The sequence below is a fragment of the Pleurodeles waltl genome, chromosome 1_2 (assembly GCF_031143425.1).
Source record: "Pleurodeles waltl isolate 20211129_DDA chromosome 1_2, aPleWal1.hap1.20221129, whole genome shotgun sequence".
Classification (NCBI taxonomy): domain Eukaryota; kingdom Metazoa; phylum Chordata; class Amphibia; order Caudata; family Salamandridae; genus Pleurodeles; species Pleurodeles waltl.
In genome coordinates, this window is record NC_090437.1 from 871790196 (window position 1) to 871862284 (window position 72089).

Below are 72089 nucleotides of genomic sequence, written 5' to 3' on the forward strand. Positions count from 1 at the left end.
TGCTTTGGTCTGTCTGTTCTCATAATATTGCTGTGGACTCCCTGTAAAAGAAGAAAAACAAAGATAAGTACAGAACTCTACTGAAGATTGGTAAGGCAGATTACCACTGTTTGAACAAAGTTATTCATAAATGATATCTGGGGTTAGTACACTAATCAGTAAAGCTTGAAAAACATTTCACTAAAGTATAAAGGCTTGAAGTTGGAAGTAAATGCATCCATAATGAACAATGGACGATATATACAAAGTGACATGAAAAGCTTTGTTGTTTTGTGAACTGTGCGATTGTAATTGGTTGTGATATGAACGGTGTCACAAAGTGTAAATGGCTTTCTCATTAAACATTGTAATATTATCCTATGCTCGAACATGAGTTTTAAGAGGTATGAATAACGGGAAATAATGTGTACAATAATATCCAAGTAACAATAAGTATGTTTCTTATAATATCCTGATAAGAACGCCTCTCATATGTATTTGTTTATTTTTAGTCAAAATCTCATAGAGACACATTGTGAGCAAAGAGTGCCCATAAATAGCTACTGAGGACATAGGAAAGCAGAAAGGTAAATCAACCACACAAGGTCAAAGTAAGGGATGACACAAAATTGTGCATTGTACAGTGTGTTCATGTTCTTCCACCTTCACTTTTCACTGTGCACATTTGGCTGGCAGCCTTCAATATCCCCTTCAGAACCATATAAAAAGAAGTCCTACGCAGAAAAGGCTCTGTTCCCTAAAGTTGGAGAAATTGTCTGTTTGTTCTCTCTTTCTCATCAGAATCCCCCTGCCATAGAGGCCTGTTGCCATCACACAGTGACAACACTCTGTGTGTAGATATCCAGGAAATGAGGGAATTGGTGTCTCACACTTAGTTTCTATAGACTACGGCCATTGGTCAGGTGAGTGGAGCCTAGCCTCCTGACAGCTCCTCACAGTAGTATTAGGTGAAAAAACAAAAGAGAGGTCTGAATGCCCTGGGTGGGACTCGGGGAGCCCAGAATAGAAAAAAATAATAAGAAACTAAGTCACAGATGCGCTGTTTCAGTACTGAAGTGGCTAGGCCATTTATTAAATAATCATTGCTCCCTGAGGGAATGCCCTGTGATGCCCTGCGTGAGCTATTTTAGGAATATTGTAGTTGTTGGTGTTGCCTCAATTAGGGACACCACCAATGAATTAAATAAGTGTTATTGGGGGCTACAAGGAATACCGCAGACTCCTATGAATGCTTTAAAAAAGTGTAAATCTCCTTGACATAGAATACATGACCCCAGGAGAGCTTACCATCTTTTTTCATGTCCTCCAAGCTAGATGTTTATGCTCTTTAAATAGAGTACAGGGATCCAATTGTTCTCTAGTTGCATTTTATGGCCTAAATAATGTTAAAGAAAGACTCAAACATGTGTTTCTAGTTATCTTAACCCTTTCGCTACAAGGCATTTTCCCACAGTGCTAAGCCGTTTTTTGCTATATGGGGAGGTTCACGCTTAAGCCTCCATAACCTTTTGCCCACATAAGCTATCCATGTCAAATTTGCATCCTTTTTTTTCAGAATCCTGTGGATTCTAAAGGTCCCCAAAGTTTGTGGGTTCTCCTGGAGGGGACCAAGAAAATAGCTAAAATATAGCTAAACTTTGAGGTTTTTGGGAAAAATAAAGGAAACAAAGGGGCATACTTCAGAAAAGTGGTGCTGAACCTAGTGAAACACCACTTTTCTGGTGCCCTTTACCACCCCCTTACTGCCACCATGTGTGCGTCATATTTAAAATACGGTGCACTATGGCACAGGGTAGGGGGCAATACCATAATTTTTTAACACACTATTGATGTACTCTACAGGAGTAGCGCCATCATTTTGGCACTACTCCTGCAGAGCACATAGGGGCCCATTGTTAACAACTGTGTGCCCCCTTTCAATGCTTGCTTTTTCAGCGTTAAAAAGTGCTGAATAAAAATGACGCAAGGAAATGTGTTCGATTTCCTTGCACCATGTTTTCAGCCCCCCCCCTATCAGGGGAACGCCCCCTTTGCATACATTATGCCTGGCACAGGCATAATGTAGTGCAAAGGGTTTCAAAGTGGTGCAATGCAAGCATTGCAGCACTTAGTAAATATGGCAGGGGATTTTGGCCTCTTTGGGCCACATTAGCACCAGACAAATGACGTTAATGTGGCACAAGGATGCACTGGGGGCTCTTAAATATGCTCCAAGTTTTCCTGATTAACAGTATCTGTTCTTTTAAATAGAAATGGCATAATTGAACAATTTGATGTGCTAAAGTCACCATCTTCCCAGCTTTCAGGAAGATGAAGATCTGAATCCAAAAAATTAATGTTTTGTCACAGTTTTGTCATTTTTCAAAGAGGAAATCAATTTTTCCTATTTGGTGTGCTTCCAACCTACTTTCAGTTTGTGGTGCAAACCAGTGTGAAACTCAAGGGTCATCCAGGAAAGCTATATATTTGCAAAGCTCTGAATTCAGCAAGAGGTCATATGTGTACATTCCTCAAAGTTTCCCTAAAGAAACTAAGGCCCATATTTATACTTTTTTAGCGCCGCATTTGCGGCGTTTTTTGACGCAAAATCGGCGCAAACTTACAAAATACAGTTGTATTTTGTAAGTTTGCGCCGATTTTGCGTCAAAAAATGGCGCAAATGCGACGCTAAAAAAGTATAAATATGGGCCTAACTGTTGAAATTAAGAAATATTGAAAACGAGTAGGAAAAAACTGTCATTTCTGACAATATTTTCATCTGTACCTTTTTGTCACAGTGGCCAATTTATAAAAACAAAATGCCATTATGTTCGTTAGATACTTTTGGCTATGGGTATGTATAGGGTTTGTAGGTTCAGCAAGAGACTGAGGTTCCCAGAGCCAACAACTGAGCTGCACCGTACAATGGTTTTTCATTCTGTCCTGAGTATTCCTATTAATATGGTGAAATATGTGAGTGAAAAATAGGTATCAAAGTACCCTATCTATTGCTGAAATGAGCAAAAGATATGGAGTTTAGGGGCAGTGGTTATTTGTACATTTCTGTTTTTGTGGGTACCCACACGAGCATATGATTCAGAGGGTATTTTCTAAAATACCTTATTTCTTACACACTGGCTTACGTTTAGAAGGCACAAATGCAGCAAAATCCAATGGGTAATAATACATATCCTACTATTCTACGCACCTGCATGTCTTCTGATAAACATGGTACCTCACTTGTGCGGGTAGGCCGAGTGTCTGCGACAGGAAATAGCCCAAAAATGCAACATTGATACATCACATTTTTCTGCTCAAAATTGACCTGTTTTTTTCAAAGTAGATAGCTATGGATTTTGGGCCCTACCTCACCAAGCACCTAGGCAAATATACCAAACCCATATATTTTTGAAAACTAAACACCTAGGGAAATTCAGGATGGGGTAACTTGCATGGCTCTCACCAGGTTGTTTTACCCAGAATCCTTTGCAAACCTGAACTGTGACAAAAAAACACATTTTCCTCATATTTCTGTGATGGAAATTTCCGGAATTTGTGGCCTGTCACAAAAATTCTTCCATGCAGCATTCCCCTGAGTCTTCTAATATAAATGATACCTCACTTGTGTGAGTATGTCTAGTGCCCACAACAGGAAAGGCCCCAAAATACAATGTTGAAATATCAACATTTCCTGTTCCAAAATTATATGATTTGACAATAGGGGTAGCCTCATTTTTATTCGCCGCAGATTGTTGGCCACCCAGGGAAGCCTACCAAACCCAGACATATCTGAAAACTAGACACCCAGGGGATACTAGGGTGGTATGCCTTGCATGGATCCCACAAAGGTTTCTTACCCACAACACTCTGCAAACTTCAAACTTTGCCTAAGATTGCATATTTTTGTTGCATTTTTGTAACGTAAACTTCGAGAAACTGCAGAAATCCACACAATTCCTTCCATCCAGCATTCTCTCTTGTCCCAATAAATATGCTACCTCAATTGTGAGGCTGGGCCTAGCGCATGCGACAGGTAAGCATCAAACCAAAGTCAATGGAAGTCTTGTGGAACGACTCTCAATGAACCTGGGTTGATTTGTAGCCCTGACGGGGGCAGAAAGACTGCTGTGGGTTATTTGGGTGGGTGGGGGCTAGGCCCAATTCCTGCATGGGCGGCCCCCACCCATTTCTCAATAAATAAAACACACTCTGATGCCTAGTGGTCTTTCTGCTACCCGGGGGCAGATTGGAGGTAATTGCCTCTAATGTACCCCTGGGGGAGCAGAAAGACATCTGGGGCTAGAGGAGGGGGTAGCATTAGCTTATTACCAGGGTTGCCCCTTTCCTCCTCCAAATGCATTCTCTGGGGGTCTAGTCGGCTTTCTGCCCCTCCAGTGAGGGCAGATTGGAGGAAAACACATCTTTTCTGCCTCTGATGGGAGGCAGAAAGACTTCTGCAGGTTATTTGGGTAGATGGGAGCTAACCCCAATGCCTGGGTGGGCCACCCCCACCCATTTTCCAATAATAAATCAAATGATACTCATGGGTCTAGTGGGCTTTCTGCCACCCTTTGGCAGGTTAGATGTAATTACCTCCAATCTGCCCATGAGGAGGCAGAAAGACTTTGGCGCTAGCAGAGGGGGGCATTAGCCAATCACCAGGGCAATCTGCTCCCCCCCCAAATATATTCCCTGTGGGGTCTAGTGGGTTTTTAGACTCCCACGAGGGGCAGATTGGAGGAAAACAACTCCTATCTGTCGCATGGCAGGGGCAGAAAGATTGCTGAGACTGATCTAGGGTGTTGCCCTATGTCTGGGTGGGCCACCTTCACCCATTGTTGCCTAAAATGAACAAACTCTCGTGTCTAGAAAACGTTCTGCTCCCCTGGGGCACATTCGAGGAAATTGCATCCAATCTGTTGCCAGGAGGGGCAGTAAGACTTTTGGGGCTGGGTGGAGGGGGAATCATTTACCCATTGCCAGGGAGGCAGCTCCTTCCCTTAAATATAGCCTGTTAGGAGAGATGACTATAAGGTGCGCCACTACCGTGTACTGCTTGTGACCTCATATGCTACATCAGTCATGACATGTTCTATGAGATTATTTATGACATCACTGATGACATCTCAAATTACATCATTGATGACATCAATGTAAGGCGCATGTTGGTTTGGTCTTTCTAAGATGTCCGGCAAATCGACATGTGCGCTTACATTGTTCATCACTTCACCTCCCTGCCATTGCCCGGCCCGCCCTAGATTGCATGGCTCAGTCAGTCAGTGGAAAATAAAATTATAATAACATTGTTTTATTATCATTTGATTTTTCACTGACTGACTGAGAAGGGGGACGATGCTTCTTCACTATTACGAAGGAGCCACCCCTACACTTCATGGGTAGCACATTTACATTAACAATCAACCACAGATATATGAGAAACCTTCATTGCATACAACATTTAATCTGTATACAGATGTTCAGACAAAGACAAGTTAGATAGATAGATAGATAGATAGATAGATAGATAGATAGATAGATAGATAGATAGATAGATAGATAGATAGAAAGTAAGGCAATAACCAAAGAACAAAAGAAAGATAAGTTGATTTTTCCAAGAAATGTTCCTGTACAGAAAAAACACAATACCGGTTTCTACTTTTTAATACTTTATACAATAAGGGGAATTTTTCCTCTCCCCTATTGAGAAGCTATTTATATAGTAGCATCTCAATCCTGCATGTGGTTTTGAAGGGAACTGATGCTGGAAGGTCTGTCAGACTCTTGGAAAATTGAAACAAATTATTTTAGAGGACTGTTTTGTTGCAGAGGCATAACGATCCAAGCTGTTTTCTGTAGCAAAAGGGGATATAATTAAATGTTCCAATCGGAAGCAAAACCGTGTCTTCTGATATTTTTCTGTCATTCCTTAGTACAAAACCAGGATGTTTGACGGTTCATTTTAGCTACAAATGTTTTCAGATATTTTTAACATGGAATATGGATAGCATTAAAAATTGAACAATCAACAATGTATTGTGTCTGAGAACAATAGTAAAAGAGATATTATAGTGTCAGAGTAATGAAAATAATGTGCCAATATGTATAAAGATGAAAACACCTCATTCCAAAGGAAATACCACCACTGCTCAATTTCCACTCTTTTAAGATAACCATTTTATTTTGGTGGTGTGCCTCCTTAATATAGAATTAACAATATTGATTAGACAGAACATTAAGGACAGAATATCGAAAATAAAGTATTGACAAGTAAGTAGATCTAGATTTTCTATACCTAACTCCCCACATTTGTACCTTTGCAATTCATATATTTACAATGTACGTAGATGTAGAGTTAGGAATAGTTAATCTATACTTCCCTATGCAAACTTACCCTACGATATTTTACCACTTGATATTCTCTCCCCGATATTAGTATGCCATGATATGGTTGGTGTCTACAGTCAGTGGTACAATCTTATTGGGTGGTCATTCTGTCAGTGATTTTATACCTGTTATAGCTTGTAATATGGCTTTTGCACCGATGGTAAATGCTGCTGGTGGTAATGTCAGCTACTGCATAAAACACCACAAGTGGAAGAAATACGTTTCTGTCTTTCAGTAGGTAATATAGTAAAATGTTTTATCAATGGTTACAAAAAAATTCTTCAATAACACAAATGTAATTGCCCAGAAATTAAGCTGGTCAAAGAACTTCAATTCTTGATAACATACAGTCCTGGGAGATTGCTCATCACTCTGAATTCAGTCACAACAAAACTGAATTCCTACTTATTTCATCCCAGTTTTCCTCAACCCATTTTTTAAATTGTCTGCTCCAAAATCTAAGAACCTGCTTTCAAGTTTGGTGAATGGTGTACTACATCACAAACATAACAGATATCTCATCCACTGCATTACAAGTGCATTATTGTTCATGACAATTGTAATAAGTTGGACGGGGTATATGTCACATTGTGACAGAGTAACCTGTCTGCCAAATTTTAAATCAGGCCTTTAGCCTCCTCTCATACTGTTACTCAGCGCCTTACAAAGCCACATTCTTGACAACTGACTCCCAGACTGGTGTCACAAACGGGACGGATATCCAGTCAGCCGTATTATGATCTCCATAGGCTATTATGGGATTGGTATATCCGTCATATTTGTGACAGAGTAACCCATTCCGCCAAAGTCTAAACCAGGCCCTCAATCTTCATAAGCACAAAAACAGCATGGTCATAAATTCTGTTCACCATCCCAGATTAATTCAGGGGCCCAACATGTATGTACTGGAACAGACTCTCAGGGGGGATGCCTAAACTTCTGTATGTCCCAGACTAGATAATGGTAAAGATCTAGAAGGTTTCCAATATCTTCGCAATGGATAAGCTGTGACTTAAAAAGCCAGTCTTCAACAAACATTACACCTTAAGCAAGTTGATTACTGCTATGATGGTAAAGTCTGGAATTCTGTTCCAACTGTTATCAGCACTATCACCTATACATCTGCATACCAGAGAGGACTAAGCCATTTTCTACCTGATTACCACCTCCATCCTTGCTTCGTTCTTGATATTTTGCCTCGTTGAAGCTTCAACGCTTTTTTCCTTCGAGCCCTGATGTAGTTTCACCTGTCTCTTTTGTGCACTGCATTATACAATACAGCATTTGCCAGTTGCTCTCTATTCTTGATGGATCCTACATATTTTTGCACTTAGGCCCTGGTTCATGCTTTTTTTGCGCTTCATTACCTTCATTTTTTTAAGCCAAAGCGGCGCAAAATTACAAAATTAAATTTTATTTTGTACGTTTGCGCCGCTTTTGCATCAATAAATGACGGTAATGCGGTACAAAAAAAGTATAAATCAGGCCCTTAGTTTTCTAACTGATACTGTTGAAATTAATTTGGGTATTTTCTAAATAATATCACTCATATTTATTTTTGAGTGTGCACCTTGGAATTATGTGTAGTTCACGTTGTTGTCTTGCCAATTACATTGTAAAACATGGATGCTCGTGTGCCTTATACGTGATATAAAAAAACAATAAAATAATTAAAGTGCAAAAGTAAGGGTCTGTGAGTGGAACGTTGAGCAAAAAATACACTCTACTTACCTAAGGATGAAGTGATCGTGTCTGTCATACACGTCAGTTAGCTATCTGAAATTTTACCAAAACAATTTATATGATTGCCTTCTAGCATTAATATTTTAATGATGGAAATTATTTTACTATTGGTGAAACTTTGCTTTTGCCAGTGGTAAGATTTGCACCCTTTTTTAAAAACTAAACGACATTGGATTGTCTGTGAACTTCATCTTCGATATTGAAAATTTAGCTAAAAAGTGTGTTGATCAAATCAGTTGCAAATTATTTTGCTTTACAAATGTATCATTCAAGAATGAATTGCAATGCATTTTGTCCTCCTCTTGGTATCTCTTAATATATCCTGGTCTGTTTTTGCACACTATTTAGAGTTTCCAAACACCTAAGTAGTGCTGGAAATAGGGGCATATTCTGATATATGAACTATGTATAGGGCCTGATTCGGAGTCTCCACACTGCTGCCGGAATCTCCACATTCTGGGTGGATTTTCTGCATGGTGCACTCTCAGTAGTGCACTGTGTGGATATCCCACCTCGAGTAAGTATATTCTTCCACAAGTGCGGTGACTCCGCACATGTAACTTTAGTACACGTAAGTCTCTTTCTGAATCAGGCCCTTAGTGCTTTGAACATATCGAGAAGGAGGGCTGAATCTGATTGCAAATTGGGTGGTTGCTGTCCTAACACCAGCTATACTTGTGCTAAATCAACAATGCCTGACTTAACAACTAGTTGCCTGACTGTAGTGAGATTTAAAGGCCAGTGATTGAAAAGAGGGGGAAGCAATAATGTAGCTAATTTCCCCTAACATAAGAGTCCTTTCTGGAGAGAACTGCATCCAAAAGCAATGAAAGAAGATCTAAATGAGAACACCATCCTGCAATAGGGCAAAACAGTAGAAAAATGTCAGTTGCCAGTCAGAAATCTATAGGCCTCCTTCAATTCCATGAGCATCCCTCCAGGAACATGAGGGGCAGCATTTTCAAACAGTGCCACAGGGGTGCAACAACCATGTGAACCTGGTTTCTGTGCCTGGCGGGCACTGTAGTTTTTCAGATGGGGCTGCAGGTGCAAGCGCAGTCACTCACCCAACTGCAGGGGAATCTCTATCCCTCCATTGAAGTGCCAGTAGGTGGTGCCTGCACAGAGAAAGTGGAACGGGGGCTTCAAACAGCCAGTCCACCTTTCAGTAGTGCACTGCTCTCAATACAGCATATTAATTGGAATAGGGAAGATACACCATCCCTGTTTGCACACAACACACCTGTTTAATGAGGTGCTGTGGTGAAAACAGGGACAATTAACGTGTTCCATTATACAGGCCCTGGTGGTGCTGGGTAGGTGCCTGACAGCTTTTCTACCTCTAACTGGAATGTTCTCCTAAGTAAGCAAGCAGGCAAAACTTGGAGGAAGTACATCCAACTGCTTCCTGAGTTTAAATCGAGCCTCATGTGTGGAGGTAGGTAGATGTGATAGGTCCTGTAGAATTGTGGGGCAAGCATATATGTGTATATTGTAATTTTAGCTTAGTAGTTTGAATATAGTTTATGGCTAGAATGGTATGATGGAATGGTTTTGTGGTGTTAACGCAAATGTATTAATTAGAAATTATTAATGAGTGCTTATGTAATGAGATGAGTAGAAAAATGAATAATGTAGAAAGTAATGTGCACGTTTGAAATTGTGACCACGGGGTGTGGCCGCCAATGTTAACAAAATATTAGAAAGAAGACTAATGTATACGTAAAAGATGAAAATGTAATAAAAATAATGTAGTAATGTGACATATTGAAGGATATAACATATGTTTTATAATTTATGTGCCTTAACTTAGCAATTGTCTGGGCCTAGTCTTACCAGGCCTCGTCGCAGACACTGTGTTTCTAATGGTAAAATGTAAAATGTTTGTGAAAGCTGAACTAACCATGAACTGCCCATTGTTTAATAAAATCTGCTTAGCAAGGAGCCTTCTTGTGAACCGTCGGACAGGAGATGGTAGAGTTAAAAATGTAGCAACTATCGTGTAAGACGAACGAGGTGTACTTTCCCAGGACTTGAACAATGGAGACACTGACTGGAGAAGAAGATGCAACATTTTCGATACCTGATGAGCCAGATGATGAGGCCATCACTAGACGAACCAATCAACAGTCTGAGAACCATGAAATACTAGAATCTATAGATTTGGTGTGTTTTATCCATTGGCTATGTAAATAACACATGTCTAATTGACCAATTAGGAATTCGGGGACAGTCAGGGTGACTTTGATATAACACCATGACAGAGGGAAAAGACTTCAGATGGATAGGGAGAGGGGAGCAGATTTTATCGACTTTGCAACAGTGACTCGAGATTCTGTCATTGGGCTCGACTCTCTGACTGAGAGCCTGATGTGATGCTGATCGACTGATGACTTGAGAATGAAGGCTGACTCTGTTGCTGATCCATACCGAGGATAGGTAGATATGTCAATGTGACTTCATTGCATTGCTTTCCTTTTCTAGGTACCAACTGTGCTGTCTATATAGCATTCCTTAGATGTTTTCTTCAAATTTGTGTTCTAAATTGTTTTTGCATAACGCCTCACATGCTAATGCTGATCTGGTTTAGTTAAGGTTACGCCACATGACGGTACTTGATGTGACTATTGACTATTGATTGACAGACAAATTCTGCTGAACACATGCTACTAACTGGTTTATGGGGATGGGTCTTCTTGTTGATTTGTGCTAATGCTCTAGAATGTACCTTGACGCAAGCTTTGATTAGATTATGTTCATGGCATCTTATGATTAACTAATCATGGTTTATTGAGTTGAATAAAGTTTGAATTAATCTCATGACTTTGTATTGTAACTAAAGGGCAATAAAACTACTAAACATATATTTTGAGGTGTGGTTATTCATGGCTGAAGGGTCATGGTGTGTCTATCATTTGGTATTCTTGATTCATTTGTAAATGCTTTGACTATTGTTATTGCACTGCGCATTGATTATTGTGTACACTTGTCACAGTGTGGCTAGGATACTCCATGCGAATCAAAAGGTTCATCGACCTATACGCGTCACCTTGTAAGTTTACTTATTAAGGACCGACTGTCATGTCAGTGTAGGAATCGGTTGATGTAGGAGGCTGGGCTGGCTTGTAGTGAGTACCAAGGGGTACTTGCACCCTGCACCAGGCCCAGTTATCCCTTATTAGTGTATAGGGTGTCTAGCAGCTTAGGCTGATAGATAATGGTAGCTTAGCAGAGCAGCTTAGGCTGAACTAGGAGACGTGTGAAGCTACTACAGTACCACTTAGTGTCATATGCACAATATCATAAGAAAACACAATACACAGTTATACTAAAAATAAAGGTACTTTATTTTTATGACAATATGCCAAAGTATCTTAGAGTGTACCCTCAGTGAGAGGATAGGAAATATACACAAGATATATATATACACAATAGCAAAAATATGCAGTATAGTCTTAGAAAACAGTGCAAACAATGTATAGTTACAATAGGGTTCAATGGGGACACATAGGGATAGGGGCAACACAAACCATATACTCCAAAAGTGGAATGCGAACCACGAATGGACCCCAAACCTATGTGACCTTGTAGAGGGTCGCTGGGACTATTAGAAAATAGTGAGAGTTAGAAAAATAACCCTCCCCAAGACCCTGAAAAGTGAGTGCAAAGTGCACTAAAGTTCCCCTAAGGATAAAGAAGTCGTGTTAGAGGAATAATGCAGGAAAGACACAAACCAACAATGCAACAACGATGGATTTCCAATCTAGGGTACCTGTGGAACAAGGGGACCAAGTCCAAAAGTCACAAGCAAGTCGGAGATGGGCATATGCCCAGGAAATGCCAGCTGTGGGTGCAAAGAAGCTTCTACTGGACAGAAGAAGCTGAGGTTTCTGCAGGAACGAAAAGGGCTAGAGACTTCCCCTTTGGTGGACGGATTCCTCTTGCCGTGGAAAGTTGTGCAGAAGTGTTTTCCCGCCAAAAGAACGCCAACAAGCCTTGCTAGCTGCAAATTATGCGGTTAACATTTTTGGAAGCTGCTGTAGCCCAGGAGGGACCAGGAGGTCGCAAATTGGACCAGGAGGTAGAGGGGACGTCGAGCAAGACAAGGAGCCCTCTTAGCAGCAGCTAGCATCCGGAGAAATGCCAGAAACAGGCACTACGAGGATGGGTGAAATGGTGCTCACCCGAAGTCGCACAAAGAAGTCCCACGTCGCCGGAGAACAACTTAGGAGGTTGTGCAATGCAGGTTAGAGTGCCGTGGACCCAGGCTGGACTGTGCACAAAGGATTTCCGCCGGAAGTGCACGGAGGCCGGAGTAGCTGCAAAAGTCACGGTTCCCAGCAATGCAGTCTAGCGAGGTGAGGCAAGGACTTACCTCCACCAAACTTGGACTGAAGAGTCACTGGACTGTGGGGGCCACTTGGACAGAGTTGCTGGATTTGAGGGACCGCGCTCGTTGTGCTGAGAGGAGACCCAAGGGACCGGTAATGCAGCTTTTTGGTGCCTGCGGTTGCAGGGGGAAGATTCCGTCGACCCACGGGAGATTTCTTCGGAGCTTCTAGTGCAGAGAGGAGGCAGACTACCCCCACAGCATGCACCACCAGGAAAACAGTAGAGAAGGCGGCAGGATCAGCGTTACAGAGTTGCAGTAGTCGTCTTTGCTACTATGTTGCAGTTTTGCGGGCTTCCAGCGCGGTCAGCAGTCGATTCCTTGGCAGAAGGTGAAGAGAGAGATGCAGAGGAACTCGGATGAGCTCTTGCATTCGTTATCTAAAGTTTCCCCAGAGACCCTAAATAGCCAGAAAAGAGGGTTTGGCTACCTAGGAGAGAGGATAGGCTAGCAACACCTGAAGGAGCCTATCAGAAGGAGTCTCTGACGTCACCTGGTGGCACTGGCCCCTCAGAGCAGTCCAGTGTGCCAGCAGCACCTCTGTTTCCAAGATGGCAGAGGTCTGGAGCACACTGGAGGAGCTCTGGACACCTCCCAGGGGAGGTGCAGGTCAGGGGAGTGGTCACTCCCCTTTCCTTTGTCCAGTTTCGCGCCAGAGCAGGGCTAAGGGGTCCCCTGAACCGGTGTAGACTGGCTTATGCAGAATTGGGCACATCTGTGCCCAAGAAAGCATTTCCAGAGGCTGGGGGAGGCTACTCCTCCCCTGCCTTCACACCATTTTCCAAAGGGAGAGGGTGTAACACCCTCTCTCAGAGGAAGTCCTTTGTTCTGCCATCCTGGGCCAGGCCTGGCTGGACCCCAGGAGGGCAGCTGCCTGTCTGAGGGGTTGGCAGCAGCAGCAGCTGCAGTGAAACCCCAGGAAGGGCAGTTTGGCAGTACCAGGGTCTGTGCTACAGACCAATGGGATCATGGGATTGTGCCAACTATGCCAGGATGGTATAGAGGGGGCAATTCCATGATCATAGACATGTTACATGGCCATATTCGGAGTTACCATTGTGAAGCTACATATAGGTAGTGACCTATATGTAGTGCACGCGTGTAATGGTGTCCCCGCACTCACAAAGTCCGGGGAATTGGCCCTGAACAATGTGGGGGCACCTTGGCTAGTGCCAGGGTGCCCTCACCCTAAGTAACTTTGCACCTAACCTTTACCAGGTAAAGGTTAGACATATAGGTGACTTATAAGTTACTTAAGTGCAGTGAAAAATGGCTGTGAAATAACGTGGACGTTATTTCACTCAGGCTGCAGTGGCAGGCCTGTGTAAGAATTGTCAGAGCTCCCTATGGGTGGCAAAAGAAATGCTGCAGCCCATAGGGATCTCCTGGAACCCCAATACCCTGGGTACCTCAGTACCATATACTAGGGAATTATAAGGGTGTTCCAGTAAGCCAATGTAAATTGGTAAAATTGGTCACCAGCCTGTTAGTGACAATTTGGAAAGAAATGAGAGAGCATAACCACTGAGGTTCTGATTAGCAGAGCCTCAGTGAGACAGTTAGTCACTACACAGGTAACACATTCAGGCACACTTATGAGCACTGGGGCCCTGGGTTACCAGGGTCCCAGTGACACATACAACTTAAACAACATATATACAGTGAAAAATGGGGGTAACATGCCAGGCAAGATGGTACTTTCCTACACAACCCCCCCCAAACGAAGGACAATAAGACTAGCCATGACCTGATGAGTCTTCATTGTCTAAGTGGAAATATCTGGAGAGTCCATCTGCATTGGAGTGGCTACTCCCAGGTCTATGTTCCACTGTATAGTCCCTTCCCTGTAGGGATATGGACCACCTCAACAATTTAGGATTTTCACCTTTCATTTGTTTTAGCCAAAGTAGAGGTTTGTGGTCTGTCTGAACAGTGAAGTGAGTGCCAAACAGGTATGGCTTCAACTTCTACAGAGCCCAGACCACAGCAAAGGCCTCCCTCTCTATGGCAGACCAACGCTTTTCTCTAGGGGTCAACCTCCTACTAATAAAAGCAACAGGTTGATCCTGGCCCTCAGAATTAAGTTGTGATAGGACTGCCCCTACTCCTAATTCAGATGCATCAGTTTGGACATAGAATTTTTTAGAGTAACAAGGGCTTTTCAGGACAGGTGCAGAGCACATGGCCTGCTTCAGCTCCTCAAAAGCTTTCTGACAGTTTGCTGTCCATAATACCTTTTTAGGCATTTTCTTGGATGTGAGATCATTAAGAGGGGCTGCAATGGAGCCATAGTTCTTAATGAACCTCCTGTAATACCCAGTGAGGCCTAGGAAGGCTCTCACCTGAGTCTGAGTGGTAGGGGGAATCCAATCAATAATTGTTTGGATTTTCCCCTGAAGTGGTGCAATCTGTTCCCCACCAACAAGGTGTCCCAGATAAACCACCTTACCTTGCCCTATCTGGCACTTTGAAGCCTTGATAGTGAGGCCTGCCTTTTGCAGGGCCTCCAAAACTTTCCATAGGTGGACCAGGTGATCATCCCAGCTGGAGCTAAAGACAGCTATATCGTCCAAATATGCTGCACTGAAAGCCTCCAGCCCTTGCAGGACTGTGTTCACCAACCTTTGAAAAGTGGCAGGTGCATTTTTCAAACCAAAAGGCATTACAGTAAACTGGTAATGACCTCCAATGGTTGAAAATGCAGTTTTAGGTTTAGCATCTTCTGACAATTTGATCTGCCAATACCCTGCAGTCAAATCAAAAGTGCTTAGATACTTGGCAGATGCCAGTGTATCTATGAGCTCATCTGCCCTGGGTATAGGGTGAGCATCAGTTTTGGTTACCAGGTTGAGACCTCTATAGTCTACACAAAACCGCATTTCCTTCTTTCCATCTTTGGAATGGGGTTTTGGTACAAGTACCACAGGAGAAGCCCATGGACTTTCAGAGTGCTCAACCACTCCTAGTTCTAACATTTTCTGCACCTCTTGCTTTATGCAATCCCTGACATGGTCAGGCTGCCTATAGATCTTACTTTTGACAGGTAAACTGTCTCCAGTATCTATAGTGTGCTCACACCAAGAAGTGGTACCTGGCACAGTAGAGAAGAGTTCAGAGAATTGATCTAGGAGATTTATGCAATGGTCTTTCTGCTCAGCAGTAAGACAATCAGCCAAAACTACACCTTCCACAAGAGCATCTTGTTCTGTGGAAGAGAAGAGATCAGGTAGAGGATCACTGTCTTCTTCCTGTCCCTCATCAGTTGCCATGAGCAGGGTGAGATCAGCCCTGTCATAGTAGGGTTTCAGGCGGTTTACATTGAGTACCCTAAGGGGACTCCTTGCAGTGCCTAAGTCAACTAAATAGGTGACTTCACCCTTTTTCTCAACAATTGTGTGGGGACCACTCCATTTATCTTGGAGTGCTCTTGGGGCCACAGGCTCCAAGACCCACACTTTCTGCCCTGGTTGGTACTGAACCAAAACAGCCTTCTGATCATGCCATTGCTTCTGGAGCTCTTGGCTGACCTGAAGGTTTTTGCTGGCCTTTTTCATGTACTCAGCCATCCTTGATCTGAGGCCAAGTACATAATCCACAATATCCTGCTTAGGAGCTTTTAAAGGTTGTTCCCAACCCTCCTTTACAAGTGTTAGTGGACCCCTAACAGGGTGACCAAAGAGGAGTTCAAAGGGGCTGAAGCCCACTCCTTTCTGGGGTACCTCCCTGTAGGCAAAAAGGAGGCATGGTAACAGGATATCCCATCTCCTGCGGAGTTTTTCAGGGAGACCCATAATCATGCCTTTGAGAGTTTTATTAAATCTCTCCACCAGTCCATTTGTTTGTGGATGATAGGGTGTAGTGAACTTGTAAGTTACACCACACTCCTTCCACATGGCCTTTAAGTATGCAGACATGAAATTGCTTCCCCTGTCTGATACTACTTCCTTTGGGAAGCCCACCCTAGAAAATATTCCTAGGAGGGCCTTTGCCACTGCAGGTGCTGTAGTGGTCCTTAAAGGAATTGCTTCAGGATATCTTGTGGTATGGTCCACTACCACCAAGATAAACCTATTGCCTGAAGCAGTAGGAGGATCAAGGGGGCCAACTATGTCAACCCCTACCCTCTCAAAGGGAACCGCAACCACAGGCAGTGGAATAAGGGGTGCCTTTGGGGTGCCACCTGTCTTGCCAGTGGTTTGACAGGTTTCACAGGACTTACAAAACTCTTTTGTGTCCTCAGACATCCTAGGCCAATGAAACAAGGGAACAAGCCTGTCCCAAGTTTTCATTTGACCCAGATGCCCAGCTAGGGGAATGTCGTGGGCAAGAGTTAGGAGGAACTTTCTGTACTCCTGAGGAATCACTAATCTCCTGGCAGCTCCAGGTTTAGGATCCCTATGCTCAGTGTACAAGAGGTTGTCCTCCCAGTAAACTCTGTGAGAGTCACTGACATCCCCATTAGCCTGTTTGACAGATTGCTGTCTTAGACACTCTAATGTGGGACAGGTTTGCTGTGCCACACTCAGCTCCTCCCTGGCAGGCCCCCCTTCACCCAAAAGCTCAGCAGTGTCTGCTTCAAGCTCCTCTGGTGTAGGTTCTGCACAGGGAGGGAATTCTTCTTCCTCAGAAGTTGAATCCACTGTAGAGGGAGGGATAGTAGGAAGTGGTTTGCTTCTACTAGCCCTAGCTTTAGGGAGCACTTGGTCCATTGTTCCAGGATCCAAGCTTCCCTGTCCTTTTTGCTTTTTGGCCTGAGCTCTAGTCAAAGCAAAAATATGCCCTAGGATGCCCAGCATTGCTGCATGGGCCTCCAACTCCACATCTGCCCAAGCTGATGTCTCCAAATCATTTCCTAGTAGACAGTCTACAGGTAAATCTGTGGCTACCACAACTTTCTTTGGACCAGTAACCCCCCCCCAGTTGAGATTAACAACAGCCATGGGGTGGCTAAGTGTGTTGTTGTGAGCATCGGTTACTTGGTACTGGTGACCAAGTAGGTGTTGTTCAGGGTGGACCAGTTTCTCTATGACCATAGTCACACTGGCTACAGTGTCCCTGTAGGCCTGAACCTCAACACCATTTATTAGGGGTAGCTGCTTGTACTTATCCATATTAAGGGGACAAGCAACTAAGGTGGCTAAATCAATAGCCCCCTCAGAGACTAACACAGCCTCTGTGGCCTCCCTAACAAGGCCAACCCCAACTAAGTTACCAATAGTGAGCCCAGCTACTCCCTTGGATTGGCTATTAGTAGGTTTGCTCCCACCACCACTGCTATTAGTAGGGACACTAGGTGTAGCAGTAGGGGTTGTAGTGGTAGGAGGCTTGGTGCTTTTCTTTGGACAACTGGGATCTGTTGTCCAATGGCCTTTTACTTTACATAAATAGCACCATGGTTTCTTTTCTTTGTTTTGATTAAAGGAGGATTTGGACCCACCACCCCCACCAGAGTGTTTTTGTGGGCCTGATGAAGACTCATTTTTAGATTTGTCCCCACCCTTGTCAGAAGACTTACCATCCTTCTTTTTGTTGCCATCTTTGTCACCCCCTGTATGAACTTTTCTGTTCACCCTTGTTCTGACCCATTTGTCTGCCTTCTTTCCCAATTCTTAGGGAGAGGTCAGATCAGAGTCCACCAAGTACTGGTGCAACAAATCAGACACACAATTATTAAGAATATGCTCTCTCAGGATCAAGTTATACAGGCTGTCATAATCAGTAACTTTACTGCCATGTAACCACCCCTCCAAGGCCTTCACTGAATGGTCAATGAAATCAACCCAGTCTTGTGAAGACTCCTTTTTGGTCTCTCTGAACTTTATCCTGTACTGTTCAGTGGTTTAAGCCATAACCATCCAGGAGTGCATTCTTAAGAACTGTAAAATTATTGGCATCACTTTCTTTCACAGTAAGGAGCCTATCCCTACCTTTTCCACTAAATGATAGCCATAGGATAGCAGCCCACTGCCTTTGAGGGACATCCTGTACAACACAGGCCCTCTCAAGTGCAGCAAACCACTTGTTAATGTCATCCCCCTCCTTATAAGGGGGAACTATCTTATGCAGATTCCTGGAATCATGCTCTTTTGCAGGATGACTATGGGGAATACTGCTGCTGCCACCATGGGTTTCTAAACCCAGTTTCTGTCTCTCCTTCTCTACTTCTAAAGTCTGTCTCTCCAAATCCAGCTGTTGCTTCTTGAGCTTCAGTCTGGTTTGTTCCACTCTCAATCTATTGAGCTCCCTTTCTAACAATCTGTCATCAGGGTGGGTGGGAGGGACATGCCTTGAAACAAAAGTATGGTGAGAATGGACAGAAGGAGACCTGTCCCTTACAGAGGGCACCCTAACAGCTTGGCTAACAGAAACATCAGTACCACTGTGGTGAGAATAAATGCTTTTGTTATGATGTGAGACAACACTATTTGTATGGTGTGGTTCTACATCATTACCAACTATGCTAGACTGTCTAGTAATGGGCAGGCTGGGAAGTTTCTTTCCTGAATCTTTTCCTGGGGGAGTCCCTGGATCAGATTGGGAACCATTAGCTACTTTTTCAACAGATGGGGCACTTCTTGCCTTATCTTGTTCTCTAAGCATGTCAAGTAACAATTCCAAGGAAGGATTCTTCCCTACACTCAAACCTCTCTCTATGCAGAGACTCCTTGCTCCTTTCCAGCTAAGGTGATCATATGCAAGTTTGGACAGATCAACATTTTGGCCTGTGCCAGACATTTTTAGAGAGAGTTAAAGTGATAGAAAAAGAGAAAAAAGTTTGTCAGAGCTTTTAGAAAGACAGAGAAAAAAAACTTTTAAAACTTTTTAGAACTTTTTTGAAAGTTAGAAGTACTTTTCAGCACTTAGAAAAGAGTGAAAAGAGGAAATGCAAAACTTTTTGGCTATGTGTATATACACTGAACTTGTTTTGTATATTTTTCTCTTATGAAAAGTACAATGACAAGAGTGGTAAGTAGTCTCAAGCACTTATCCCACCGCTGCACAACCAATGTAGGAGGCTGGGCTGGCTTGTAGTGAGTACCAAGGGGTACTTGCACCTTGCACCAGGCCCAGTTATCCCTTATTAGTGTATAGGGTGTCTAGCAGCTTAGGCTGATAGATAATGGTAGCTTAGCAGAGCAGCTTAGGCTGAACTAGGAGACGTGTGAAGCTACTACAGTACCACTTAGTGTCATATGCACAATATCATAAGAAAACACAATACACAGTTATACTAAAAATAAAGGTACTTTATTTTTATGACAATATGCCAAAGTATCTTAGAGTGTACCCTCAGTGAGAGGATAGGAAATATACACAAGATGTATATACACAATAGCAAAAATATGCAGTATAGTGTTAGAAAACAGTGCAATGTATAGTTACAATAGGATGCAATGGGGACACATAGGGATAGGGGCAACACAAACCATATACTCCAAAAGTGGAATGCGAACCACGAATGGACCCCAAACCTATGTGACCTTGTAGAGGGTCGCTGGGACTATTAGAAAATAGTGAGAGTTAGAAAAATAACCCTCCCCAAGACCCTGAAAAGTGAGTGCAAAGTGCACTAAAGTTCCCCTAAGGATAAAGAAGTCGTGTTAGAGGAATAATGCAGGAAAGACACAAACCAACAATGCAACAACGATGGATTTCCAATCTAGGGTACCTGTGGAACAAGGGGACCAAGTCCAAAAGTCACAAGCAAGTCGGAGATGGGCATATGCCCAGGAAATGCCAGCTGTGGGTGCAAAGAAGCTTCTACTGGACAGAAGAAGCTGAGGTTTCTGCAGTAACGAAAAGGGCTAGAGACTTCCCCTTTAGTGGACGGATCCCGCTTGCCGTGGAGAGTCGTGCAGAAGTGTTTTCCCGCTGAAAGAACGCCAACAAGCCTTGCTAGCTGCAAATCGTGCAGTTAGCATTTTTGGATGCTGCTGTGGCCCAGGAGGGACCAGGAGGTCGCAAATTGGACCAGGAGGTAGAGGTGACGTCGAGCAAGACAAGGACCCCTCTTAGCAGCAGGTAGCTCCCAGAGAAGTGCCAGAAACAGGCACTACGAGGATGTGTGAAACGGTGCTCACCCGAAGTCGCACAAAGAAGTCCCACGTCACCGGAGAACAACTTAGGAGGTCGTGCAATGCAGGTTAGAGTGCCGTGGACCCAGGCTGGAATGTGCACAAAGGATTTCCGCCGGAAGTGCACGGAGGCCGGAGTATCTGCAAAAGTCGCGGTTCCCAGCAATGCAGTCTAGCGAGGTGAGGCAAGGACTTACCTCCACCAAACTTGGACTGAAGAGTCACTGGACTGTGGGGGCCACTTGGACAGAGTTGCTGGATTCGAGGGACCTCACTCGTCATGCTGAGAGGAGACCCAAGGGACCGGTAATGCAGCTTTTTGGTGCCTGCGGTTGCAGGGGGAAGATTCCGTCGACCCACGGGAGATTTCTTCGGAGCTTTTAGTGCAGAGAGGAGGCAGACTACCCCCACAGCATGCACCACCAGGAAAACAGTCGAGAAGGCGGCAGGATCAGCGTTACAGAGTTGCAGTAGTCGTCTTTGCTACTATGTTGCAGTTTTGCAGACTTCCAGCGCGGTCAGCAGTCGATTCCTTGGCAGAAGGTGAAGAGAGAGATGCAGTGGAACTCGGATGAGCTCTTGCATTCGTTATCTAAAGTTTCCCCAGAGACAGAGACCCTAAATAGCCAGAAAAGAGGGTTTGGCTACCTAGGAGAGAGGATAGGCTAGCAACACCTGAAGGAGCCTATCAGAAGGAGTCTCTGACGTCACCTGGTGGCACTGGCCACTCAGAGCAGTCCAGTGTGCCAGCAGCACCTCTGTTTCCAAGATGGCAGAGGTCTGGAGCACACTGGAGGAGCTCTGGACACCTCCCAGGGGAGGTGCAGGTCAGGGGAGTGGTCACTCCCCTTTCCTTTGTCCAGTTTCGCGCCAGAGCAGGGCTAAGGGGTCCCCTGAACCGGTGTAGACTGGCTTTTGCAGAATTGGGCACATCTGTGCCCAAGAAAGCATTTCCAGAGGCTGGGGGAGGCTACTCCTCCCCTGCCTTCACACCATTTTCCAAAGGGAGAGGGTGTAACACCCTCTCTCAGAGGAAGTCCTTTGTTCTGCCATCCTGGGCCAGGCCTGGCTGGACCCCAGGAGGGCAGCTGCCTGTCTGAGGGGTTGGCAGCAGCAGCAGCTGCAGTGAAACCCCAGGAAGGGCAGTTTGGCAGTACCAGGGTCTGTGCTACAGACCACTGGGATCATGGGATTGTGCCAACTATGCCAGGATGGTATAGAGGGGGCAATTCCATGATCATAGACATGTTACATGGCCATATTCGGAGTTACCATTGTGAAGCTACATATAGGTAGTGACCTATATGTAGTGCACGCGTGTAATGGTGTCCCCGCACTCACAAAGTCCGGGGAATTGGCCCTGAACAATGTGGGGGCACCTTGGCTAGTGCCAGGGTGCCCTCACCCTAAGTAACTTTGCACCTAACCTTTACCAGGTAAAGGTTAGACATATAGGTGACTTATAAGTTACTTAAGTGCAGTGAAAAATGGCTGTGAAATAACGTGGACGTTATTTCACTCAGGCTGCAGTGGCAGGCCTCCTGTGTAAGAATTGTCAGAGCTCCCTATGGGTGGCAAAAGAAATGCTGCAGCCCATAGGGATCTCCTGGAACCCCAATACCCTGGGTACCTCAGTACCATATACTAGGGAATTATAAGGGTGTTCCAGTAAGCCAATGTAAATTGGTAAAATTGGTCACTAGCCTGTTAGTGACAATTTGGAAAGAAAGGAGAGAGCATAACCACTGAGGTTCTGATTAGCAGAGCCTCAGTGAGACAGTTAGTCACTACACAGGTAACACATTCAGGCACACTTATGAGCACTGGGGCCCTGGGTTACCAGCGTCCCAGTGACACATACAACTAAAACAACATATATACAGTGAAAAATGGGGGTAACATGCCAGGCAAGATGGTACTTTCCTACAGTTGATATATCCAGAATAATTTGGCATAGTAGTGATTGCATCCAGAAATTGTGGTTTGTGATTGGGTTCAAGGAACACATGGAACACATGAAATTTTTATATGCATGAAAGAGGTTTTATTGAAAAGGCTGACTGCTTTAGTTTTTTCAGTGCTGTGGAAATTAACTAAAATAGTTGTACTCCTAAATTGCTAAATCTTAAATATTAAAAACCATTTACAGTAACCTTCCTGGATAAAAGAAATCGGCTAGAATATTGGGGGTGCAACAATTGGCTAGAATATCGGGGTGCAACAACCATTTGAACCTGGCTTCTCTGCCTGGTGGGCACTGTAGTATTTCAGATGGGGCTGCAGGTGCAAGGGCAGTCACTCACCCAACTGCAGGGGAATCTCTGTCCCTCCTTTGAAGTGCCAGTAGGTGGTGACTGCACAGAGAAAGTGGAACGGGGGGCTTCAAACAGCCAGTCCACCTTTCAGTAGTGCACTTCTCTCAGTACAGCATGTTTGAATAGGGTACAGTGTCCCTGTTTGCACACAACACACCTGTTTAATGATATGCTGTGGTGAAAACAGGGACAATTAACGTGTTCCATTATACAGGCCCTGGTGGTGCTGGGTAGGTGCCTGACAGTTTTTCTACCACTAACAGGAATGTTCTCCTAAGTGAGCAAGCAGGCAAAATTTAGAGGAAGTACATCCAACTGCTTCCTGAGTTTAAATCGAGCCTCGTGTGCGGAGGTAGGTAGATGTGATAGGTCCTGTAGAATTGTGGGGAAAGCATATATCTATATATTGTAATTTTAGCTTACTAGTTTGAATATAGTTTATGTCTAGAATGATTTGGTGGCTTTCATAGGAATGTCAGTGTATGAATCGGTTGATATATCCGGAATAATTTGGCATAGTAGTAATTGCATCCAGAAATTGTGGTTTGTGATTTGGTTCAAGGAACACATGGAACATATGAAATGTGTATATGCATGAAAGAGGTTTTATTGAAAAGGCTGACTGCTTTAGTTTTTTCAGTGCTGGGGAAATTAACTAAAATAGTTATACTCCTAAATTGCTACATTTTAAATATTAAAAATAATTTCCAGTAACCTTCCTGGATAAAGGAAATTGGCTAGAATATTTAAGATCACAGCTACTAACTTGGTTTTAAAGCTAGACAGATTCAGAAGCTTCACAAGAAACCCATATATCTAACTAGATGGCAATAATGTATACCCAGATTATGTATCTGTAAAAAAAATGGAAATCAGCAAATTCCTATAACTAATCAGCACAATAAGTAGGTTGATGAAAGGTTAACAATTTGATGGCATTGTAAACTCCTTTGTTGAAAGGACCAAGGAGAAGATTTCTTTAAAATTGTCCATTCTTTCTCAAACCGTAACTTTTTATCAGATCTTAATTTCATAACTGGGATGATCCATGACAGGTTGTACAAAAAAGCCGGCAACTACACAGTGATTTCCTGCAACCCTCCAACCTACAGACTATTGCATGGTTGCCTGATTATTCTACATTGTATGAGTTGTGAGTAAAAATATCCCCAAAAGCATTAATTATATGTGTTGCTTTAGTCCAAGGTGGGTGTATTTTTTTTTTTTTTTACTCTAAATCGTACCATGAGAATCATTCACATGGATTGTACTTGTGTCAAACACCTGCCAGTATCTCTATTGCTGCATTCCATGATTGTCTTCTGTAAGAAACGTAATGAGACTGTTCTTTATCCACAACCACTTCAGATAGGGTCCATTCCTTTTTTATGTTTCACCTGCTCACAGCTCTCTTTGTTGAAATATCTATTGTGGACAATATTAGTACAGTGGGCTTTGGGTCATCCTATTGCTTATCATTAGTTGACTTTCTTGCCAATCTCGTTTGCTTGCTTCTCATTCGATTGCTTTCTTTCTGCTACTTCATTTTGTCCCTCCTGTGGAGCATTGCTTCTTTATCATACTTTTGCTTCGATGACTAGCATTCTTCTGCTACTCACATTCACAGAATTATTTGTCTATGGGAGTACATGGGTTTGTTTGTCTTTCCTCCTATGTGCTTCTTATCCCTTTAATATCCCACCCCTCCACTCTTTGTGTTGCTATCCTAAACCCAGCTCATAATTTCTCAGTTTTACTTTTCTTCATTTGTTTGAAAAGGACCAGAATCTGCAATTTACAAATGGACCACTCCTTTCCAAAAAACTTTATTTGCACAACATGTATTTAATAATTTTTCAACTTACTGCATCAATGGCATATGTCATATTGGGACTGTAAATTAAGAAAAACAATTCCCATCACGTCATGACATAGGATGGCATGACTGATGCTACGTGTATGTATACATAATCACACTATTTTTGGCAGGCACTGTGCAGCATGAGCAGTAACCATTTTTGTTCACTTTTTGCTCATACTGAACATCCTTAATATAGAGCACTGGCAAAATCAATAGGTCTGCAATAGCAAAGCCAAAAGGAGCGACCAATTGGCTTTGCCAGTGCTTCTTCAATGTCTTACACTACAGTTCAGTGGCAGTAATGTGGCTTGGAGAAAGAATATACCCAGCAGGCCTGTGTGCTCGATGCCACTAGGTAGAGTTATGCACTCCCTTCAACCTTAGGGGTGGCTGAGTCTGAGCCTCCCCAATTTCCTTACCCTGTACTCCTATTTCATTATGGTATAGCAGTGCCTCCAACAGAGACAGATTTACATTAGCTACAGATCTCGCTAACTCACTAATTGTGTGTTCATTTTAATATATTTATATGATCAAGCTGTAACATGGTGCATTCCATTCGGTTAAAATGTACTAGTTCTTTCCATTCTCTGGATTGAATTGAAGGTCTGAATAACGAAGTGCTTCAAAAGAGGAATAGATGCTTCACCAGTAACAGAACTGTAAAGCTGTTATGTTATAAAACCAAAGGCAAACACTTAAAAATATACGGCAAGGATCGTTTGCAAGAATATAATAAGCAAAAACATACCACACACACACACACACACACACACACAGAGTTCCTGCTCCAGTCTTGCTCACAAGATGCTACTAAATTCCTAAAAGTGCTAACTGCTTGTTTTTTATTTGATTGAGTGGTATCATGCAGTTGCCTAGATACTGCCAACTCGATCTACAACACATCTCATAGGCAATATGGTATTTGTTAGAACTTTGAGGACATCAATGATATAGGGGCGGTGGATTAACTTAGCGCAAAGTAGTGAGTAGGGAAAGCCATGTGAACTATTGGAAGGGGCTCCCTTTCAACACGGAATGAATCTTCCCAAGTAAACGCCTGAAAACGTTTTCTAATGCAACCCAACCCGAACTTGGAATCACATTCTGTTTCTACTGAAGAATTCTTTCTACAGTTGAGTTGGCATCCCATGCAGACCTTTTTGCTTTTCTTTGATCTTTTAACATTTCCAAATGTTATGCACAGGTGATCCCTAAAAGCTCAATTTTACACTATCCAAATGCAAAATTGTACCCAGCCAGAATGGAGCGGCGGAGAACAATGACAATCCGCAGGAAAGATTAATAACATCTGAAAGTGCTTGTGGGACCCTACTGGGATCAGTTTCCCCACCACCACTTTCCTTAAGCGCGGAGTGCGGCAGTGACAGCATGCCTGGAGAAAATGCTGCCTCTTTCGCTCTTTCATCTGCAAGAACAATCGGATACGGCTGATTTCAGATGGCAGCTCAGAGGTAGGAGCTTTTGGTCGCCCCCAGTGACAGCGCACATCACAATGCATTCCTGGGCCCAAAAATGTCTCGATATTGAGCGCTCCTTCTTTGATTCGAAGACCCCATGCTGAGAGTGCGCCTTCACATGTGCGTCTGCAGAGGGAGGTGTCAAAGCAGAAAACTAGACCGTCAAAATGGTTTAAAGCATCAGCCTCAAAGGCTGCGAACGAGGATGAATACACTTAGCTTGTGATGAACACTCTTACAAAAAAAAACACTCACCAGTTAATTGGTAGGGAAGGAAGCGGAGCTCGTGGGCGAACAACATATTAATAGAGAAGTCATAAATAGTCTCTTTTTATATACTTTACTAGCCTGCATTTGAGGTAAAATTGCATCTATCACATTTTCTACCTGGGAATTTTTTTATACACCCGTTTTATTGCAGTTTGTTTTGATTTCTGCCTGTTTCTGCATGGCATCCATCTTCCTATAATGTGAGACAACCCCTAAAATGGCCAGTGCTGCGACTGCTCTATAAGCACACCTGCATTGCTTTGGTCATATGGGGATGGTCTAAGCATATTGGAATATTTAGGGGACCACTACTTATTGTACCCTCTTCAGATGAATTTCATCTTGAACTGCGAATAGTTATTACAAAAGGGAAATGCACGCCACTCACCAGATCAAAGGCAGAACATTTGTTGATGCCTGTCACATTTGTTGTACATGCCCCAATGTGGCAGTCACTTGGCACCCGCCTACTTAAATTGTAGCGTTTTTCACTTGGCACCCTCCTATATTCAATAAATAATGTGACTACATTACAGGGGTGAACATTTCATTTGAAGATATATTGCCACGCCCAAATTACCATTCACAATCAAAATATAAAAAATACATGCGTGCCATGAACCTATAGGCTTTGAGAAACTGACATGATTTTACGATGGAGACAGTGATTAAAAATATAAATAATAATATTTTTCGACTGCTTAAATCTCATTGCTCAGAAATATCAAGCAATCCTGAAAGCCAATATAAAGCTGTTACTTGGTCAATGCGATTTAAGAATAAAGCAGCAAATTGAGGTTGAAAACGTAGGGTTAGAACAAAGAGAGCTCATCATTAGGGCCCTGGCAGAATCACATACCGAGAGGACATGAATGAGAAACATTGTAAATAATGGCCCTAGGATTCCAGAACCACACTGATCGTCTACATCCCCACCCAACGTGGTGCTTAGAGTCCTCTGGAACCTCCTGACAGCCATATTATGTACAATTATGGAATCATTAAGGAGTTTAGGGGCCTAGTCTAGTTTTTTTACTGTTAGCTTTCGAACCAGAAAACCTGAGCTATAATTATGCATGTCTCAATTAACTAAATTGTGTGATCCTCCACAAATTAATGACTCTCCCTTCACCTTGTTCCCTTTGCACTCAAAAGTGTGAATATTTAGAACCCCCTATATTAAGTACTATATACATTTTCATTATGTTATAATCAAAAATGGTTCTTACCTCCTATTTCCTATCTTTTCTGACATTTCCCTTTATTATGTTGACATCTCTCTTTAATTACGTTCTTAATACAGACCTCTACCCATCTTGCTTTTAATCTGCTACAGTCTTAAAATTACTACAAAACACTGCAGAGCCGTTTACCCCTGCTGTCTTGCGGTCTCTATCCCCATCCTCTCTGCATTCTATAACTGGTACTTAGCCGCCTCACTTTCTTTCCTCAATATTCATAACCTGCCTGAAGCTTTTCAAGCTCTTCTTTATGCACTGAATTTCACAGAAACTGCCCTTCCCCAAGTGTGCAATTCTTAACATCTGCTCATCATAACCACCTCTCACCCTTCCTCATTCTTCTACATCTCTCTGCCTTGTCCAACACAGTAGATCACCACATACTACAGCACATAATGTCCAGTCATGGTATCAAAGATTCTGCATTCCATGGATTCCATCCTATCATTCTGATTATTCTGATGCGCAAGTTTACTGACATTTTGAACTGGTTTTGTATCACAAACGTAATACAAACCGATGCAAAATGTTTATTTAGGGGTTACTTTCCAGAACAAACCTATTTCCACTGGAAAGTAACCCTAAAGTAACACAAGGTAGCGCTAGTGTGGCTTTGTGTTGCTTTGTTCCAAGGGTACATACTATTTGTGGTACATGTTAAATCCCAGGCAACCACCTATGGTTTTTTATACAAAACCCTATCTACCAACATTTGTAGACAGGGCTCTATGCCAAAGATAATGCTTCTTTGAGGGTGGCATTAAAAATTAGACATGTTTTAAAGTCTCCAAACTTTTCTGACTTTACATGTATGCTATACTGTACAGCACGCATCCAAAGTGAAAAAATATTTTATATTTGTCCGAGCATGCTATTTTGGACTGGAATTATATCATTCCAGTACAAACCCCCCAGCTAGACACAGACACCTTTTCACTATAGTGCAAAGGTGTGACAGTGGCACTGGCAGACTGATTGTGCACCACTTCTAGGGGGAAAGCAGGAATCACAATATCTTAGTAGATATGGCACTGCTATGCTCTCGCACACAGTGCAGTACAGCAGGCCTGTGCTGCATGAGTTTTTAATAAATCTACCCCTAGGTGTCACGGTGTTCCTAGCTCCTTTCCTCTCACATCTCTAGCAGTACGTGCCCCACAAGGATCAGTTATAATTGTATTATTATTGAATGACAAATAACAAAAATAAAAAGTATATATAAAATCATATAATGGGATTACTTTATCTGTAACTAATAATAAGTATATAGCAGTCCGATATCCTATGTGTATCATTGGCTTATTACACTTAGGTCATATTATCCTTATCTTTATTGTTTTTATGAAGATCATGGTATCTTCATATGTATTCGAGTAGCTCATATAGTAGTTTTCTCTACATTGGTTCATTCCCTGCTTGAGCTACACTCATTGGTACAGGGAATCCCCTTATAACTATCTTCTTATGGTCACGCCTGACATCCAAACACAGATCTCTGACTGCCTAGCAGCCATTCATCACTAGAGGTCTATCAGGTCACTCATGCTGAATTCGAATAAAATGGATATATTGACTTCCCTGTTGCTTTGGAAACTATCTCTTTCCCCTGTCAAATCCACTTCCTCTAGGGATCCAGTCACTTACACCCTCATCTAGAAACACCAGAGTACCTTTCAGCACTGGTATGAGCATGGAAGCTTTAGTAACAAACACAGCTACTGGATTTTCGGAAATCTGTTCGTGTGTTTCCTTCCTCACAGTGACGACCCACTGATATATTTATAGTTGGCAAACTCGACTGTGGTGACAGTTTTAAAGTGGCTCTCCCCAGCTATTCGTTTACACTTTTGGGGATGTTTGTGATATTTAAAAATGCTAATACTATTCTATTTCTATTGGAAAATGGCACGTCTGCTGAGTAACTGGCTTTTCCATTTAGCCTTATTATAACAGGCCTGGAAGCACACCACCTTACCATGCACAGGAATGTATAGGGTCCAATTAAAAAATGCTACGGAAAAAGTTGCAACATTTGATGTAGCATTTCACATAATTATTGAACCTTTTTAAAAATATTTCAGGATTCGTAAACAATCCAAGGAGCACTTGTGGAAAACTATGAGAATCATAGTTTTTGAGAGTACTTGTGTAAACTGTATGCAATTAGAATTTCCACCAGATAAAAATCTGACACATATGTACTTTTGCAGATGCAACCTTTCTTCTTTCTCTCCAGGGAAAATATCTCAGTGGACAAGTCACTTAAAGTGCTGTTGCCTCCTCTTTCCCAGCCTCATAACTTAAGTATTTAGGTTTCTGATACTAGTATATTTATGATTGATTTCAGGGTAAAATACCTTCTGTAGAACGTATCTAAATAACCGCACACCTATAAGTTTGTAGATCTTCACCTACAATTAGGAGGAAAAAACCTTGGATCACTTGTAAAACCTCTCTTAACCTGAAATGCAGTTCTCATTATTCCACCATAGTGGCAGAAGTTTGGTATTTACGGGTGCATCGTAATACATCACCAAACCCAGTGCTGAAATTCATGGTTCAGGTATTGTCCTTGCAAGTGGATATAATTCCTTACATTAAAAAAATGACGGCATGGTGTCACAGTGACACCTCTGGTTGGCGATGGAACAACAGAACAGGACACACAATGGTGGCCCAAGGCCCAAGACCCAAGCCTGGTGAAAAGCCCAACCCTGGATAAATCTGGCTCTTGCTGGAAGAATTTGAGCTTTAGGTCGTACGCACCAGCCTAACAATAGCAACCCCAGACGGTCTAATGATTTTACCTAATGATTCCACACCTTAACCCTGACACTACATTATTCTACTCGACATCATGCTGTTGCTAAGGTCTACAAATGGTGGAGAAGCCAAACAACTGAGTCGCGCTCGCTGCTTCTTTACTGCCGTTAAAATGTACAAAAACGGATGTTATTTTTTACGAGCGGGCACAATTCGCTGGAGTATAATGCAGAGCATTATGGATTTCTCTGCGATGACTGATATACAGTGCATATGCATTGTGTTACTTTAGCATGTAAAATTGTCCGACAGTGTTGACAGCAGCTGAAGCCAGTCTCTGACAGGACAATGTGGAAAAAAACCTTTCTGCTCAAGCCTACCAACAAAACCGCTGGGGTTAAATGACAGCGCTGCGCTAGCTCCTCGCCTGTCACAGAGGCCTGGAAATTGCAGCCTGTCTCGTGGATGGTGTTTAGACACATTCTGAGATTAATGGTTTTGCATAGACAGGCTGGACTCGGAGTGATTTCGAGATGAACTCCGTCAGGGCAGTACTTCGCGTTTAGCGTCGCTCTGTAATGGTGCCTCTGTGCAGCAATTATGCTGTAAACCGTGCCCCGTGGTTGTACAATCTGCACCAATTTGTCCCAAGCCGTCGCTAATTCTATTTTCACAAAATTAAGGAAAGGCTGTTGGCAATTCACCTTGATAGTTCGCTTTTCTTTCTCAGAGCTGTTTTATTAGGTTCAGTTTATTTTTTCTAAATAGCGTTCACGCTGCAGGCGACCGTTTGGCAAGCGCTTGTGAGGGGGCGTCACCAAAACCTTAATGATCAAATCTTCAATGCCTGAGCCACCGAGGCAGCGAGGCTGTATACACTAATTGTCCATCGTATACGTAACAGTAAACATAGAAAAGGTCGCCGCGTTCGGTCAGCACTCTACTACACGCAATGTTGCGTGGAATTGTTTTCTGCAATCAGAAAGGCTGGGAGCATCACAAAGCCAGTTTAACTGTAGATGTGTCAGCGCCGCACGTGGCGATTAGACTAAACCTGCAGATTTTTCTGAGTTTGTAAGTGGAACCTGCAGAAGCAATAATGAACCATCTTTATGGAGGTGGTCAGGGAAATGAAATGCAAAAAACGCAAAGTAAAGTCGTCATTTTGTGGGCATTCACAACAATTTGCAATGCCTCTCACGTACTAGCTAGGGCGACACATGGCAAGGAAGCAAATTCTGAACAGCGAGTGTAAAAATTCAGGACAAAGGGTCAAAATTCAGGACAAAAGGTTCATTTTATGGACAATCTGATTGATGCAATTATGAAATAGATCCTTGACACAAGTACAAGTCAAAATAGGCTTATGGTCTTAGGTTTGCATAATACATATTAGTAGTGTTCAATAATTTACTTGTGGCTGGACTTATTTAGGCATTACAAAAATATATATGCATACACGAAGCAAAATTTGACAGGGACCGTTCACAGTTCTACCTCTGCACCATGAATGATAGTGTCACAAGAAACACTCTGTTGCTGAATGTGGACTTGGAGTTAGGCAGTAGCAATAATCGTTTTTCTTTTTAAAGGTGTATTTTTTTTTATCAGAGCCGAAAAACTTAGGAAGTTCTTTGTTCCCAAGAGCAGATTTATAGATTATTTCAAAATAACCTGGATCTGAAGTTCTGCTTTCACTACTTCCTTATCACAAATATTTTGAGTGTCAATCCAGTCTGGAATCATTTGTTTAAGGTGATTTGGGTGGAACCTATAGGTTTCACTCCTGTTATGGCTCTGAGGGGGGTATGTTGTACAGATCAAAAAGGTGAACAGAATGTTGGTAGCACTGTTTTTACTGTTAGCTAAAAGTAGCCACTACATGAATGAGAGGGCTACTACCTAAGTTTGTACTCCACTTCAAAGCTGTTGCCCTCTATAATGAGTCTGCAGATACTTATGCAGCCATGCTGGTCATCATGTCAAGACCAGGAGATTTTTTGGTGCCCATTGAGACAATACATGGAAAATTGCTTAAACCCTTTAATAGGGAAATAGTAGCTCAAGTCCAAAATTGATGAGGTGCCTTGGTTGAATTTGCCACTTGGTTGAATTTGCCACTAGAGCACTACTTTGACTACTGCTCTTATAATTTGTAATCTCTTGACTCACAAAGTGTATAACACATAATGGTGTAGTGATAAAATGGAATGATATTTTGACATTCTGGAATATCATATGATTGTGCTTGTTTATTTTTGAGACACTAAATAAAGTGTTAAAACAGTATAACTGGAGCATCATCATGAACTATTAAATAATACGCATGAAAGATTTTTGTACAGTGTGCATCCTGAACGGAATTATTTTAAGGTGCTCTCAAATGTGATGACCACAGAAAAGGGGCACAATGAAGAAATGTATTGGCTCATATTAAGGGTGGATGAGCCACTGAAGGCTCGTGCAAGCCTCAAGCCAAATGCCTGGCTCTCGCTCAGCTTGAGGTTCTCTATTAGCCTTGAGCCCAAAAACGAGCCAAGCTTTCATGTTGCCATGCCACCCACACACTAAGGTAATGCCCACAGTATTAAAGTCAAAGTATTAACCTTTGATGTAAAACAGGAGAGAGAGAAAGAGACTCCTATCTAGTGAATGAACTGCACAATGTGAAATCAGAAAACCTGGGCTCAGTCCTGACTTTCCCGCTTGACTTAATTGTGTGATCCTAGGCAAATATCTCTCTTGTGTTTGTTTTAATAGACTATAATATTGGCACTTGTATAATAAGAATCTAGGCCACAAGTTGGGTGCACATGACAACAGAGTTGCCTCCTTGTTCACAAATAACATTGTCATCGGGACGGGGGCATAAAGGCTTCTAACTTAATGTTTAAAAACTATCAGTTAATAAATGTCATGCTATACAGTGATATAATCTGATGTTTCAACTAATACATTTTAAAAACATTTTCAAGAGACTTTTTCATTTTTACATAATGTATCTTGCACAAATTACATGGCAAACATTTCATGGCTCTTGTAGCCAAGCTAGACCATTGGCTCTGCTTTCCCTATTAACTTGGTGGCTTGCCCACCTCTAGGTTCTCACAGTTTGGCCAAGTTTATAAGCAAGAATTAAACATGGTGTTGGACCTGGCCCTGTCTACAGGGTCACCCCAAAACATTTTGCCTACTCACCTTCTCTTTCACCTTTAGGACTATGTGCACTTAACTAGTGATAATCAGTATTATAGTGCTTGTGTCCTCTCCACTAAACAAGGTAAAATTGGCTTACACTCAACTGGCATATTTAATTTACTTATAAGTCCCGTGAAAAGTGGTACTACATGCAACCAGGGCCTGTAAATTAAATGCTACCTGTGCAGCTCTTACTGTGCCACTCACTTAAGTGGCCCTTTTAAACATGTCTCAGGTCTGCCTTTGCAGCATGTGTGTGCAGTTTTCAACTGCCATTTTGACTTGCCAAAATAAACCTTTTCGCTAGGCCTAAACCTTCCTTTTTAATACATATGTCACCCCTAGGGTAAGTCCTAAACAACTAAAAAGGCAGGGTGCAATGTGTTTAAAATAGTGAACATGTATTTTTAGGTTTTACATTTCTTGGTAGTGAAAAACTCTCAAATTCATTTTTCAAGGTCTACGACTCTCGTAGGATATCATTGGGTTACCTTATTACAAAGTGATAACATTTGCTAAGAAGCAGGTAGGGAAGTCAAATTTGGTATCTGAGGAATTGTAATTTAAATCCCTCTTCATTGGAAAAGTTGAATATTAATTCACACTTCTGAAAATGCCTTTTTTAGAAAGTTGCCATTTTCTTCTCCTAACTGTTTGGTGTCTGCAGTCTGTTCCTAGGTCACATGACTAGGTGTGTTGAACGTTGTGTATTCCTCCCTGATATTGTCACAATAGAGGGTCTGGGTGTTGGCATGATGAGGGGGCGGCGCTGTCACCTCCCACACTTACAATGCAAAGGCACTGGCTCAGCTCACAGTAAGGACTTCACACTGTCCTTTTATGCCCCAGACAGACTGGCACCAGAGCAGGGAGGCACACAGTTCCAGACCCCTTTGCTGGGGGAAAACTCCAGAAGCCTCTCCCATTTCAAAGTTGGCATTATGTATAAAAAGAGGACCCCCAGACCCACTCTTTAGTACACATTTGGACCTGTGGATACTACAGAAGAAGGACGTCCTGCTACTTGAGGCTTGCCCTGCTTGCTGAGAAGAAAGACTGAACATGCAGCCTTTATTCCAGTATGAAGTGACTCGAAGGGTCAACTAATTGACCAGACACAACAAACTCCAGAGGCACCCCTACAACTGCCCAGCTGACTTGCTGCAACTGGGCCTACCTGAACCCTGCTGGCCTCTGCTGGAATGAGTTCCTGATCCCCAAGAGGTGTACCACCCAGGTCTTGGACCCTTGATGGGGCATCATTTGAGCCCCCCTTTGAAGAACAGGAGAAATTTGAGGTTTTGGGCTCTTCATGACCACGAATGGGCCAGTTTGTGCCAAGATCATGCTGCCCATATTGACTGCCAACGCGAAGCTCCAGTGAACCAGAATCTTCTTGCTACAGCGACTGCCAGCAATGACCAGCAAAGCGAAATCTGCACTTCGTCCAATGTCATTGACAGCCTGAAGTGACCACCAACATGAATCTCCAGCATTGACCCTCCATGATGCCCTACAGGATGTTCGTGATACAGCGATGACCATCTGCAGGACCCGGCCTGCTCTTTGCGCTACAGCAATGGCCATCTACAACTCTCTCCTTGCTCCTCTGCGGCCTCCTCCACAGGAACAGAGCTCTTTGCTCCAGACTTTAGAAAGTCACTTTTTCAGTGGGCCCAACCTGGTCCCTGTATCTGGCCCTAACTTCATTGTGATCATCCTGGACTTATGAGTTTCACCTGGTCTCACATGACCAGATAACCGCAAGTGGCATTTTGTGCTCCTAGGCGCTATACTTATCTTAAATCTTTAAAATAGCATACCTCTAGTTCTACTGATTGAATTTTTATTGTTTTGGTGTTAAATCATTTATTGAAAATTCCCTCCATTTTTCTAAATTTGTGTGGGATATCTCTTCTGTTGTGTTTGTACTTTATTACTGTTTGTACACTGCATAAATACTAAGTTTATACATAAGTTGCCTCTAAAGCCTGACTGCTTTTGTGCCAAGCTACAAGAGGATTGAGCACTGGTCAAGTTAGTGACTTTTTGTGGTTTACCCAGACAAGGATCGTGGCTGTTGCTTGACAAGGGCTCGCATTCATCTCAACTAACAACTCAACTTCTCACATATGGTATGAGCGATTAAAAAAAAATACAGGCATTTACATTTTATGTAAAATAATAGACCCACAAGTGTTCAAGCCATGGGTGAGCCAAGAGACAATTCGGTTTGTGGCAAAATTGTACTCTGTTGAACCACATATCACTGATGCTTTACTTTATCTACAAATTACCTGATTCCTGCTTAAAATGTGGACTTTAAGGGGGATAAGACAATTAGAATAGATGTGGCCAGAAATTGAGTTTTAGTCTGATGGTAAAGGACAACTATGACTAACACATGAGTGACTTTACCCAGACTGAGCCTTGTTAATTTAATATTACCATCAGCCTCTAGCCTGCCATTAATGCAAGTCTTTAGTTGCAGCTACTCTTTCACCTTGGAGTCTGAGCATTCACATGCACAGAACCTGCAACAAGTCAAGTCCTACATATTTATGACGCTTTTTACTAATGTGTTGCTTGTTTAATTCTGTTGATCATTTAAAAAAAAAATTAGCCATGTACTCTGGAAATTCATTTTACTGTTTGTTATCATTATGGATTGAAAATAGTAATTTTTATTTGATGCATTAAAGTCGTGACTTTTTGCCTTTGGGTGCGGTTACATGAAGCATTTTCTTTTGGCATGGTCACTGCATGTTTTCTTTTTTTCATACAAAAGACACCAGAAATAAGAGACTCACTACTATGTCCATGCCCCCCACTTCTCTGTTGCAGATTTCATAAAATATTTGCACCCAGAGACAGATGAGCTAATAATAGCAGATAGTACAAAATAGGAAATACTGTATTCCATTTTTCTGTATGCTAATTAAACCTCTGAACCAAAAATGAGTATACAGAGATGTCAGTGCCCTCGGTTTAAATGGACTTGGCTCCTGTATATCAGGTCCGCTGGAGGCCCAGTGGCCATAAGACTCAGCAGAGAGACTGCAGCTGCAGCCAAGCAACACCGAGGGCAGCGCAGGCTGTTGTGTGAGAGGGGAGTAGAGTGGAAGAGACTGGAACTCATAAGGCAAAGAATGAAGACTACTACTGAGGGCAAGGACAGGGGGGTGGAGAGATATGAATCAAATCCATTCTCAGCAGGTACAATTTGGTTTTCTTTCATGTAGAACTCTTTCATGGAAATGTTGCAGGCCGCCGTGGGTCACCTTACACACTATGGCTTGTGTACCACGCCCGTAGCCACCACTACATGATGCACACAGCCGTGTTTGGCTATTAGAAGGCACTGTTTGAATTAATTAAAATTACAGACAAATATTGTCTGTTAAAGCATTATTTACGGACAACTGCCCTAAATTACTCACGGTTTGTGTAAATTATGGACAGATGATCACCCTAGTACTAGCTGCATTTCTAAACATACACTTGTATAAATTAGGCGACAGTGGTGCAAGAATAGCCACACATTCCTAGGGTGTGTGTTAGAAAGCCAGCCTGCAAATAGGAAAAAGTTTTCATCTAAAAGTAAACAAGCATTGGCAATGCCAGTACTTTCAGCCTTAAATTAGTATTGTATGGTAAGGTGAACATTACAAGTAAATAGCATGGGAATGGACATGTATTTGTGTAGACTCAAAGAATGGTAGAGTAATATTGATTCAGGCTAAAAGGTAATATGACAGTTGAACTTTCAAGCCAGACCTAAACATCAATGTAGGTTAATGACTTCCCAACTCCCATCTGTGCTGCCGTCGGAGAAAAACAGCATATCTGTTCTCATTATCTAAGACACTTTAATAGCTTTACAATGTCATGTGTGTGCCTAATCCATCGCTGAGACTTGGTAATCTTTGTACTCTGGAACACAATGCATAATATCTGACTGGTACAATTTTTAGAAATTTTTAAAACTCTTGTCATGTGAGTGTTTAGTCTTAGACAGGGGTTAAGGAAGATGGACCATAAAGGCCCCAGCAACAAACAAGGTAATTTGCCCATGTTATGGCAGGCTGGTAGGGATGAACTGGGCAATATTGGTTCCCTATCCCACAATGTTGGATAGCAGCCCTGGGATAGTTGAACATGTCCCTTTGACCACACATCAGCACTGTGGTACTTTACATGTTATTTTGCACACAGCATAGAGCCAAGGTAAGCACACCACCACTATAGGATATACAGCAGCATAAGGGTATATCATCTTTGTATATCATACTGGCTCATGACAAATCATGACAGGGCACCTGTGCTTCTGCACTTTACTTGTTATTTTTCGTGCAACTGTATGATGAAATGATTATTCGTAAAATGCTTTTTATTTTTTAATTGAGTCTGTGATATTTACTGAGTATTTTAATAATGTTTTGATAAACAATTTACTACTGCTATGTGTGTGCCCTTAAAATTTCAAGCTCAGGCATCTGTATAAATATACAAAATAATCACAGCTGAGTGGAGGGCAAATACTTTTTCCGTGAAAGCATACAACTTCTCCCCAATCAAAACATGTATTCCAGGCTCCCAACATATGGCAGAGCCAAAGCCCCTTGTGTTCCTCACATAATTGTCTGGTTACATCTGCACTGTCAAGCCAGACCATAAAAAGGAAAAAGGTTTTTTGGAGCAGTTTCTCAAATTTCTTAGTTTTATATCAGCAAATTTTTCTCAGTGCTGACACTCGGTATACACATGGGTAGGAAAAAAACCTGTTATGCATCAGGAAAGTGATTCAAATCGAGTTTACCCTTTGAGTGCACTGACAGGATTTGTGAATTAGACGGAAAGTCCTAAAAAGAGCTGTCAACTTGCATGGTGCCTGCGTGTGTCACAAGATATCCATACTTTCAGTGGCCCTGACTATAGGCCCTATCCCCTTTCCTATCCCAGCCCTCTCTAACAGAAAGAAAGTTTTTGATATTGACAGGTCTGCCTACATCTCTGCAGTGCATCTCACTAAATATTAAAAGATTTACAACTTCTTTTGTGAAGTATCTTATCCATCCTATTTTGTTACGTGGAAAGCATTTTTTGAGGAACACGCTTTTGCCACCATTATTTCGACCTTGTCCAAACTAAGACCCTCACTACAACTAATGGAATTTCAATTGCAGGTGCGGCTGTCCTTTAGGGCGGAGGGGCCACCCCCCCACCTTTTCTCCTCATGAAGAGTGTCTGTCAGGCTGAACAAAGGTCAGCCTGACAGACACACTTCATTTTCAGCTCAGGCAGCCAGGAGCAGACATGCGCGATTTGCGTATACTCCTGGCTGCTTGAGATGAACTTTGCTGGGCTGAGGAAGTCACAGCTCCTATGAGCGTGACCTCCTCAGCTCAACAAAGGTGCCTCCAGGCCCTCCCCTGGGTGACGAGGAAAGCGTCACCCATTGACACTCGCCCTGGGCGCTTCAGGTTTAAGCCCTGAAGTGCCATGGTGAGTATCAATCAGTGACATTTTGTCACAGAGGGGTGGGGTCAGCAGTCTCACTGACCCCATCCCACTCTGTGACGAGGCTGGGACCGCTGCCTTCCCTTGGTCAGCCAATGAGGGAAGGCAGCAGTCCCAACCCTCCTGGGACCTCGAGGCTGAAGGTAAGTGTGTGTGTTTTAAAATGAATGTTTGATGCGTGCGTGCATGTTTCAATGTTAGGAGTGTTAATGGATGTGCGTGCGTGAAAGAATGAGTATTTGTGTGATGTTTTAAAATGAATGTTGGGTGCCTGCGTGCATGTTTGAATGTTATGAGTGTTGTTAATGGATGTGCATGCGTGCGTGTAAAATGAGTGTGTGTGAACTTTTAAAATGAATGTTTGGTGCGTGCGTGCATGTTTGAATGTTATAAGTGTTGTTAATGGACGTGCGTGCGTGCGTGTCTGTGTGTGAAAGAATGAGTGTGTGTGTATGTGTGTGTGTGTGCTTCCCGTCCCCCCCCCTCCCTCCTAAAGCTGCCGGCCGCTACTGTTCACTTGGAGCAAAAACTCGGGTGAAATTCTGCCACCCACAGTTCTACATGCCGCCAGGCCTGACATTATCAGGTCCACAACCTGGACCCCTGCCTCTGCGGGCCGGAGAGATCAAACACTTTTCCAGGCTGCAGCAGAAACAGCAGCAGGAAGCAGCACAGCCCCGACCTCGCCGGATTCCTGGAGCAGTATGCTGGGTGCAGACAGTGCTCCATCTGGACAGGGTGAGCCCTGATCTGACACCCCCTTCTTCTTCTTCCCCACCCTGACCCTTACCGGCCCTCTTCCTGACACTTTTCTCATGCACAGAGCAGGGGAAAATGTCTGCAGTGTTCCCCCTAGACAGGGTGAAACACTCGGAAAAGGGCCAATATCACCAGCTCTTGATATTATCCCCCTTCTTGGGAGTAAATCAGATGTGCGCATACCACTCGGAATCATGAATTCTGTTTCTCCAGTATAGAAGAACTAAAATCCACCAAACTCATTAAGAGGGCCTGAGGACTGGGTCCAGGTGAAATTAGAGATTGTCAGAATGGCAGAGTCAGTCACTGAGGAGGAAGAAGTTGTAAGAGAACTGTATGCTGAGTCTGTGGCTGTAAGCTTCTTTTCGGCGCCGGCATGTTCGCCTTTGGTGAACAGCTGGCACACCCTGTGCACAGATAGGCCTTTATTCCCTTACATAGAGGAGGGTTCCATCCATAGCAGTCATAGAGAATAAAGAAAGACAAATTGAGGCATGAGTGGCGATAAACTTTCAAATTCAAATAAATCAGCAGCCCCTTAAACAAATATCCTCCTAGTAGCAAATGCCAACAAGGAATGTAAAGTCCCAAAAATATATAAAAGTTTAAAATAATAAAAGGGAAATAAAATTGCAATTTATAACCGTGTAAGTACCCTATTACAAACAGGTCCACACTTCCAGCAGAGACATTCGATTAGGTAGTTATAGCCTTTTCTACAGCAGTAACACAAGTGAGCCATTAGGATGGGTACGATTTTCATTTAAAATTTAATTTGAAGTACCGTAGATATCTACTCATGATAATAATAATACTTAAGCCTGTTTTTCTTTGATACATATATGGTTTGCTCCACAGCAGCCAGAGGACTATTCTACTAAATTTTGCGCGTGCGTTTTTGCAAGGAGCAGATTTAACAGCCCCTTGCACCATAAAATCACCACATTAGCATCACTTTTTTTGCTAATTTGGCAATATTATGGCAAAAATGCCACGCCAGATTTACAAAGTGGTGCAATACATGGATTGCACCACTTTGTAACCCCTTGCGCCACATTATGTCTGCACCAGGCATAATGTATACAGAGGGGTGTTCCCTCATTAGGGGGGGTGAAAAAAATGTTACTTCTTTTTTTCAGCATTTTTCAGACCAGGCGTTAAAAGGGGGCACATCATTATTTATAATGGGCCCCTATGTACTGTTCAGGGTTAGCACCTACATTTTGGAGCTAACCCTGAACAGAACATCAGTGGCATCAAAAATTCTGACGCTATTGCCCCCTACCCTGTGCCATGGTGCGCCGTATTTAAAATACGGCGCACACTTGGTGGCGGTAGTGGGGTGCTAAGGGGCACAAGGAAAGTGGCGCTGCACTGGGTGCGGCACCACTTTTCTTAAATCTGCCCTTAAAATTCTTAACTTATTTATTGTCTCAGGCACGTTGGTGTAGTAAGATAGGAAATAGAGGGATTTAAGGTGCAGTAAGAGCCAGTCAAGCAGCCAGTCACGATTATGCAAATTGACCACTAAACTTTGAGCAAAGTCAGCACATTCCCTCTACCGGAAGGTGTGTGATTGCTCTAAGATCAAGGCCACATATTACAATAACAATAAAAACAAACCCATTAGTCATTATGTAGGGGGACTATCTGAAGTCTCCGATTTGTGCACAAAGCTGTTACCCCAAACAGGTATACTGATCACCATTAAAATTGGAACAAACCACTTTTTCCACCGGTTTTTACTAGCCCAGCACCTTTCTGTGTGTCAGAAGGGTCCTTAAGGACCTTCTGTGATATTAAATTCATAAGCATCAATGATCGTTTACTTACTGAATTGTGAGGAATTCAGTTGTTTGGAGGTGGAGTCTCGTGCAAAGTAAACCAAACCTCTTCCAGCCATCTTAATTTCCGTGAAGGTGCAAAACGTGATTTCCACAGACAACTAAATAGCTACTGTGTTGAAATACCTTTATATTATAAATGGCGTAATATACTGAATGGCTCATAAATCGTTCTAAGGGCTCGAAGGTCACGTCATACTCTGGTGTCAATCTGTCATTTACTCATTGTAATTTATGCAGTCGCATGCTTCATTGGGAACTAAAGGTTTAAAGCAGATAATAATTCCAGTGCTGTATATCATCTGCATGTCATCTGAATGCAGTGTTCCCATTTGGAGCTATAGTACTCAAAATCATTTGACATACTGGTTGATAGGGTTCTAAGTCAACATTTCACTTCCTTAAAGTGGTTTTGTGACAGTTTGTTATCATTACTCATGTATATAGATGGACGGCATAAAACTATACTGTGGTTGATATGTTTTTCTATAATATAGATAGTGTGATTATGAGAAGCGAATAATAATATGGTACCTGGTACAATTATTCGGCCCATAGAAATGCAGTACACTTGACATATGTAGCCCTAATATATAAAGCCATATTGCAGTTGCAAATCCTATGATTTGGAAAATCACAAGGTCTGCCACCACAAATGGCTTTTTTTAAATCCACTAAACACATTTTGAAATTCAAGGCCAAACAAATTGGCTTTTTTAGGGAGTTTGTTGAAATTAGCAGTTTGCTATGGTATCTATGTTTTGCAACCATAATCCATTCACAAAGCATTGACAAGAAGAGCTGAAGTAGTAACACATTTGCAATAGGAAAGAGGTCCCCTTTGGAAAGTAAAAAATGTTGTTGGGGAGGAGGTAATGGTCATGGGGACCATTGACAACTTGCAAACAAACTTAAAAAACAATCTGTTTAAATGCAGTCCAAAGGACTTTAAGCAAAATCAGCTGCATTTACAAATGCAATCACAGACATGGTGGTCTGCTGACCCCCGCAGGCCACCATCCAAGCAATGGCATCCAATCATAGTCAGTCGGAATTTGTGACCTACCTCATGAATATTAAATGGAAACTTCATTCATGGTTTCTTTGTTATCAGGAAAAAATAGTGGAATAACAAAAATCCTTTCATGCTTTAACCCTTTTCCTAGAGCTCATCAACATCAAAGTTCCTGACACTTCATATCAGCAGCAGCATGATGAGCCTGGGTCTTCTAACTCCCATGTTGCTGTCTATTGAGATACACACAATTATGTGAGTGACTGAGACCTCAGAGCTGTTTGAAGGTCAATGAACCTCATTATCGAGTATTTCTTTGATGAGGATATTCTTGCCAGACCAGTGAGAATAAGGCAATTATTAAAAATGCTTTGTTTTGAACTCATCTTCATAAATTTGCAAGATTTTGTTATAATCTACCCATTCTTAGGGTTGCAGAAATAAAACGTTTGGAAGCACCTTACTCACTACCAATAAAAGGAGATGATAACTGTACGTTTCTTTCATCCCAGTGTTTACGAGGAAGCACCATTCTCACACATCTCATACTTCTTCGATGCAAGAATTTAGATGTGAAACAGATGCCCATCATCTGGAAAAATAACACAGTGCCTAACAAATACGCCCATCAGGTCCAAAATCCCCAGCTTGTTTGAGTGATTTAACTAGCAACTCCAGATTTCTATCAGTCAGCCTGTGTATGATCATAAAGTTGATGGATGTAAGTTAAAAGCTTTCATTTGGGCAGAGGCATAGCTATCATTACTGCTGAAGGTGCAATACAACCAACCAAAGAGTATGAGGGGGCACTGAATCACAATTATGTCTGTCTTCTACTCACCAAATGATGTGCGAGAGGAGAATAGTCCTAGTTTACCAGTAGGAGCACTGACACCTTTGCTACAACATTGATTATTTAATTAGCAGAACCTTTATAAGGCCATACCATTAACAAATAATTTCCAAAAGAATTTGAAATTGCCGCTTTTCATCATCACCAATTTCTTTTTCCTGTTGGACAAAATGTATGTTTTTGTATCCAAGCAGGCTCTTAAGGGCACATATTTGTTTCCATATCTCCTGTCATTTGGTGACACACTCTTATCTGCCTGAGCAGCTTTTGTTATCCTTAAAATCATCTTTCTTCCTCATCCAATTTCCTTATTGGGCAAATCACCAGTATCCTTAAAGATGTTAGCTTCTTTGGCCCTCTCAGAGATAAGTACTCACATTTGCACAAAGTCAGATATCTGCTTACCATGGTTGATAACCTTCATTCCATAGGCGGCAGTGTTCACCAACAAGTCCCACTGACTATCTTGGCGTCCCAAGTTTATCTAAGGAGGTAAGTTGCTTTCTGATGGATGGTGTTGATAGGCGTAATGAAACACTTCACCATAACACACACACTTCGTCCTTTGTGCCATCCTTGCTAATTGACTCTTCTGTCTTGAACATGATAACTTTGCTGCACAGGTGCTCTATCAGTGTCTGCCTTCTCCCATGCTTGCCACTGGGTATATCTGCCACCTGCCTACTGCCATTCCTCTCTTCACTGCCACATTCCATGTACTTGCTGTTTTTCAGCTCACCATCTGAGCTGAGAAAGTCTGTGCCAGCTGCTGCTTTGCGTAACACCTCTCATCAGCTACCCCACACTATGCTCTCAGATAGTGGTGAACCAGGAGGAGAGAACGACACTAAACTAGAAAGTGAAATATATATATTTGTATTTCAACATCACCCAAAAGATATCTGGAAAAAAAAGTTGGCCATTCCTTCTCTACGCCCTATTGTAACATTCTAATTTGCAGCTACAAACTAAAAACTAAAGCAAATACTAATCAAAATCAAACAAGAAATAGTAAAAACATTTCAGCTTAGACAAAGGAACGTATATTTTTGCAATACTTAGCAAATTGTCAGCGGTTTTATTTTAAAATTCAGAAGCGTCTAACTATTTTTGAAAAATAAAAACAACGTGAAAAAAGACAACACTACATCTAACAACGTGCTGTGTGGTGCTCAGTGGGATTTTCTTTCTAGTTTTAAGATCAGACTAGAAAACTCTATTGCCACGATGAAGTGCTCAAATATCTCACAACGTTTGTTGTTAACTTTGGTCATGGCACTCTCAACCCCCAACCCTCTAACACCTTTAAAGAGACTGCATGCCAGATATACTACAGGAAACGTGACTTTTGTGGCCTCATTCTTATTGATGGATCTTCACTATCATAAACGTCACTTTTTCTGCCAAGAGTCGCAAGGTCAGAAGACAACTATTACACAAAAATTGAGACTGCAGGAGGTCCCTAGTTACCAAGGCTGCAGGTGCCTCGTTTTTGATGGCAGGTTAGCTTCACTAAGCACTCTTCGCTCTCTGAATAGATGTTCAGAGAAGTAGCACAGGGGATCAACGTTCAGTAGATTATTTGCCACATAATTCGCAAAATTTGCATTTTTCACCAAAATGTTGTTTCTATTACACATGTATTGAAATAAAACTGACAGAAATTGTGACACATGGTTTGCATTCTTTGCCCAATAATTTAGGTAACTTTGCTGCATAAGTTGGAACTCAACGCCACATAATCCTAAAAATTCTGACAATGTTAAAGATCTGCTGTGGTTTGATGACTGCCATTATGATGATAAAATCTGTATTTCACAGGCAACTGTGAAATATTTCCCATATTTCAGTTTCCTGTGAGATATGGATCTGCGTACCTCTGCATTTTGTGACATACAAACTATGAAGCATGCAATATGTAGAATATCTCATTAGAAAGTCCTGAATCCCCAATGAACAATGGAGTAATGGCATAAGACAGCATAACAGTAAAATCAGGGCCCATGGCTACTATAACAAACACCTGGGAAAGTGCAAACATGCACACCTGGGTCCGGGCACAGATTTACTATTTAACTACAATCTAACAAAACAAATATTGGGGAAAGAACATTTATGTGGGGTCGAGTTCGCATTATATATTCTACATTAAAGAAATTGCAAAAAGTACATCTATCTATCTATCTATCTATCTATCTATCTATCTATCTATCTATCTATCTATCTATCTATCTATCTATCTATCTATCTATCACCTACTGGCAGTCACCAGTAGGTAGTTACAGATAGAACCTAGTTTCCATGGGAATTGTTTTTTTTGTTTTGCTATTAACTTTTGCGCCATTTGATTAATCTTCACGAAATTTTCAACACTAGTTTGCCACTCACTTCAGCTGCTGGTGGGAAAGTTTAGGAGTGATTTGTGTAGCGGGGGTCGAGAAAAAAAGGGGGGTCCAAAAATGCTTTTTCCCCATGCAATTTTGCATAGGAATTGTAGACACAACTACAGCGCAAACTGCTGAACGGAATTACACCAAATCTGTCAGAAAGCTAGATCTTGGTGTAGAAATATTTATTTTTGTAATTTGACATGACTCTGTTCAGTTTTTTGGGGAGTTATTAAAGAAAGAATATGTATGCATATCTAGTGATGCAGATCCACTGCAGCCGTCTTGGGATTTGGACTCAGGTCATTCCCAAGAAAAAAGGTATAAAAAATACAAGGGGGAAGGGTAGGAATACCATGACTCCCTAGGTCTGGTTGTGGGGTCCCACAGGGATCCCGCCTGGGGTCAAAAGCATTTTTTTTTCAAATTATGCTGCAAATTCACAGAGGATCCAAGGATCCGCAGCAGGATTTAGCATGGTCTCCCATGTTATTTGTTGTTTTATTCCCCTCTGGTGGACCAGGTCCCAGGGTGAACAATATATATATATTTCAGGGGAGGAAAACACATGTGACCATCCTACCCAGGCCGATTTTGACCCTGGGGACCTCATCCCCTGGGGCCCAGGAAATTGCGAAAAGGGGGAGGGGGCCGTGTGGCCACCCCTCCCTGAGCCATTAATGGCCCTGGAAACTCCATCCCTCAGGGCCAGCTCATGCGATGTCCAGCAATGGTTTCCCCGCCCGCAACGGAAAGGGCAGGGGAAACCTGTGTTTGCTATCACATGGCAGGAGTAATTTCAAAACACTTGGCAAGCTGGAGCAAACATTAAGTCCACTCCCAGCGGGCAGGAGCATAAAAAATACACCCACCCACTGGGAGCAGACTTTTAATCTATTTCCCTGCTCACATTAAAGCGGGCAGGGAAACAGATTAAAAGATTGCTCCTGCCCTCAGGGAGCAGCATTTTTAGCTGCTCCTTATGCGTGGGAGCAATGCCGGCACCCACTAGAGACAGGGACCCTGATAGGGGCCTTGGGGCTCCACATGTGGCCCACAACCATAGTGTGGTGGGTGCCCTGGGTAGGCATAAAGGTATGAACCCTTTGCTGGCTAGGACTTGGGGGATGGGGTCCCTGAGGCAGGTATTGACCTGAGGAGAGGGGTTGCATCCCCCTCCCTCTATTGCAACACAGCCAGGCCCTGGGCATAGGGTCCCAGGGGCTGAAATTGCTCCAGGAAGGGGACCTACATGCACCCTACCCTTGTAAATATAATGGTGGACCCAGGAAGAGGGGTCTAGCAGAGCCAAAATTGGTCTGAGCAGGGAGGACATGTGCCCCCTCCCCTAAAGAAAATGCATGCATCAGGCCCCTGGGTATGGGATCCCTGGTGCCAAAATCAGCACAGGGAGGGGGGCCATGTACCCCTACCCCATTGAATATGTGCTGCCCTAGGGAATGGGGTCCCCGGGACGGAAATCGGCCCAGGGAGGGGGGCATGTGCCCCTACCCTATTAAATATGGTGCTAGACCCCAAAGGATAGTGTCTTCATGGCTGAAATTGGCCTAGGGAGGAGGAATGTATGCTGGGGACGGGGGACAGAGTTTTGGGTTGGCTGCAAGCAGGTGGTTGGCTTCAGGGCCTGGCCACAGGCCAGGCTCTGCACCCATCCACCCAATCTCCTACCATGCACAACCTAAGGCCATGTGAAGCATTAGGTTGACTGCCTGCCATTGTTTGGCTACAGGCCCTTACCAGAGGCCAGGCCCTGCAACCAATCCTCCACTGCACACTGCCTTCACGTGTGCATGGCAGCAGTTGGATTAATGTATGGAAATTTAATATATTTCTTTACATTAAAATCCCCAGAATGTCACTGAAAATACCAAAGGTTACACAGACTTTATACTTATTAAATACATTTAAAAAATCATAAGTCACAGGGTCTTTATAGTTAGGAAATGTAATTTGAAAAACCTTAGAAATCCACTACAAATACAAATGTTTAATCAATCAATCTGTATTTGTAAAGCATATCTCTATGACCCCTGGGTGTACCCAGGTGCTGAGGTTGTAGGGTCTCAGTCGAAAAGCCAGGTGCTGAGTTTCTTTCTGGAGTTGGCGAGGAAGGGTGATGTCTGTAGGTGGGGGCGTTATTGTTAACTTCAGATTTTACACACATAAAACCATGGAAATTCAGCAATTATAGATATCGTTAGCAGTTCAGATTTCACACACATAAAACATGGAAAATTAGCAGTTATAATTATCTCAAGAAACTCTAACTTGTGCCCTAACTATAACTCACGCCCTTGCCATGAACTTCTAATTACATCACATATTACATCAGTCATGACATCTTCTATGACATCATTGATAATATCACTGGAACGTTTTAAATAACATTATTAATGAGAAAACTATGCATGATGGGGGGGAGTTATAGTTACCTTAGGGCACGAGTTATAGTTTTTTGAAATAACTAACAAGATATAACAATAACTATAACTGCTGAATTTCTATGGTTTTATGTGTGTAAAATCCCAAAATTTAAATATTTTCTATATTATAAAATAATTATTTACATATTTATTTATTTCCTTCTAAAATTAACAAATATAAAGATAAAGGCCTGATTTAGATATTGGTGTCTACTGAAATCAAATCCCATAGGAAATAATGGAATTTAGATTTCAGGGGACAGAATATCCGTCACTGTTTTGAGTAATCCATCCGCCAATATATAAATCAGGCCTTAGATTACAAAACAGGTTTATAGAAAAACACAATCAAATCCACAAAATTGTACACAACCTATTAACATATAATAAAATATTATCACAAACATTACATATTTGTCATCTACAAGTTGAGTAGAAAAATATAATTAGTTACTTGCCAAGTTACATAACAATGTAAACATTAACATAATAATTAGTTATTTAGACTATTTTTAAATATTTAATTCAAAGCAGAACCCATTGAAATCCCTCCAAAACCCAACACCCTGAATACATTGAATTAAAAATTGAATACATAGTTAAAAATGTAATAATTCTTCAAACAAATAACAACAAGAAGACTATAAATCATACTACTCACCAATTTAACCAATAAACCCAACAACCTTAAATAATATACATTTCAATAATATTTTTAAAACATAATATGAATTTTACAATTACATATAGAATGAAAAAAGATAAAACAATACGATAAAACACCATATTAAAAAGTAAATAAACATAAACAATATTTTATCTTTTGACATAGTAAAACAGTTAAAAAACTATATACCTACCTTCAATATTTTGGTGAACAATATTTTTGTAGTCAAGCTATTTTGACCGCAATATTATGGTTAGATGATATTTTTGAGTATCTACATTGAACACCATAATCATTGCTTTAACTAAATGTCCTCAAATCACTGTTCCTAACTATAGGTTAACCAGTCTGGAGTCATGACCAGCTTCCCTGTATAAATAACACTATCTGCTCAAACTTGCTCACAAAGCCAGTTGAATTCTCGTGTCCTGAAACTGGAATAGTATGAATGATCCCTATCTCTTGATGTGATTACAGCAAACCCTGTGGACCTATGCGTAGTATACAAATCATCCAGAAAGGGCACCCAGAGCAATGTTCCTAGGACTTCGATTATAGAGTCTGTAAACATAACTAACTTCAATACACTGCACACATTTGCAAGAGAAAACTCAAATTACATGCCTCTATTGTGAAATAACATGAAAAAACATTTCTTCTCCAGGGCTCATGAGTGGCATGCTACTTGACTGAAAAGCATTTCAGCACCTTATTAGGGATGGTAAGGGCTATATTAATACAAATATAATAAAACACAATACAATAGTAGCAATAAGCATGAGTTGTGTATGAGACGCTGTGTCTCTGAGATACAGGTGATAAAGCTGCTGTGCTACTCTCATCTAAATATTTGACCGCACAACTCTGGCTATCTGCTTGTTACACTGTATATTAGTTGAAGCCTGAATCTAATTCAAATTGTCTTCGCCACTAACAAAATTAACAATCTCGAAAAGCCCACATGTGGGGGTATATCACTGGCATGCACTGCTGCCAGAAGCAGAGTTCTGTGTCCTGCAGCTGGTTCGGCACACACCAATGGATCCCTGGTGCCACTTTATGTGTTCATGTGTCTTCACTGAAGTCACCTGACACTGGCCTTGGCAGAGGAATCTCAGTGGTGGATCCTTGATGGGAGCGGGTGAGTCCACTAAGTAAACAGGCAGTGACAGCAAAAGCCCTCATAGGCCTCACAGTGACAGGGGCTGCTTGTGAGCCTGATCCCAATGTAAGCTTGCACAGAGATGCCACTGCTACAGCCGCCCTGGGCACCACAAAGCAGAGGGGGGTACTGTAGGAAAGTACCATCTTGCCTGGCATGTTACCCCCATTTTTCACTGTATATATGTTGTTTTAGTTGTATGTGTCACTGGGACCCTGGTAACCCAGGGCCCCAGTGCTCATAAGTGTGCCTGTATGTGTTACCTGTGTAGTGACTAACTGTCTCACTGAGGCTCTGCTAATCAGAACCTCAGTGGTTATGCTCTCTCATTGCTTTCCAAATTGTCACTGACAGGCTAGTGACCATTTTTACCAATTTACATTGGCTTACTGGAACACCCTTATAATCCCCTAGTATATGGTACTGAGGTACCCAGGGTATTGGGGTTCCAGGAGATCCCTATGGGCTGCAGCATTTCTTTTGCCACCCATAGGGAGCTCTGACAATTCTTACACAGGCCTGCCACTGCAGCCTGAGTAAAATAACGTCCACGTTATTTCACAGCCATTTTACACTGCACTTAAGTAACTTATAAGTCACCTATATGTCTAACCTTTACCTGGTAAAGGTTAGGTGCAAAGTTACTTAGTGTGAGGGCACCCTGGCACTAGCCAAGGTGCCCCCACATTGTTCAGAGCCAATTCACTGAACTTTGTGAGTGCGGGGACACCATTACACGCGTGCACTACATATAGGTCACTACCTATATGTAGCTTCACCATGGTAACTCCGAATATGGCCATGTAACATGTCTATGATCATGGAATTGCCCCCTCTATGCCATCCTGGCATTGTTGGTACAATTCCATGATCCCAGTGGTCTGTAGCACAGACCCTGGTACTGCCAGACTGCCCTTCCTGGGGTTTCTCTGCAGCTGCTGCTGCTGCCAACCCCTCAGACAGGCATCTGCCCTCCTGGGGTCCAGCCAGGCCTGGCCCAGGATGGCAGAACAAAGAACTTCCTCTGAGAGAGGGTGTGACACCCTCTCCCTTTGGAAAATGGTGTGAAGGCAGGGGAGGAGTAGCCTCCCCCAGCCTCTGGAAATGCTTTGTTGGGCACAGATGTGCCCAATTCTGCATAAGCCAGTCTACACCGGTTCAGGGACCCCTTAGCCCCTGCTCTGGCGCGAAACTGGACAAAGGAAAGGGGAGTGACCACTCCCCTGACCTGCACCTCCCCTGGGAGGTGTCCAGAGCTCCTCCAGTGTGCTCCAGACCTCTGCCATCTTGGAAACAGAGGTGCTGCTGGCACACTGGACTGCTCTGAGTGGCCAGTGCCACCAGGTGACGTCAGAGACTCCTTGTGATAGGCTCCTTCAGGTGGTAGTAGCCTTTCCTCTCTCCTAGGTAGCCAAACCCTCTTTTCTGGCTATTTAGGGTCTCTGTCTCTGGGGAAACTTTAGATAACGAATGCATGAGCTCAGCCGAGTTCCTCTGCATCTCCCTCTTCACCTTCTGATAAGGAATCGACCGCTGACCGCGCTGGAAGCCTGCAAACCTGCAACATAGTAGCAAAGACGACTACTGCAACTCTGTAACGCTGATCCTGCCGCCTTCTCGACTGTTTTCCTGCTTGTGCATGCTGTGGGGGTAGTCTGCCTCCTCTCTGCACCAGAAGCTCCGAAGAAATCTCCCGTGGGTCGACGGAATCTTCCCCCTGCAACCGCAGGCACCAAAAAGCTGCATCTCCGGTCCCTTGGGTCTCCTCTCAGCACGACGAGCGAGGTCCCTCGAATCCAGCGACACCGTCCAAGCGACCCCCACAGTCCAGTGACTCTTCAGCCCAAGTTTGGTGGAGGTAAGTCCTTGCCTCACCTCGCTGGGCTGCATTGCTGGGAACCGCGACTTTGCAAGCTTCTCCGGCCCCTGTGCACTTCCGGCGGAAATCCTGTGTGCACAGCCAAGCCTGGGTCCACGGCACTCTAACCTGCATTGCACGACTTTCTAAGTTGGTCTCCGGCGACGTGGGACTCCTTTGTGCAACTTCGGCAAGCACCGTTTCACGCATCCTCGTAGTGCCTGTTTCTGGCACTTCTCCGGGTGCTACCTGCTTCAGTGAGGGCTCTTTGTCTTGCTCGACGTCCCTTCTCTCTGCAGGTCCAATTTGCGACCTCCTGGTCCCTCCTGGGCCCCAGCAGCGTCCAAAAACGCCAAATGCACGATTTGCGTGTAGCAAGGCTTGTTGGCGTCCATCCGGCGGGAAAACACTTCTGCACGACTCTCCAAGGCGTGGGGGATCCATCCTCCAAAGGGGAAGTCTCTAGCCCTTGTCGTTCCTGCAGTATTCACAGTTCTTCAGCCTAGTAAGAGCTTCTTTGCACCAACCGCTGGCATTTCTTGGGCATCTGCCCATCTCCGAGCTGCTTGTGACTTTTGGACTTGGTCCCCTTGTTCCACAGGTACCTTCAGACAGGAATCCATCGTTGTTGCATTGCTGATTTGTGTTTTCCTTGCATTCTCCCTCTAACACGACTATTTTGTCCTTAGGGGAACTTTGGTGCACTTTGCACTCACTTTTCAGGGTCTTGGGGTGGGTTATTTTGCTAACTCTCACTATTTTCTAATAGTCCCAGCGACCCTCTACAAGGTCACATAGGTTTGGGGTCCATTCGTGGTTCGCATTCCACTTCTGGAGTATATGGTTTGTGTTGCCCCTATCCCTATGTTTCCCCATTGCATCCTATTGTAACTATACATTGTTTGCACTGTTTTCTAAGACTATACTGCATATTTTTGCTATTGTGTATATATATCTTGTGTATATTTCCTATCCTCTCACTGAGGGTACACTCTAAGATACTTTGGCATATTGTCATAAAAATAAAGTACCTTTATTTTTAGTATAACTGTGTATTGTGTTTTCTTATGATATTGTGCATATGACACTAAGTGGTACTGTAGTAGCTTCACACGTCTCCTAGTTCAGCCTGAGCTGCTTTGCTAAGCTACCATTATCTATCAGCCTAAACTGCTAGACACCCTATACACTAATAAGGGATAACTGGGCCTGGTGCAAGGTGCAAGTACCCCTTGGTACTCACTACAAGCCAGTCCAGCCTCCTACATTGGTTGTGCAGTGGTGGGATAAGTGCTTGAGACTACTTACCACTCTTGTCATTGTACTTTTCATAAGAGAAAAATATACAAAACAAGGTCAGTGTATATACACATAGACAAAAAGTTTTGCATTTCCTCTTCTCACTGTTTTCTAAGTGCTGAAAAGTACTACTAAACTTTCAAAAAGTTCTTAAAAGTTTAAAAAGTTTTTTTCTGTCTTTCCAAAAAGTTCTGAAAACTTTTTTCTCTTTGTCTATCACTTTAACTCTCTCTAAAAATGTCTGGCACAGGCCAAAAAGTTGAACTGTCCAAACTTGCATATGATCACCTTAGCTGGAAAGGAGCAAGGAGTCTCTGCATAGAGAGAGGTTTGAGTGTAGGGAAGAATCCTTCCTTAGAACTGTTAATTAATATGCTTAGAGTACAGGATAAGGCCATAAGTGCCCAATCTGTAGAAAAAGTAGCTAATGGTTCTCAATCTGATCCAGGGACTCCCCCAGGAAAAGGTTCAGGAAAGAAACTTCTCAGCCTGCCCATTACTAGACAGTCTAGCATAGTTGGTACAGAGGTTGAATCACATCATACTGATGATGTGCTCTCACATTATACTGGTAGCCAAGCTGTTAGGGTGCCCTCTGTAAGGGACAGGTCTCCTTATGTTCATTCCCATCATACCTCTGTATCTAGAAATGTCCCTCCCACCCACCCTGATGACAGATTGTTAGAAAGGGAGCTCAATAGATTGAGAGTGGAGCAAACCAGACTGAAGCTCAAGAAGCAACAGCTGGATTTGGATAGACAGTCTTTAGAAATAGAGAGGGAAAGACAGAAAATGGGTTTAGATACCCATGGTGGCAGCAGCAGTATTCCCCATAGTCATCCTGCAAAAGAGCATGATTCCAGGAATCTGCATAAGATAGTTCCCCCTTACAAGGAGGGGGATGACATTAACAAGTGGTTTGCTGCACTTGAGAGGGCCTGTGCTGTACAGGATGTCCCTCAAAAGCAGTGGGCTGCTATCCTATGGCTATCATTTACTGGAAAAGGTAGGGATAGGCTCCTTACTGTAAAAGAAAATGATGCTAACAATTTCCAAGTTCTTAAGAATGCACTCCTGGATGGTTATGGCTTAACCACTGAACAGTACAGGATAAAGTTCAGAGATACCAAAAAGGAGTCTTCACAAGACTGGGTTGATTTCATTGACCAGGCAGTGAAGGCCTTGGAGGGGTGGTTACATGGCAGTAAAGTTACTGATTATGACAGCCTGTATAACTTGATCCTGAGAGAGCATATTCTTAATAATTGTGTGTCTGATTTGTTGCACCAGTACTTGGTGGACTCTGATCTGACCTCTCCCCAAGAATTGGGAAAGAAGGCAGACAAATGGGTCAGAACAAGAGTGAACAGAAAAGTTCATACAGGGGGTGACAAAGATGGCAACAAAAAGAAGGATGGTAAGTCTTCTGACAAGGGTGGGGACAAATCTAAAAATGAGTCTTCATCAGGCCCACAAAAACACTCTGGTGGGGGTGGTGGGCCCAAATCCTCCTTTAATCAGAACAAGGAAAAGAAACCATGGTGCTATTTATGTAAGATAAAAGGCCATTGGACAACAGATCCCAGTTGTCCAAAGAAAGGCACCACAGCTCCTACCACTACAACCCCTACTGCTACACCTAGTGTCCCTACTAATAGCAGTGGTGGTGGGAGCAAACCTACTAATAGCCAATCCAAGGGAGTAGCTGGGCTCACTTTTGGTAATTTAGTTGGGGTTGGTCTGATTAGGGAGACCACAGAGGCTACTTTAGTCTCTGAAGGGGCTATTGACTTAGCCACTTTGGTTGCTTGCCCCCATAACTTGGAGAAGTACAAGCAACTAACCCTAATAAATGGTGTTGAGGTCCAGGCCTACAGGGACACAGGTGCCAGTGTCACAATGGTGATTGAGAAACTGGTGCACCCTGAACAACACATACTTGGACACCAGTACCAAGTAACCGATGCTCACAACATAACACAAAGCCACCCCATGGCTGTTGTAAATCTCAACTGGGGGGGGGTATCTGGTCCAAAGAAAGTTGTGGTAGCTTCAGATTTACCTGTAGACTGTCTATTAGGGAACGATTTGGAGACATCAGCTTGGTCAGATGTGGAGTTGGAGGCCCATGCAGCAATGCTGGGCATCCCAGGGCATATTTTTGCTTTGACAAGGGCTCAGGCCAAAAAGCAAAAAGGACAGGGAAGCTTGGATCCTGGAACAATGGACCAAGTGCTCCCTAAAGCTAGGGCTAGTAGAAGCAAACCACTTCCTACTATCCCTCCCTCTACAGTGGATTCAACTTCTGAGGAAGAAGAATTCCCTCCCTGTGCAGAACCTACACCAGAGGAGCTGGAAGCAGACACTGCTGAGCTTTTGGGTGAAGGGGGGCCTGCCAGAGAGGAGCTGAGTGTGGCACAGCAAACCTGTCCCACATTAGAGGGTCTCAGACAGCAAGCTGTCAAACAGGCTAATGGGGATGTCAGTGACTCACACAGAGTTTACTGGGAGGACAACCTCTTGTACACTGAGCAAAGGGATCCTAAACCTGGAGCTGCCAGGAGATTAGTGATTCCTCAGGAGTACAGAAAGTTCCTCCTAACACTGGCACATGACATTCCCTTAGCTGGGCACCTGGGTCAAATGAAAACTTGGGACAGATTGGTACCACTGTTTCATTGGCCTAGGATGTCTGAGGACACAAAAGAATTTTGTAAGTCCTGTGAAACCTGTCAAGCCAGTGGCAAAACAGGTGGCACTCCAAAGGCACCCCTTATCCCACTGCCTGTGGTTGGGGTTCCCTTTGAAAGGGTAGGGGTTGACATAGTTGGCCCCCTTGACCCTCCTACTGCTTCAGGCAATAGGTTTATCTTGGTGGTAGTGGACCATGCCACAAGATATCCTGAAGCTATTCCTTTAAGGACCACTACAGCTCCTGCAGTGGCAAAGGCCCTCCTGGGAATATTTTCCAGGGTGGGCTTCCCAAAGGAAGTAGTATCAGACAGAGGAAGCAAATTCATGTTTGCATACTTAAAGGCCATGTGGAAGGAGTGTGGTGTAACTTACAAGTTCACAACACCCTATCATCCACAAACAAATGGACTGGTGGAGAGATTTAATAAAACTCTCAAAGGCATGATTATGGGACTCCCTGAAAAACTCCGCAGGAGATGGGATATCCTTCTACCATGCCTCCTTTTTGCCTACAGGGAGGTACCCCAGAAAGGAGTGGGCTTCAGCCCCTTTGAACTTCTTTTTGGACACCCTGTTAGGGGTCCACTCACACTTGTAAAGGAGGGTTGGGAACAACCTTTAAAAGCTCCTAAGCAGGATATTGTGGATTATGTACTTGGCCTCAGATCAAGGATGGCTGAGTACATGAAAAAGGCCAGTAAAAACCTTCAGGCCAGCCAAGAGCTCCAGAAGCAATGGCATGATCAGAAGGCTGTTTTGGTTCAGTACCAACCAGGGCAGAAAGTGTGGGTCTTGGAGCCTGTGGCCCCAAGAGCACTCCAAGATAAATGGAGTGGTCCACACACAATTGTTGAAAAGAAGGGTGAAGTCAACTACTTGGTTGACTTAGGCACTGCCAGGAGTCCCCTTAGGGTGCTCCATGTCAACCGCCTGAAACCCTACTATGACAGGGCTGATCTCACCCTGCTCATGGCAACAGATGAGGGACAGGAAGAAGACAGTGATCCTCTACCTGATCTCTTCTCTTCCACAGAACAAGATGCTCTTGTGGAAGGGGTAGTTTTGGCTGATTGTCTTACTGCTGAGCAGAAAGATAATTGCATAAATCTCCTAGGACAATTTTCAGAACTCTTCTCCATTGTGCCAGGCACCACTTCTTGGTGTGAGCACACTATAGATACTGGAGACAGTTTACCTGTCAAAAGTAAGATCTATAGGCAGCCTGACCATGTCAGGGACTGCATAAAGCAAGAAGTTCAGAAGATGTTGGAACTAGGAGTGGTTGAGCACTCTGACAGTCCATGGGCTTCTCCTGTGGTACTGGTACCAAAACCCAATTCTAAAGATGGAAAGAAGGAAATGAGGTTTTGTGTAGACTATAGAGGTCTCAACTTGGTAACCAAAACAGATGCTCACCCTATACCCAGGGCAGATGAGCTAATAGATACACTGGCATCTGCCAAGTATCTAAGCACTTTTGATTTGACTGCAGGGTATTGGCAGATCAAAATGTCAGAAGATGCTAAACCTAAGACTGCATTTTCTACCATTGGAGGACATTACCAGTTTACTGTAATGCCTTTTGGTTTGAAAAATGCACCTGCCACTTTTCAGAGGTTGGTGAACACAGTCCTGCAAGGGCTGGAAGCTTTCAGTGCAGCATATTTGGATGATATAGCTGTCTTTAGCTCCAGCTGGGATGATCACCTGGTCCACCTTTGGAAAGTTTTGGAGGCCCTGCAAAAGGCAGGCCTCACTATCAAGGCTTCAAAGTGCCAGATAGGGCAGGGTAAGGTGGTTTATCTGGGACACCTTGTTGGTGGGGAACAGATTGCACCACTTCAGGGGAAAATCCAAACTATTATTGATTGGATTCCCCCTACCACTCAGACTCAGGTGAGAGCCTTCCTAGGCCTCACTGGGTATTACAGGAGGTTCATTAAGAACTATGGCTCCATTGCAGCCCCTCTTAATGACCTCACATCCAAGAAAATGCCTAAAAAGGTATTATGGACAGCAAACTGTCAGAAAGCTTTTGAGGAGCTGAAGCAGGCCATGTGCTCTGCACCTGTCCTGAAAAGCCCTTGTTACTCTAAAAAATTCTATGTCCAGACTGATGCATCTGAATTAGGAGTAGGGGCAGTCCTATCACAACTTAATTCTGAGGGCCAGGATCAACCTGTTGCTTTTATTAGTAGAAGGTTGACCCCTAGAGAAAAGCGTTGGTCTGCCATTGAGAGGGAGGCCTTTGCTGTGGTCTGGGCTCTGAAGAAGTTGAGGCCATACCTGTTTGGCACTCACTTCATTGTTCAAACAGACCACAAACCTCTACTTTGGCTAAAACAAATGAAAGGTGAAAATCCTAAATTGTTGAGGTGGTCCATATCCCTACAGGGAATGGACTATACAGTGGAACATAGACCTGGGAGTAGCCACTCCAATGCAGATGGACTCTCCAGATATTTCCACTTAGACAATGAAGACTCATCAGGTAATGGCTAGTCTTATTGTCCTTCGTTTGGGGGGGGGTTGTGTAGGAAAGTACCATCTTGCCTGGCATGTTACCCCCATTTTTCACTGTATATATGTTGTTTTAGTTGTATGTGTCACTGGGACCCTGGTAACCCAGGGCCCCAGTGCTCATAAGTGTGCCTGTATGTGTTACCTGTGTAGTGACTAACTGTCTCACTGAGGCTCTGCTAATCAGAACCTCAGTGGTTATGCTCTCTCATTGCTTTCCAAATTGTCACTGACAGGCTAGTGACCATTTTTACCAATTTACATTGGCTTACTGGAACACCCTTATAATCCCCTAGTATATGGTACTGAGGTACCCAGGGTATTGGGGTTCCAGGAGATCCCTATGGGCTGCAGCATTTCTTTTGCCACCCATAGGGAGCTCTGACAATTCTTACACAGGCCTGCCACTGCAGCCTGAGTAAAATAACGTCCACGTTATTTCACAGCCATTTTACACTGCACTTAAGTAACTTATAAGTCACCTATATGTCTAACCTTTACCTGGTAAAGGTTAGGTGCAAAGTTACTTAGTGTGAGGGCACCCTGGCACTAGCCAAGGTGCCCCCACATTGTTCAGAGCCAATTCACTGAACTTTGTGAGTGCGGGGACACCATTACACGCGTGCACTACATATAGGTCACTACCTATATGTAGCTTCACCATGGTAACTCCGAATATGGCCATGTAACATGTCTATGATCATGGAATTGCCCCCTCTATGCCATCCTGGCATTGTTGGTACAATTCCATGATCCCAGTGGTCTGTAGCACAGACCCTGGTACTGCCAGACTGCCCTTCCTGGGGTTTCTCTGCAGCTGCTGCTGCTGCCAACCCCTCAGACAGGCATCTGCCCTCCTGGGGTCCAGCCAGGCCTGGCCCAGGATGGCAGAACAAAGAACTTCCTCTGAGAGAGGGTGTGACACCCTCTCCCTTTGGAAAATGGTGTGAAGGCAGGGGAGGAGTAGCCTCCCCCAGCCTCTGGAAATGCTTTGTTGGGCACAGATGTGCCCAATTCTGCATAAGCCAGTCTACACCGGTTCAGGGACCCCTTAGCCCCTGCTCTGGCGCGAAACTGGACAAAGGAAAGGGGAGTGACCACTCCCCTGACCTGCACCTCCCCTGGGAGGTGTCCAGAGCTCCTCCAGTGTGCTCCAGACCTCTGCCATCTTGGAAACAGAGGTGCTGCTGGCACACTGGACTGCTCTGAGTGGCCAGTGCCACCAGGTGACGTCAGAGACTCCTTGTGATAGGCTCCTTCAGGTGGTAGTAGCCTTTCCTCTCTCCTAGGTAGCCAAACCCTCTTTTCTGGCTATTTAGGGTCTCTGTCTCTGGGGAAACTTTAGATAACGAATGCATGAGCTCAGCCGAGTTCCTCTGCATCTCCCTCTTCACCTTCTGATAAGGAATCGACCGCTGACCGCGCTGGAAGCCTGCAAACCTGCAACATAGTAGCAAAGACGACTACTGCAACTCTGTAACGCTGATCCTGCCGCCTTCTCGACTGTTTTCCTGCTTGTGCATGCTGTGGGGGTAGTCTGCCTCCTCTCTGCACCAGAAGCTCCGAAGAAATCTCCCGTGGGTCGACGGAATCTTCCCCCTGCAACCGCAGGCACCAAAAAGCTGCATCTCCGGTCCCTTGGGTCTCCTCTCAGCACGACGAGCGAGGTCCCTCGAATCCAGCGACACCGTCCAAGCGACCCCCACAGTCCAGTGACTCTTCAGCCCAAGTTTGGTGGAGGTAAGTCCTTGCCTCACCTCGCTGGGCTGCATTGCTGGGAACCGCGACTTTGCAAGCTTCTCCGGCCCCTGTGCACTTCCGGCGGAAATCCTGTGTGCACAGCCAAGCCTGGGTCCACGGCACTCTAACCTGCATTGCACGACTTTCTAAGTTGGTCTCCGGCGACGTGGGACTCCTTTGTGCAACTTCGGCGAGCACCGTTTCACGCATCCTTGTAGTGCCTGTTTCTGGCACTTCTCCGGGTGCTACCTGCTTCAGTGAGGGCTCTTTGTCTTGCTCGACGTCCCCTCTCTCTGCAGGTCCAATTTGCGACCTCCTGGTCCCTCCTGGGCCCCAGCAGCGTCCAAAAACGCCAAACGCACGATTTGCGTGTAGCAAGGCTTGTTGGCGTCCATCCGGCGGGAAAACACTTCTGCACGACTCTCCAAGGCGTGGGGGATCCATCCTCCAAAGGGGAAGTCTCTAGCCCTTGTCGTTCCTGCAGTATTCACAGTTCTTCAGCCTAGTAAGAGCTTCTTTGCACCAACCGCTGGCATTTCTTGGGCATCTGCCCATCTCCGAGCTGCTTGTGACTTTTGGACTTGGTCCCCTTGTTCCACAGGTACCTTCAGACAGGAATCCATCGTTGTTGCATTGCTGATTTGTGTTTTCCTTGCATTCTCCCTCTAACACGACTATTTTGTCCTTAGGGGAACTTTGGTGCACTTTGCACTCACTTTTCAGGGTCTTGGGGTGGGTTATTTTGCTAACTCTCACTATTTTCTAATAGTCCCAGCGACCCTCTACAAGGTCACATAGGTTTGGGGTCCATTCGTGGTTCGCATTCCACTTCTGGAGTATATGGTTTGTGTTGCCCCTATCCCTATGTTTCCCCATTGCATCCTATTGTAACTATACATTGTTTGCACTGTTTTCTAAGACTATACTGCATATTTTTGCTATTGTGTATATATATCTTGTGTATATTTCCTATCCTCTCACTGAGGGTACACTCTAAGATACTTTGGCATATTGTCATAAAAATAAAGTACCTTTATTTTTAGTATAACTGTGTATTGTGTTTTCTTATGATATTGTGCATATGACACTAAGTGGTACTGTAGTAGCTTCACACGTCTCCTAGTTCAGCCTGAGCTGCTTTGCTAAGCTACCATTATCTATCAGCCTAAACTGCTAGACACCCTATACACTAATAAGGGATAACTGGGCCTGGTGCAAGGTGCAAGTACCCCTTGGTACTCACTACAAGCCAGTCCAGCCTCCTACAGGTACCAGATGCTATTTGAGGCTTGTTGAGAACCTGGACCGCAGCACCGCTCCGCCCTGGTGAGGTAGGAAGCGGCCTTTCAGAGCACAGACAGGCCCTACTGAAACATCATGTTGACCGAGAAAGATAGTTTGGCCACTTTGCTCAGGCAAGTAATCACATGTGATTGGGGAACATTATAATACTAAGAGCCTGATTCAGATGTTGGCGGATGGGTTACTCCATCACAACAGTGAGGGATATCCCATCCGTTGAATTCTAAATCCCATAGGAAATAATAGGAAATAATGGGATTGAAATTTCGGCAGATGGGATATCTGTCACCGTTGTCATGGAGTAACCTGTCCGTCAACATCTAAATCAGGCCCCTAAGTGAATATTGTTTGTGTCATGGCAGCAGTGGCATGTCCAGTCATTATCATAGGCAGTCCGGGAGACAAGATTTCTTGCAAGATGCTTATTAGTGTTAAGTTCTTCCCATTGTCAGTGGGCCCATATAACTTACCTCAATTTCTGTTATCTTTCTGTTATGTATTGCCGTTATAAAACCTTTGTCTGTCGCTAGACTGTGAGATTGTTTGGGAAGCCCTTTGCTGTCCTGATATGGAAAGCTGACTCTAGAAAGGCCAAACTGCCTTACAACACCAAAAAAACCCAGGGCAAGGCAAGACAAAACAACTACAGATGGTGACCTAAAGCAGCTTCTGTTCAAAATAAAGAATGAGCTAGTTACAATAGTTGGCAAGGCTGACACTCTGTCCATCTAGCTAGACCACCTGAAGGCAAAAGTGGAAAAAAAATCACTCAAATAGAGATGGTAGAATGCAAGGGTTTTGGATCTTAAAAGTGGGTGTATTTGACAGGATAAAATACTTGCTCATCTAGAGATGTATGGTGAGATGGAAGAGGTTAAAAATGAAGAATTGGAAGCCTGTTCTTAGTGAAATAATATACACATTAGTAGAATGCCAGAATTGACTGTGTCAACCACAATTGAACTTTTTATTGAGACATTGCTTACAGATCACATGGTAGAGAGATTTTCTCAGATTTCTTGTTGGTTGAGAGAACTAAGAAGGCCCTGGACCCCAGACCACTACCAATGTGATTCTCCGAGCCATTATTGCTCATCTACTAATTTTTAGAGACAAGAACACTGCGTAACACAAAGCCAGAGAAAACGGTGACCTTAAATATCAAGGGATAAGGATCACCATTTTCTGGATTTTATTCAGAGCTTCCAACACGTCTAGTGCACTTTTCTACAAGTCAAGAAGGTATTAAGGGAACACCAAGATCAATATTTAGCGCTCTATCTCCCAGATTAAATATTACACTGAATGATTTGACAAGAAAAATTACAGACCCTGCTAAGCAGCTGGAACATGTTGGTGGTCAATATTTCACCAAGCTTAAAAGGAACACACAGCAGAAGATGAGGATGACAATTTGAAAGTTGAGTGTGATGCACCTTCTATGGCAAACTGACCATAAGCAATGCATCAAATAAATATGCTGTATTGTAGGAAATATTTTTTATTTTATACAGGGGTGAGAAGATTTCTCAAGCAACAACCACAATCCCTTTCAGAGTTAACTATAAAAGTCACTAAATCAACACATGCCTAACACTCTGGTAGCTTGGCACAAAAGCAGTTGATTCAACTTGGAGGCAATGTGTAAGGTATGCACCACACACACAGTAATAAAGTGAAAACACAACACAAGAGTGCAATGTATTAAATAAAATGAAACCAAAACAACAAATGCCTAATCAGTAGCACTGGAGATATGCAATCTAGAGATTTAGGTAAGCATAGCATCCAAGAGCACAACGCACCACTTGCGATTATCTGGTCATGCTAGACTGTGAGAAAGTCTTAAGTTCAATCTGACTGCAATAGAGCACAGGCCAGATAGAGGAACCAGGTTAGTCCTGCTGAAAAAGTTACCTTCTCAATGTCTGACTCAAAGAGTCCATTTGGGGAGGAAGAGGCCACAAGGAGCAGAAAGAGTGTTGTGGCTGGTCATGACTGTAACACGAAGAGCAGGCTGAGTATTGAGGATGGTAGTTGCTGGAGCTTTGCTTTGGGGTCACAGCAGGCTGCAGATGCTGTAGTGCAAAGTGCATATCTCACGTTGTCAGTCTTCAGGGCGATCAGCTTAGCATTGGCGGTCATCACAAGCAGCCTGTTCAAAGTAGCAAAGAGCCCAAAACTTCAGGATTTCTCCCTCTTCTTCAGAGAAGTGCACTCTGATGCCATCCAGTGGCCCAGGAGAGACAGCTCTTGAGGATCAGGAATTCACTCCAGCAGAAGCCAGAAGAGCTCAGGCAGGTGCAGTTCCACGTCCAGGTCCAGGCAGGTCTATTTGCAGCATGTCAGATGGGCAGCTCCAGGGTGGCTTCTGGAGCTTGTTATGTCCCTGCAGGAGGTTAGCCACCTGACCCTTGTAGTCACTCTGCCTGAAATGAAGGGAGCACATCCAGCCTTCCTTCTCAGGGAGAAGGGCAGTCCTCAAGCAAAAGAGCAGCCTTGTGGCAGTACGGCAGTTCAGGTCCAGTAGTGCACATAGGAGTGGGTCTGGGGGCCCTAATTTAATACCTGGTACTAGCTTTGAAATGGGAGTAACTTCTGGAGTTCCCCCCCACAAATGATTTTGAAATTCCCTTCCACCCTACCCTGGTCCCAGGATGTCTGGGATGAAAACCTGTTAGTGTGGAGTCTTTTGTGAATGTGCTGATGCAGCTTGTTTGAAAGGTAAGTGGGGCTATGCACAGCTCCACCCCTCCCATCCTGGAAGTATGGCCAGTCTTACTAAAATCTAGTCCCCCTTTTTGTCACAATCTGGGAGGAATACACAAAGGCCAATTGCTAACTACACCTGGTCATGTGACCCACCATTCAGACTGAAGGCAGCACAGTTAGTACAAGAAAATGAAAAGTTTCTGAAAGAGGCATGTGCAGAATTGTGATTTAGGATCTCACTTCGCCATTAAAGAAGGTTTAAATAACAATTAATTTCAGTGTAAATGTAACATTTCTACCTCTTCCAAAGCAAACGTTATCACTTGTTAAATGTAACAAGGTAACGCAATATTATCCTATGGGGTAGGTAGGCCTTACAGTAGTGAAAAATGAATTTAAGGGTTTTCCACTACCTGTACATGTACATAAAAGTATAGGTCCAACATTTTAAATACCGTGCACCCTGCCCTGGCCTAGACCAAAGGTTACTTATATGTATTAAAAAGGAAGGCTTAGGCCTGGCAAAAGGTTTATTTTGCCAGGTTCAAGTGGGAGCTTAGGACTGCACACAGGCTAGAAAGGCAGGCCTGAGACATGTTTTAAAAGGGCTACTTATGTCTTAGGTGGCGCATACATGCATAATACAATTATATTTTGTGAGTTTGTGCTGCTTTTGTGTAAAAAAAGACACAAATGCGGCTCCAAAAAAGTATAAATATGGGCCTTAGTGCAACAGGCCAACTAGTAGCATTTAATTTACAGGCCCTGGGTACATACAGTGCCACTTTACTAGGGTCTAATAAATACATGAAATGTTCCATTTGAATGTAATCTAGTTTGACTATGTTTAAAGGAGTGAGCACAAGCACCTTAGCAGTGTTTAGCAGTGGTAACGTGCACAGGGTCTTAAAGCCAACAAAAAATAATTTAAGCAAAACAGAAGAGGAAAAGGCAAAAAGTTTGGAGGAAGACCACCCTAAGGTTGTCAGGACTAACATGCATGGTGTAACGTTTTGATGGGCAGTTGTCTGCATATACATACACAGTCTGTAGATGTTGATTCACTACATCAGTTCCTTGCTGCCCCGTTGATAAGTCTACATGCTCATCGCCCAAGCATCATCCAAGTTATTATTACTACAGAGTTTTGTATTGGCCAGGCTTGAGAGACTGCAGTTAGTGGGTAAGACCATTTATCCCATAATGCACAATTCACCATGTTTGGGATGTATGCTGTATTGGTTTTCTAGTTCCAGTAGGGTACATGCTGCTCAATGTAGAGGTCAAAGTGGGATTGGTAGAGGTAGTACACAAACAGAAAAGATCATATTTGCATTACATTTAGCCAGTAAGGTCTATACAAACCATTGTATCTGGAAGTATTTACTGCATATCTTATGCCTCACTGTCTACATGTATGGGCTGAATCAGGATGACAAGAAGGGGGGAGATGAATTTGAATATGCTAATATGGAACATTAGGGGACTAAATAATAAAAAAAAAAGATCAAATGTACCGTGGCATATCTCCACAGGCATAATATCTCAATATCCTTCCTACAAGAGACTCACCTAAGGCCATACAGGGAAAACTTAGCCCATTGAGGAAGATCATGCTATTTTGTAGTGTATACTTATACACACAGATGTTTTCCTTCCTAATATCTGGCCAATTGTCCACGGAATTGTCTAGTGAGACACACCAAGAGAGGACACGAATATCCATGTGTGTGTTCAACTTTACCTCGTTGCAGGTTGGCTTGCTTGCATCATCACGCCCGCAGCTGCTGCCCATTCTTATTGGCCTGCCCCTTGAGTACTGACTCATCCTTTCACATTGGTATGTCTCACTGGTGTTATTGTGGTACATTTGACCCCCATTGAATACGGCTGTCCCTTTAGTCAATTTTCAGCCTTAATGTCAAGTAACCATTCCCTAGGTCATCATGTGTCCTGATGAGACCCTTGTATCCTTGATAGGGTTGAAACGCTGTTGACATAAAAAAAAAGACAAAACCTGCTAGTTCCTATCCCACAAGGGGAATTACCCTGTGGTTACATTTGTAAAATTATAAAATGTGGCTGTCTTTCTTCTTTTACCAATACACCAACTATTGCAAAAACAACGAAAATTCCAATATTGGCATTTGGTGTCTTTTCACTTGGGGTACACTTTAGCACTATTTTGGTTTTGTCACTATTTGAATTCTGTGTATGTTTGTGTCACAAAAATAAAAGTGTTTCATGTTAAAATATACATGCCCATGTTCATGTGAACATTTGTGTTGCTTTTGTGTCTAACTATTTTAACTGAGGGTTCTAAATCAGGCCCTTAGTCTAATTATGAGCAAATTATATGTCCGCTGTCCTGACATTAACATATGCCCTCTCATTAGCCAGGTCCTTCTGAGCAGGGGGGGTGCCAACATTTGCATGAAGTAGGATAAGATCAAACTGTTTCCTCTGACCAGATCTATGACATGTCTGCAGCTGGATTATCCCCTTGTATGGTGGGCCGTGTCAGTGCCCTATTTAGAGATCCCAAATCACAGAGTTCTGGCTATGGTGATCAGGGAGAATATGAGGTCTTGCATACTAAAATACAGGAGTAGATAGACAGATGGATTACCTTGCCACTCTCCTGGATTGGCAGAGTTAATTTTACAAAAGTATAGTCCTGCCTCAACTGCTGGCATAGCCCCACATGTCTTCCTGGCAACTTGAGGGATGATACACAGAATCAGAAAGACACTCTCTAATTGAGTGCTGGTATAGTCCTTAATTTTGGCAACACATATCACATGCAACTGTCTACCCCTAAAACTCATTTCCCACCCATTTCTCCTTCAATTAAGAAATATTATGATTACTCTGTACTATAACTTATCAATAATCTCACTAGCACTTCACTCCCATTGTAACCTGTAGACCTATTCCAAAATAAACCATTAAAGAAATGTTTTTCTCTTAATTGCTATGTTTTAGCTAACCCATCATTTGCATGCTTCTCTAGACTAACACCCACCCATCCACAATATAACATCTTCCAGATCTTAGTAATACACAAATATCCCATTCCTCTAAGAACCTTCAATTGCTTTGTTTACATCATAAGGAAACCTGATAACCATTAGAGCATAGTATTGTTATACAATGATACAAATGAATACATCTCAGCTCCAAAAGTGGGCCTGGGTGAGTGGGAGGCGCATGGCAGTAAGTAGTACAGCAAGGGCGAGAAAGTCTACTGGGGAGAGCAGGAAAGGCCAGTGTGTGCAAAAGGTGGGAAACTTCAATCAGCAGAACACATTTGCGGGGGCAAAAACTGACAGAAGAGACCAAGATGTTCAACAGTCATAAGAGGAGCCAAAGATGCAAAAGGGGGCAGTTAAGAGAAATAAGGGATTCAAAAAGTATCAGTTAAACAGAGACAGGGCAGATAGAACATATGGCACAAACTAGAAGAGCAGTTACCAAGTTGGGGCAGAGCAAACATCGAACAACCAAAATGGCAGGAGACAGTTACCAACATGAGTCAGAAGAGCAAGGTCAAGTTCGCACTGAAGAAGAAGAGAGTTGCCTGGGCACCTACTCAATGGAGTCGCTCCGCAGCCTTCATTAAGTAAGTACTTGCAGAGTGGGAGAAATATGGGGAGTGGTGGGTGGGCCCAGCAAGAGCAAGAAAGTCCAGTGGGGAGAGCAGGATAGTCCGGCAGCAAGGCAGGAAAATATGATCGGCGGAACAAGGCAGGAGGCAAAAACAAAAGAGACCAAGGTGCAAAAATGAGCAGTAACAGGAGCAAAAGATTCAAAAGGGTTGGTTAAAAGGAATAAAGGATGCAAAAAGGAGCAGCTAGACAGACAGGTATATAAAGAACAGATGGCAGAAACAAGAAAAGCAGTTTCTTAATCAGGTGCAGAACTATGAGCTAACCAGAAAAACATCAGGAGATAGACACCAACAGAAGATTAGTTGGACACCCCCCTCTTTGCCCTTTCTTACTATTTGGTTCTCTCAGTCAGGACGATGAGGGCTCACCCGCCATTAAAGAAATTAAAGAATGCTTAGGAAAACGCAGGATGGCCGATGATGAAGCATGACACCAGGTGGTGTGTGAGGCCATCCAGAACTTTTTTGGCAAATGCTCCATACTCTTTAACGGTTGTTGACCAGAGATCTGATATTTGCCAGCAAACAGATAAAAATTGCTCCATGCATAGGGTGGTAGAGCCTTAACTAGATTAGGGTCTTGTTACTGTAAGGGCGCATTTGTTTTTTGTGTCTCACCAAGAGTCTTCATACAATTCAATATATTGTCTTACATACAAGCATCTTTCTGGTGCAACTCATTCCACCTCAGCATAAAGCTCCAGTCTAACGCCCTCCTCTTGAAATGAATTAGTGTTAGACCTGGCATCCCTGGTGTGGTCCCACTGTCTTTTTTGCCTCTGCTTCCCAGGATTTGACTGTGTGCCGGACTCTGTCTTTGCTGGTTTTGTTACTCTGGGCACTTTACCACTACTGATAAGTGCTAAAGTGCAAGTGCTCCCTGTGTAAATTGTATGTGTAATTGGCTTTTCCTTGATTGGCATATTTGATTTACTAGTAAGTCCCCATTAAAGTGCACTAGAGGTGCCCAGGACCTGCAAATCAAATGCTACTAGTGGGCCTGTAGCACTGACATGAGTAGCCCTGTAAAAATGGCTCAGACCTGCACCTGTAGTGTCTGTTTGCGCAGTTTTTAAACTGCCAAACTCGACCTTGCCAGCCCCAAAACTTCCCTTTTATACTTGTAAGGCACCCCTGAGGTAGGCCCTAGGTAGCCCCATGGGCAGGGTGCAGTGTATGTTAAAGGTAGGACATGTACTGGTGTGTTTTTACATGTCCTAACAGTGAAATACTGCCATATTCGGGGTTCCCTGCTGCAAGGCCTATCTCTCTTATAGGTTAACATGGGGGCTGCCTTTAAATACCTTTTAAGTGGATTTCCCCTTTGGAAGCAGATACAGATCTGGAGTTTGGGGTCTCTGAACTCACAATTTTAAAATAAATCTTTTAGTAAAGTTGATTTTTTGGTTGTCAGTTTGAAAATGCCACTTGTAGAAAGTGGGCATTTTCTTGCTTAAACCATTTTGTGACTCTGCCTACTTGTGCATTTCTTGTCTGGGTCAGACTGACAGTTGGTCTGTTTGTGAATCTCGACTAGACAGTGGCACAAAGGGTGCTGAGGTGTAATCTGCATATCCTGATGGGCCATCTGGGCTAGGCTGGAAAGAGGAGTGGTCACTTACACCTAAAAGGGCTTTGCCTGCCCTCACACAATGCAGTCTCCAACCCCCTGGTGTGAGTCTGGAGCCAGGCCTGGGCAAGGCAGGATCTTGTCAACAACAGAGACTTTTCTTTAAAGTTTGCCAAATTCAGATGCGGAAAGGGGTATAAGTACTGGACCCAAAACCCCAGATGTTTAGATTACTTCAAGATTCAAGGAACCTCTGCTAAAGAGAAGAGCTGAAGAGCCGAAAGAGGAGTGCTGCCCCTTTTCCTTTGACTATGCTTTGCTGGGTTGGCCAGCAGTTGATGCTTCTGCCTGAAAGAAGACAAAGGCTAGACTTTGTGGAATATTTCTGCTTGAGAGGTATCTCCTGGGGCTTGGACTGAGCTTGCCTCCTGTTTTGAAGTCTCAGAGACAGCAAAGACTTCACCAACCCATCTCTGAGTCTTCTTGATTTTAGTTATAGCTTCCCAGAAGGTGCCATTCCAGTTCCTGGGCCCCTGAAAAGCGAAATCTGGTGAAATTCCTCGTGAAATGACTTCGTATGACTTTGTGCGACTTTGCAAAGGACTCTGCTGCAGAAAACCTGCGCCACTGCCTGCACCTGAATCTGTGGTCCTTGCTAAAGCGCTACGACCCCACCGACAATGCAGGCCATGAGATCAGAGTGTCATACCACCAATGTTCGTGACATCTGACTCCATCGTAGCCCTTGTGACCCTGTGGTGTGATTGCGACCCCATGAGGTCACCCCACAGCGTCTTGGTGCACCAGACATTGACCCTGCGGGAGGTGTAAGGGACGGATGCCTCGCATTGACTGTACCTCACTTCCACCGCTCTGCAGCAAGGACCCGATGTCTCTCACCTACGCCTCTGCAAATCAGAGCATTTGTGCTTCTAAGCCCTATTTTTGTGTTTAATATTGCAAAAGTCATATCCTTACTAGTGTGTGTCGGATTTTTATCGTATTGGCCTTTTTTTATTTAGATAAATATTTACTATTTTTCTAAACCTGTGTGGTGTCCATGTTTTAGTGCTTTCACTGTATTACTTTGTGTGTTGGTACAAATACGTTACACATTGCCTTTGGGATAAGCCTGACTGCTCGTGCCAAGCTACCAAGGGGGTGAGCAGGGGTTACCGAAGTGTGTACCTCCTTTATCCTGACTAAAGTGAGGATCCCTGCTTGGACAGAGTGCAAACTGACTGACAACCACAGACCCCATTTCTAACAATGAGCATCTTATATAAATATATTAAAAATGTAAATGTAAAAAATATATGCAAGACTGCAATCTTAGGTACAGCATGACTTACCCTCTTTTCATTCAGCAGGCATAGATAAACCTTCCTGATCCCCAACATTCCCAACCACTGAGGTCCTTCCCTCTGGATGCAGTCTGTGAGAGGTTAGAACTTTGCCTGCTACAAACTACTACAACTAGTTCACCTATGAAACTGTGCCTCCCAAAACATTCCAGCTTGTCTCCTTTCATTGCCACATGTTTACTTTTGTTGTACCATGTTTTTGCTTTCTTCCAGCATCCTACATGGAACTGCTCAGACAAAAAGATAGGAAGGGGGATTCACATTTGTTTCTGACCACATTGATAGGAGCCAGCTATAGTAAGGTTGTTGGAATGTCAACCATTAAAGAACTCACTTTATGGCCATGATGGCCTGTCCAATTACATGTTTCTGGGGTTGGCATATTTTTAAGTTCTTGATTTATTCATCTCACACAAAGGCTAATAATCATAAGTTCTACTGCTGCAATAGAGACGGATTCTACAGTATTTCCATGCTAAGTTAAAGTCGTTAAGTATATAGAGCTTCGGTTTTTCACACGTATTCGCTAAGCAAGGGTCATGTTGCTTAATGGAAATATAGATTATTTGAAAATGTATTTGTAAAATGTGTTCCTTTCATGAAAATTACAAGTCGGCTAGGCAGAATTGACTGCAATGCCTATATTTATTTTGGAAACAATGATAAAATACCATTAACGGAAAACAACACCCAGTATGAGAACATTCTGTCTCTTTTCCATTTGCCACACTATTCCTTGCTGACATTATAAAGCTTGTGATGGCAAGAAAATTGTAATGGTGACTAGAGTACAATAGTTTGATCTTTGTCGTATGTTGTTGCTATAAGTGCAAGTTAGTAATTGCTTTGAAATTAAGAGTAATTTACTGCAAGCTCATAGCACAAACGTGGCGTAAAATATAAACGATTCAACTGGAATCTAGCAGCTCACAATATCAGATTAGAGAACACATCGAACACATACATTCAAAATCATTCTTATTTTAAATGTGCGTCTGTTTTTTTTCAC